At 42.6% G+C, this 72,089-nt stretch overlaps 2 protein-coding genes and 3 pseudogenes across 2 annotated transcripts; 3 read left to right on the top strand and 2 right to left on the bottom strand.

The window, feature by feature from the left end:
- Positions 1-11,407: 11,407 nt before the first annotated feature.
- LOC124079486 (olfactory receptor 1468-like) lies at positions 11,408-12,350 on the top strand (annotated as a pseudogene).
- A 513-nt stretch (positions 12,351-12,863) lies between these two features.
- On the bottom strand, positions 12,864-17,011 carry LOC124079462 (ras GTPase-activating protein 1-like). The gene is given in 3 exon segments (XM_046425021.2): positions 12,864-14,574; positions 14,577-16,102; positions 16,104-17,011. Coding segments are annotated over 3 exon segments (3,111 nt in total). The 5' UTR covers positions 16,997-17,011; the 3' UTR covers positions 12,864-13,882.
- Positions 17,012-23,033: 6,022 nt separating this feature from the next.
- LOC124079485 (olfactory receptor 1-like) lies at positions 23,034-25,667 on the bottom strand (annotated as a pseudogene).
- Positions 25,668-27,756: 2,089 nt separating this feature from the next.
- LOC124079508 (olfactory receptor 1468-like) lies at positions 27,757-31,232 on the top strand. Its single transcript, XM_046425098.1, has 2 exons — positions 27,757-27,767; positions 30,275-31,232. Exons 1-2 carry the CDS (start codon positions 27,757-27,759, stop codon positions 31,230-31,232), a joined length of 969 nt encoding a protein of 322 aa, XP_046281054.1.
- Positions 31,233-50,760: 19,528 nt separating this feature from the next.
- On the top strand, positions 50,761-51,864 carry LOC124079484 (olfactory receptor 1468-like; annotated as a pseudogene).
- Positions 51,865-72,089: the final 20,225 nt, after the last annotated feature.

Below are 72,089 nucleotides of genomic sequence, written 5' to 3'. Positions count from 1 at the left end.
GGCCCTTTAAAAACCCAAGTGAAAATGATCATGTTTTACTCATACACAGTGTTTACATGTTCTACAATAGTTGATCCCACCACCATCACAATAAGTATAACCTTCAAGTGTCTTTAATCTCTATGATCATTTATTACTTTTCTCATCTTCTTTTCAACATGTTTCAGTAGCCCATTCTTTCCTAAATACTTATCTGTTTGCTTCTGTCACAAAAGGAGTGTTGGATTTTCTCTTCCCTGCCTGACTGGTCGATCATTCTTAGCAACTGTAATCAGTTTCTGCTTTATAATATCTTATAGGGTAATGTTCCTCAAATATTTTTGTAAATCCCATTATCTTATAATTCTATATAGAACCCCAAGGAAATCTCACCATATGCCAAATACTTAGATTAGTATTTAAACTCGGGCAGAGACGTCTCTCTCACCCACAGAACTCTGCATGCCACTGCTTGACGGTCCTCTTCCCTTGGATGTATCACAGGTGTCTTCAGCTCAACAGGTTCCTAATGAAATTCAGCATAGTGTGTTGCATCCATACTACTCTCCTCCTCTTCCACATTCGTTCCAATAAAGGAAGGCAGGATCCAATTGCCAAAGTATGAACTTTTTTTCTTCCATTCTTCCCTGTCACCATCAAATCCAGTCATATCTATCACATCCCATATATTCTACATTTCATTCCTCTGCTACTTCATCCACTCCTCATCACAAAAATCACATTCCTAGTAGTCCAGGTGAGACTCAAGTCAGTTCCCTGTTTCCCACACCTTAAATACCTTCTCATTCAATATGATTCATTCACACTGTGTCATTCTGAGATGGAAATCAGGTCATCTCTCCTGATTCATGCTTCAGGATATTCTCATTGCTCTTAAGATAAAGGTGAAGTGTCTTTGAAGGGTACAAATGGTGCTTCATTACCTGAGCTGTGTCTCCCTCCATGGTCTCATCTTGCACCCAAGTGACACAAGCCTTCCATTCTCTAGTGCTGCTGGACTGTAAATCAAAATTTATTGCCTCTAGAATTTCATACTTGGTGTTCCTCCAATCTATCACTTTCTCCCCTCTGCTTCCTCTTTCAGTTGTCTTATTTTGATTTATCATTCAGGGATGTTTATGATACTTGCAAAACTAAACCTCCCTGTGTCCCCACCCTCCGTGAGTTCTGTTGCTGTCTGCACAGCCTCCTGTTCTCATCCCATAGCAGTGAATGTCCTGATCACAGGTAGATGGCTGACTTCCCACCAGGTTGTGAACTCCACACAGGAAAGGCCATGTCTGCCTCTTGCCTGCAGCAGGGCAGCCCCTGGCAGGGTGCCTGATGTGGCCAATGCTTCATCCATATTTGTTGGCTGTCCTTCAGGATGAGAAAAATTCCTTCAACTTAAAAGGCAGAAAACTCCCATTAGGTAAAATAATTACAGTTCTTAAATCCTCCCAGAATACAAACTTACTAGATTTCACCATATAGCACTAAATTTCGACACTCTATCACCAACTTCACACATATAGTTTTGTATTTATAAAAAAAATTAGGGTATGTTGGAAGCACTGTACTTTTCAGTCACACCAATGACTTAAAACATCTTTAGGCATTGATCCACACAAATTCATTGATATGATGAGCATTTTATAAAGTGTGGGAAAGCAGAAGAAATTTGCATTTTTTAAGGTCTCACTTGAGTTCCTCCTCAGATGTCAATATCACATGTGATGATTAGTTTTATGTGTCAACATGTGTAGGTTCTGTTGTCAGACTTTTGTAAAATACCAGTTCTGAATGTTGGTATGAAGGTATTTTATAATATATAGAAGTTTAAATCAGTAGACTTTGAGTGAAGTAGATTGCCCCCCAAAATATGATGAGCCTTGCTACTGTCAGTAGAAGGTCATAAGAGAAAAGACTTCACTCTTCTGAAGAGGAGGAATTCTACCTCCAACATGCTGTGGTCTCAATGCTGTACCATCTATTCTTCCAGGGACTCCAGTAGGCAGGACTGCCCTGCAGATTTCTGAATTAAGAATCCTCAGTACTATGTGGGCTATACCCTTAAAATCAATCTCTCTCTCTCTCTCTCTCTCTCTCTCTCTCTCACACACACACACACACACACACACACACACACACACACTGCTTTCTTTGGGTAACCTTGGTTGATAAAGCTCAGTATGGTTGGGCAGGGTTGCACATCTGTGCAATTTCCGTGGCTTGGGAGGCTGAGTCAGAAGGATCATGGGTTCAAAGCCAGCCTCTGCAACTTGGCAAGGCTCTAAGCAACCCAGAGAGACCCTGTCTCTACTAAAACATAAAAAATGGTCTGGAGATGTGGTTCAATGGTTGAGCTCCTCTGGGTTCAATCCCCAGTACCAAACAAACAAACAAAAACCCAGTCTGTCTCCAGGTCATCAAAAATGCAGAGGAGGAACATTAAAAGATGTGGGAAACTCATTCACTAAATGATATAAATGAGTCCTACTGCTGGGAAGTTCACCCCACTGCTGATGTTTAACAGAACTGCATTAACAGTTTGTACCTTTGGACACCATGTGTTGGCATCATAAAGGGAAGAAACATGAGGAGAAAATCATGTACCTGTTTTCTCAGACTTTTGCTTACCCTTTGAGTTTGCAGGACTATCTTTGTGTCAAGAAGCTGTGCAAGGATCACAAAACCAGAGATAGCAGCTGCAGACGTTTTCACAGATGATCCAGTGAGCTTCCTCTTCTTCAGCCATTAAATTCAATATCCTCACTCCAGGATGCACACAAGAATCATGTAGAGCAGTGTTTCTAAGCTCAATGCACATGAAAATTACCTGCCATTAAGATATTCGTTCCGGTTCTGTAGCTCAGACTATACAGTTTAAATGAACACCCAAGTAGTGGTGTCAATACTGTGATCACTGGGCTGCACTTGAGTAGCAAATACACACATTGCCGTTTAACTCAGATTACTGAGCACCTTGAGATAACTTAATTGGAATCTTTATGAAGTGGCTTGTGCAAAGCTTTTTAAAGCTCTTTAGGTGAATGTAAAATAAAGAAAGGTTAAGAACTGTTACTGCACTGAACCCTATCTTACAGGCCTCGTATGTCAAAATGCTGTGACCTATGAGGATTCACTGCACAGTAAGTAACATTAATGAGCAGTGTTATTAATAAAAAGTGTTATAAGTGTTGAACTTTGGTCAAAATATTTCAATACTGTGGCAAAGTCTTGGAAGGCAGCTCGATGGAAAAGAGGGAAGTTGTCACACCTGAAAACTTAGCTGGCAGAACATCATGTAACCTGGCATATTGACAACTTACCCAGGGTGTCTGAGGGTGACTCTGGGGCCCTGACACAAGATCTTGCTCCCCTTTATTCATTACAAGAATATGAAGTAACGTCCTCTGTAGGCATCACGTGTCTGCCATCCCTTCTCATGTCTCACCTTCTAGCCATCCACGAGCCCGAGAGGCTCTGCATCCCAGGGGAGTCCAGATTTGGGTCTAACTCATTAGGCACAATGTAATTATCCAGGACCTCTTCAAGACAAATTATCAGAGTCCTGGATGGTGACTGATTACAGTCACTGATCACACCTGACTATACTTTGGGGAAAGGTGGGGATTGAGAGCCCAGGGATGTATGATGAATCATTGCCCATTTAGGGACTGGTCAGGAATCCTGTGCTGTTGGAGCCTACATTGGGGACTTGAAGAAAAATAGTTGGATAATCCATAAAAATAAATCAAGTAATAGACTGTGAATAATTTGAAATATCTTGATAGTACAGCAGTTTATACAAGTGGCATCAGATTGCCCTTTTTTGCATTGCTGTGCAATAAGTAAACCTCACATAATGAAATTTACTTGGTAAGGTTCAAGTGAACCTTCAAGTGAGCATTATATTATGTAGCACTTGCTACATAAAAAAGTCTAGGTCATTTACCTCATTTCATCTCACCCTGTAGGAATTTTATCATGATACAGTATGACACGAAGAAGAATGAATATAGTACAGTAAGATTTTAGGGGGAGGGACTGAGGTTGTGTCTCAGTGGTGGAGCGCTCGCCTTAGTACATGTGAGGCACTGGGTTTGATCCTCAGCACCAGATAAAAAGATAGATAAAATAAAGGTATTTTGTCCATATACAACTACAAACTAAAGATATTAGCAAGAAATACAGACCATTAAGACAATTTATTATACTATATGCTTTAAGTATTCTAACTTATGATTAGATATTGCTGTTAATCTTTTCCTGTGCTAATTTACCATGTTTTGATGTTGGCTGTCTGCCAAGGGCTCATATATAAAGGCCTAGACTAAGTATTGCAGTTTAGGAGTTGCTATGGTTAAGTGGCAGAAACTTGTAGAAAGTCCTTAGGTCATTGTGGATGATTTGAAAAGGATCATGGAATATCCATTGTAGTTTGAGATGTGATCCTTTCTCTGCATGTGCTCTGCCATCCCTATCCCACACCATGAGGTGATCATGCCAGGGCTGACCTGGCCAAGGCTGCACTAGGCCATTTGCCATTAGAACTCCTCAAACTGTGAGCTAAATGAATCTGTTTATAAGTTGACTGTGCTAGATATTTCATTGTACTGGTGGAAAGCTGGTACAGTAGTCTCTTTAATATTCGGTGCTGGAAAAATTGGATTTTCACGTTTCACATTCTGTACAACAGTTCATAGAAAATGGATGGTAGATTTTAATGTTTGAGTGCTGAGGAGATTCCCCATGACATTCTGCTCTATGGAGCCAGAGATGTATCAAAGCAAAAGCCAAGGTGAGATGGAGCAGGATGAATGTACAGTGCTTTCACGTGGTAGCCACTGAAGTCAGTTGAGATCATTGCAACACTGACTGAAATAAGTGGATGAGAAAACTTAGGACGGTGCATTAGAAGTCTATAGTTCTGAAGGGAATGCTCTTCTTCCAAGGGATATAACCATCCTTTGTTTGGCCATTTTATGATTCATGTGTTAGTTAATGTGCAAACAGCAGAGTTGCTACTGTGCATGGGGTAGTTGACATTGATCACCAAGGGGAAACTTTGTTACTCTACACAACTGGAATAGAGAAGGTGGCATCTGAGATCCTGGGAATAGTTTGTGTGGCACTTTATATTTCCAAGTCCTTTAACAAACCTTATTAAAATATAGAACCCAGTAAAAGTGACACCAATCAGGATGCGGTCCCTAGGAAGGACATTTGCAATGTGTCACTATGTGAAGATCCTGAAGCTGATAATGGTAAAGGAGGAATGGATGGTGAGAAAGTGAATTATATACACAAAACCTGGCTTCCCAATCAAATGTGGGGAAAGAATATTCTTTGCACTAGGAAGAGACATGACATAGAGGAAGGGATGATCATTTTGCTGGGTGCTCAAGTATTTCCACAGAAAATGAGCTAAATATGGTGCAGAAGTCAATTAGTTTTTCAAAAGGCTAATAACAATATCGAATCATTACATGTAGAAGAATTGGACATGGTCTGGGGAGTTAATTTTTTCTTATTCTTCTGATTTCTTTATATCTGCATATGTTTTAATCATAGAAGGCTAATCCTTGTTAAATGCATTTCTTCCTCTCCTACTGACCATGAGCAGCAAGACGGGGAGAAATAACAGGTTCTGCCATCCTTGTGATGTTTCTGAAACATGAGTTTCATGGCAGTCCTCTACTCAAAGACCACTGATGGATCACTGTTATCCACAGGATAAAGCCTAAACTCTTAAACTCCTAAGATAGGTTGGGACATTCACAATGTGGTCCCTGATTACTTCATGGTTTCTGCAGCCATCCACCTTCACCTCCTGAAATGTAGGCTGCAGCCACCACACAGGTCTCCTGCCCCTTCACCACACAGGCAATGAGAAAGCATCTGTCCTGAACTGCTCAGCATCTTCACCTTCCCCAAAGGATGGTCTGGTGTGAACAGAGGCTGTCAGGAGTCACCACTACAGGACTCTGGGAGAATTAGTCTCTGAGAGGTCCTGGCTAATTATTTTGTCTGTAATGAGTTCCTCCAGCATTGGTACTCCTCTGGGATACAGAGATCCTTAGACTTCTGTGTGTAGAAGGGGAAGAATGAGAGGGGATGGTGCAGTTAGGTGAAGACTATGGAGACCGTTACTTTCTGTGTCTCTAATGAATAAGGGGAAAAGGATCCTGAGTTGGGCCCTGGAGTCACCCTCAGCCACCCTGGATGAGTTGGTAGCAGAGTGAATGAGCTCTTGTCTGTCTTTCAAATGTGATTGTCTTGAATTCCCAGGTTGTATGATGTTCGGCAGAATAATTTTTTAGATTGTTATGTTTCTTCTTTTCCATCTTTCTGCCTCCCAAGACTTTCTCACATGGTTTTAATACTTTTATTAATGTTTGTTTAACACTTTTATGTTTTGTTGATAATAATATTCATTGCTATAACTTATTGTGCAATGTACTTGCAATGATTGTATCATTTGCCCTTAAAAATAGTCTTGTGAATACGAGTTCAGTCCTGTAATAATTCTTGAGCATTCTTTAGTTTATATTCCCCTATAGAACTCTAAAAAACTTGGCATTAGGAAGGCATGGACATGGGCCTCCTATCATGGATTATGATTAAATTTATCTGAAAGGGCTCGATAACCTGCCTTTAATGACAATGTATGTGTTTACTACTGAAGTGCATTTCAGTGACAGCATTACTGGTATCATCTTGGTGTCCATTTAAAATGTAGAAGTTGAGTTACAGAATCAGATTAGGTTTTAATAGAATCCCTAAGTGACTTGCATGCATGTTAAATTTTAGAAACACTGCCCTTGCTGATTCTTATCTTATGTTCGGGTCAGGTTGAGAACTATGGATTTTAAGCTGTAGAAGTTCACTGGGTCATCAGTGATGACATCAGCAGGTAATGCCTGTGGTTTGCTGTCCCTGTATATATTCCTAACACATGAGATCATTCTACTCACACCCCAGTGAATGAAAAATTCTGATGCATGATCTACATATTTCTTCTCAATGTAATGCCAACACCTAATATTTAGGGGCACATATTGCTAATGCGGCAGGCAGTGTTAAACACCATCAGCAGGGTGAAGTTACCAGCAGTTGTACTCATTCATTTCATTTTAGCAAAATGAGCTTCCCACATCTGTTAAAGTTCTTCTTTTGCTTTCTTTTACAGCATTGTGACATACTGGGGTTTATTAGGGCTGAGTATAAGAATTAATATGATGCATATATCTATGATTTTGTGTGTGAATTTAAGAACATAATCCATATAATTTGAATATTTCGAAATTCACAGTCTGCAGTGAAAAACACTTTTGTTTATCATGGAAGGTTTTAATTCATCTTCCATCCTGAAGCTTAATTTCGCTGGATACACGATTCTTGGTTGGAACCCATTTTCTTTCAGTGTTTGAAATATGTTGTTCCAGGATCTTCTAGCTTTCAGAGTCTGTGTTGAAAGATCAGCTGTTATCCTGATTGATTTACCCCTAAATGTAATCTGCTTCCTTTCTCTTGTAGCTTTTAAAATTCTCTCCTTATTCTGTATGTTGGGCATCTTCATTATAATGTGTCTAGGTGTGGATCTCTTATGATTTTGCACATTCGGCGTCCTGTAAGCTTCTAGGATTTGGGATTCTGTTTCATTCTTCAAGTCTAGGAAGTTTTCTCGTATTATTTCATTGAACAGATTGCTCATTCCTTTGGTTTGGATCTCTATACCTTCCTGTATGCCAATAACTCTTAAGTTTGGTCTCTTTATCCCATATTTCTTGGATGTTCTGCTCATGGTTTCTTAACAGTCTCAGTTGAAATACTTTGTCTTCATTGTCTGATGTTCTATCTTCTAAGTGTTCTACTCTGCTGGTAGTACTCTCATTTGAGTTTTTAATTTGGTTTATTGCTTCCTGCATTTCTAGGATTTCTGTTTGTTTGTTTTTTATAACCTCTATCTCCCTGTATAGTTGATCTTTTGCTTCTTGGATTTGTTTATGTAATTCATTGTCAAAGTGATCTTTCACTGTCTGATTTTGCTGTCTAATGTCTTCCTTGAGACTCCAGATCATCTGAAGCATGTATATCCTGAATTCTTTATCTGACATTCCATCTGCTGCAGATATTACCTCTTCTAAAGTTGAGTTGACCTGCATTGCTTGTGATCCTTTCTTTCCTTGTCTTTTCATACTGCTCATGTTTCTTTCTGCTTTGTGAAACTGTTGTGTTATTGATTTTCCCCCTATATATTTATATTGCTCTTGTATAGTTGCAAAGTCTCCCTTTTGTGGAGAAAGACAATGTTAACAGTTCTTAATATCAATAGTACATCATCTAAGCACATGTTTTCCTTATTACTACATTTATAGCTAGACTCTATGTCTACAAATGTTGGTTTCGATTATCGTTTACAAATATAGTCATTAGTTTCATGAAAGGCATACCGTTTCTGGTAGCTTGAAGAAAACTGAATTTCAGGTATAGGATGTTATGTTTAGGGGGAAAGGGGTATGGGGTTAATCTGAGTAAATTTGGAAAGATCTAACCAACAGATGGGTAATTTATGGAAGAATATATAGATTCAAATTCCTATCTGTATTACCCTACTTATAAATGGTAAAATTTAGGGGGTTGCAAGAGGGATAGAGGGAGTAAGAAGGAGAAAAACAAATAACAAGGAGAGAAAGAGAAAAAAGAGAGCGGGAAAAAGAAAATAAGAGAAAAAAAAAGAACTAAAAAGGGGGGGAGGGAGGTGGGGCATATGCAATTCCTCTATATTATATTATTCTGGTGATTCAGTTGTTAAAGACCTTTTTCATGCACAATTCTTGGTTTCACATATGTTGAGGTTGCGAGGACCAAAGGGGGAAGGGTAGAGGAGACTGGATGAATGGATGAAAACAGAGAGAGAAGAGAAAAAAAGAAAGAAAAAAAATGTCTCTCAGAACTCCGTTTTCTTTTCTTCCAGTTGGTGGCGTTGTCTATTCCTAGCTTGAGTCTCTGGGTTTAGGGTGGTGGTGGTAGTCAGTGTGAGAGGACTTGAGCTTCCACCTGTGGCCTCTCTACTCTTATTCTCTGAGATGTAAACCAGGTGCCTGATCCGCTGCAGAGCCGAGCTGGTAACCACGCCCACCGGTTGGTGGGTTTTAAGGGTTGGTGGGATTTTCCAAGATGAGTTCCATCAATTTTTCTCATAAGGTGTTTGATGAAGTGGGGGGTGTTGGGGAAACCTTATGTTTGTCCAGAGCTCGGTCAGGTGACCGCACGGGTGGGCGGCTTGGCCCCTCCTCCAGTTGGGGTGGTCTGTCTACCGCGCAGGCGGGCGGCTGTGCCCCAAATGTTATACTTTTGAATCCAGAGCACTCTGGAGGCAGAATTCTTCCTTAGGGGAGAAAAATATTTTGGGGGCAGAATTCTTGATAAGGAGAGTAAAGTCTTTTGTTCATCTAAGTTTTTCATCTGATGATACAAGGGTCATCATATAGAGGATAATCTGCTTTGGTTAAAGTCTACTGATTTAATATTGTTAATCATATAACAAAATATCTTCATGGCAATAAAAAGTGATATTTGATGAAAACTTGGCCTCAGGACCGAGCAAAGCTGACACATAAAATTAGTCATCATATATGGCTAATTCCTCTGAGGAAGAACTCAAAGGAGAGCTTTAAAAATATGTTTCTTTCCTCTCCTTTTATAATAATTTACATAATGCTCTCAGATTTATTTTAACAACATCAATCTGATGGCATCTTCTGTATTGAAGTGGAAGAATGTTTCATTCACATCAGTATTGCTGAAAAGGACACGACATCTGATGGACCCTAATATTTTCCATGAATAGAAAGCTACATCAGAGAAGTTGGTAATGCAGTGACAAAATGTAGTGCTAGGTGGTGAAGTCTAGAGAGTTTGTATTCTGGGTGGATGAAAGTAGCGATTATTCTACTTAAGGAGAGTTGACTTCCTTAAAGTTGAAGGGACATGTCTCATCCTGAAGGACAGGCAACAAATATAGATGAAGCATTGGCCACATCGAACACCATGCCAGGGGCTGCCCTGCTGCAGGTGTGAGGCAGACATGGCCTTTTCTGTGTGCAGTTCACAACCTGGTGGGAAGTCAGCTATCAACCTGTGAGCCAGATGCAAGTGGTACGACACGAGAAGAGGATATTGTGGAAAGTGCTGCAGGACTCCCCTAGCATGTGGACACAAGGGAGTTTTAGCTTAGCAAGTTTCATGTAATATGCCTGAAAGTAAGTGTGGGTAAGCCAGGTGAAGAGAGAACAGAGGGACAAATTGATTGGCAGGAGAAACAGTGTGTATGAGATGCTATTAATTCCATAATTGCTGCAGAGTAGAGTGCAATTATCACTGAGTGGTCAGGTGAGATAGTGGAGGTAGATGCAGGTAAGGTAATAAAGCAACATTTGTGCCTTCAAAGGGAACATTATCTTAAGAGCAATGCCAATCCTCTGAAGCACTAATCAGGAGAGAGTTGATCAATTTCTACTTAGAATGCTACTGTGTAATTGAAGCATATTGAAGGGGAAGGGTACTGAGGCATAGAAACAGGGACATGACTTGAGAAACTGCTTCAATAGTCCAGGTGAGATAAGATGACATCATGGACTAGGAATGTGGCCTTGTGATCAGGAGTGGAATATATGTGATGTGGTATGTTGGAGTTGGTGGTAAGAGAAAAGAATGAATGAAACAGCTCACAGACTTCAGATCTGACACTGCATTCCTTTTCTGAAATATGAGAGAGTAGATGAATAGGAGGGTGGTACAGAGGCAGTACAATCTGATGAGAGTCATTAGTCATTATGGGACACAGAGATTTATTGGTTACTTACTGATTTTTATTTTATTTTGTAATTTATTTTTTTGGACCACTGGGGATCAAACCCAGAGTCTTGAGCATATAGAGAAGCACTGTATCACCGTGCTACATTCCCAGACCCTACATCTGAGTTTAAAATGGTAATCTAAGACATTGGAGTATATGAGTTTTTCTTGGGGGTGTATATAGATTTATAATAATAGAATATTAAAAATCCTTGAGGAACATCAACATATAAGACACAGATGGAATAGGAGTCAGTTATGTTTCCCTGGGATTAGCAGTCAGGCAGGTATAAAAAATAACAAAGCATTTTGTCTCAGAAGCCAATAGATAAGAGTGTTTAGGAAAGGATAAAATATTCAAACATGTTCCCTAGAAGTTAAGAAAAAGACATCAATGATGATGTGGAGAATAGACATTCAGGCATGAAACATTCCAATTATTATAAAGAAAATGAGATTAATTATTATAGAACGAGTATCTGATAATAGAACAATGTTCATTTCTTTGGATTATTGAGGGATTTTTAAAATTATTTTCTCTGAAAGATACTGGAGATAGAGGATGATAGGAAGGAACCAAACTCTCATCTCAGAGTTCCTCCTCCTGGGCCTGCCCATCCAGCCAGGGTACCAGAACTTGTTCTATGCCCTATTCCTTTCCATGTATCTTACCATCATCCCAGGGAACCACATCATCATCATTCCCATTTGCTGTATTCTCATCTCCACACACCCATGTATTTGTTTCTCAGCATCTTGTCTTTCTCTGATCTCTGCTTTTCCTACGTGACCATTCCTAAACTATTACAGAACACGCAGAGTCAAATTCCATCCATTCCCTTTGCAGCCTGCCTGATTCAAATGTACTTTTTCCTGATTTTTGGAAACCTCAAGAGCTTTCTCCTTGTTCTCCTTTCCTGTGTGGAGTTCATAGCCTATGACAGCTGTGCAGCCATCTGCTTCTTGTACTACACTTCTGTCCTGAGCCCTGAGCTCTGTCTCTCCCTGGTGGTGCTGTCCTGGGTGCTGACCATGCTTCATTCCATGTTGCACACTCTGCTCACAGCCAGACTGTCTTTCTGTTCAGACAACCTGATCTTACACTTTTCTGTGACATATCTGCTCTGCTGAAGCTTGCCTGTTCTGACACTCATGTTAATGAGGATATTTATCATGGGAGGATCATTTAACATGATCACCATGTTCTATGCACAAATTTCCCCCTCCATATCAAGTTTCCTTTTTCTTGTGGTATCCACAAGGCCTTCTTCACCTGTGGCTCCCACCTGTCTGTGGTGTCACTGTTCTATGGGGCCAGTACTGGTCTCTACTTATGTTCATCATCTAACAATTCTAATGTGAAAGATTCTATTATGGTTCTGATGTACACAGTGGTGACTCCCATGCCGAATTCCTTAATCTACAGCTTGAGGAACAGAGAGGTGAAGGGAGTTCTGAGAAGAGTGTTGTGTAAGAAGACAATTCTATTCTCTGTATCATGGTAAACCTTGTGATACATACATAATTTTATCCAATATAAATATTGAGTTTTATATTTGATTATTATTGCAGATATTTCTTTCCATGTTTCTGTTCAAACAGAATAATTTCCAATAAACAAAAACTGAAATGGAGAGTGTAGTTGATGTAAAAGATAATCTCAATGACCTGATGGGAAGGTGTCCTGTTTGTTAATTCCAGCTAACCCTGAAAGCATAATTTAAATCATTTAATTGAACTTTCTGTCTGAAGCTCTTAAACCACTAATTTATCATGTGTTCCTCTTGAAAACCATAACTTGGCTTTAAATGATAGTCTGTTCTCCCAAGTCAATGCTAAGATTCAAACAACTCAGGTCAGCAGTCACTCTTGTAAATTTAATTTTTCATTTCTAAATAGAAATCTCTATCTGAGCAAGTGTTTGTATCATTCTCAACCATTTTACTTCTCTTTTCTTCTCATGTCTGCATTTTCCTTCCTTTTTACTTGATGTGTTTTTATTTTATTTTATTTTATTTTTTTGCAAGATATCCCTTGGTTTTATTTTAACTTAACCCTTGTGAATATTTCACAAAAATACACAAATAAGCAAATAAAACTATACAGTCAAACTAAATATCCAGCAGATGCAACAAGTAGTCAGATCAGAGATGGATTAGTTGTTTAGTGGCTGATGAGGTAGTTTGCACAAAGGGGTAACATAGAAAAATCAACTTGTAATTAAAAGCATTGGAGCATTTTTTTACAAAACAAAACTGGTAATTTATAAAATGTCTGAAAGAGTAACGTGCATTCAGTACAATGACCAGTAATATTTACTGAGTTTAAGCTATTTACTGTTGTAAACATTTAACAAAAGCATTACAAGCTCTAAATACAGTCTTTGACAATTTCAACAAAATAAGTGGTATGTTTAAAAAATAAAGCTGATGAGCAATAGATCAATTCTATATATTTTCTTTCAACAGTTCCAGAAAGAGAAATAGCACAGTATTTTAAAAAAGTATACAGCAAAGATTGTTCCTATTATAATGGCAAACTCTGGAAACTGTAAATACAAATGAAGTCATTGAACAGTCAAATGGTCATATTCCTAAACAGGAAGGAATTACAGTAAGAAGAGTCTGCAATCCAGTTATACGCAATTGTCAATAGAGAATGCTTTTCCTCCTCAGTTGTTTTCATAGTTCTTTTTCTGAGAGACAGCAACACTTTGGCAATTGGTGTATTGAAAATATATTTTCAAAGTTCAAGATACAGTCATAGCATTTTTTGTGAAAGGTGATCTGTACACCAAGGCTCAGAGTTTGGTAAAGATTCCATGTGGAAAAAGTGCAAATATCCTGCACAGACAGCTTACAAAATGGCTGGCACAGTTATTACTGACAGAATCTTGGGTTTTGTTTGCATAGCTCACACATCACTGGAATGTGGAAAGGTATGCTATTTTTTGGCAAGAGCAAAGGAGACAATTATACTGATGTGAATTACCATGTTGGGCATGCTGAATCCATGCAGATCACCGAGGCAAAGGCTGCTACCTGACATCATTGGTTTTTGTATACTGGTTTTGTTTTTGTTGAAGCAGTTCTGTTATAGCCAGAAGCTTTTTCAGTACATGCTGCTGTGCACCTCGCTCATTACTGAGTGTTCTCAGTTCATCTGAATGAGCCACACAAATCTCATGCAGTGCTGCTAAATCACGTGACAGGTCAGTTCTAGAATGCTCTGTAGTGTCCGGAAGTTCAGGTACATTCCCAAGTTCATCTAAAAACATGATCATACGATGTTTGTTGCTTTTGATGAATGGATTGACACCTTCCATATAAGGCTCCTTAGCTCCAAATTCCACAAGATTTGCTAAATTCTGCACAGATTTAGCTACTAATATCAGTGTTCTTGCAGCAATCGGAGATGGAGAATCTGAGATGATATTAAACATCCGTGGATTCAGGATGGCAGGACAGATAAGCTGAAGAAAAACAAAACCACTAACAACTCTTGTTCTCATGGTGGTATTTGTAGGCCATTTGTGTTGAACAGATTTCTGTAAACACCCATAAATATATCTCAGTGTCAGTGGAAGTATTTCTGAAGCCATGAATATTTTCTCTACAAGTTCTGAAAGTATGTTCAATAGGTGTGCTAAATTAGTGTTCACATCTTCATTTTTTTCTAATTTGGATGGACTTAACTCACAAGATTGTTTGCTTTCCATTATCTTTAAGTGGAGTCTTTCAAAGCATGATGAACAAATTGTGTAGCAGTGGCTTTCATATATTGCTCCATCAAGGTACTTGCAAGTGTTGTGGCTCTAAACAGAGTAGTGGCTTCATCTTCCATGCTTATTTCTCTGTCATTTAGTGTACATAACAACAATGATTCAAGCTTTTCATGAAGGAAAATCCTTAGTAGGATGCTAGCCAGTAGTGTTCGGTCTTGTCCACATACATGTGATAAAGCATAGACTACATGAAGTTCTTTTTGCAGTATAAGCTCTTTAAATTCACTGTACTCTTCTTCTGGCATGAGTTTTTCCATAGAATATCGTGCTCGAACATGCAGAGATCCTGGTTCAATACCTTTTAGTGGTATGTGGGAGCTGAGCAGAAACCATTCGTCTGTGGCATGTCCTTTCTGTAACCTGCTTAACTGGCAGCGCATAAATAAGATATCAGGATCTTTGCTTTTCTTTGTTTTATTACTAAGCGTGATTTCAAATCTATTGATGTCAGGAGGAAGATCATCAAAGACAAACTCCTCAGACCACACTGGGTTTTGCCCTTCCCTTGCATGAGTTTTTGCTACTTGGACGCTATTCAGGTAGATATTACAATATGGATTAGTAAAATGTTTTACTGGTAGTTTATGGGCTTCTTCAATATGTAAAACAAGGCTGCTGACCTGACGAAGACGTTTATTACATGTTCCTGGACTACTTTTCCGTAAATTGCAAAATGCCTGCAGACCTTTCATCCAATCCTCTGCTTGTTCTGGTGTTTCTCCTGCAAAGTAAAAGATGTAATGTTCTTCACTGAAGTGCTGAACTACTATCTGAAAACAGTTTGGCCTGCCAAAGAGACTATCATGAACAACATACACAGAACAAACACTGAGATCTATTAATCCTTTTGGTTTTGTAGCTCGTTTTTTACTTTCAAAATAAATAAGTTGGGCATCACTGCCCTCTAAGATAAAATATAAATTTTTCCAACGTTTTCCTTTGCCCTTTTTCAGAAGATAACCTTTCTTAACAATATTTTTATAAAAGGCATCCTTTGTTTTGCGACGTATTGTATTATAGATTTCCTTGCCATCCACTGTATCATTGAGTACTTGTTCTTGATCCTGCATTGGAACCGGTTCCTTAAGATAATATCCTTCAACAATCTGTTCTTTTCTATAATGATCTATGATATCCCCAATGCTGTTATAATATCGGCCTCCCATTATAAACTGATTGTTTGGTGTTGGACATATTTTGAATCGCTGAATATTTTCATTGGTCCGAAAATAAAGTGAATAATCACCAGGAGTATTATCTGAGGGCCTCACAAGAAAACTGCAGACTTGGCCAACTGTCATTAGTAAATTATAAGCTTCTTGTTTGGAAATCTTCCCATGGAACCATATTTTGCCTTCATGTGGATCTTCTTCCCGGCCCACCTCTTCTACTAGATCTTCAACAATAAGGCCTTGTTCATCCGTTCTTAGATTTGTAACCCACATCCATCCATCTTCTAATTCATTATGAACAATCTCCTTTTAAGAAACTTATTTCATCAGTGTCTGGTACTTTTGTATAAGGCAGAATGGCTCGCACACGCCTTCTATCTTCTACTGGCTCTGGTGGTGCAACTGGATAAAGTAGTTTTTCTCCTTTAAGCAAACAAGAAACGTGACTATAATAACCTATTAGGTCTGACAGTGAAGAAAAACGTCTTCCACCAATGTAGTAATCGCCACACATAGCAATAATCCTAAAATGGTTGACAACATTTGTCTGGCTAAGAAATGAAAGTACAAAGGATCCTGGCCTCCGATCACTCTCTCTTATAAGGTAGCTGCCAGACTTCCCTGCCTGCCTGAGGCGTTCTTCTGCTATAGTTCTATCAAGTTTTCCATGATACCACTGGTTAGTTGGAGGAGCAGTCAGCGGTATGGCCACCTCTTCCTCCTTGTATTCTGGTCCATCCAGAGAGTCACCTTCGTCCACTGTGCCAAGGCCCGCGCCCAAACTGGGCAGCTGAGGCGGCGGCGGCAGAGGGGGAAATCCGCCGCCTGGCCCGAGGGTCTCAGAAGGCAATGAAATGGTCCCCTTCGTGAGAGCCATCTCTCCACCAGGTCCGGTGGCAGCAGTAGCACCAGCCACGCCAGCAGCAGCGCCTCCCCCTGTCAGTCCAGCTCCCCCGAGTACCCCCGCCACGGACCCGGCTCCTAGGAACCCTGACCCCAAAGCAGCTCCGCCACCCAGAGTCGCGGCCACTCCAGCCTCCACTAGCCCAGGATAGGGGGCAGCTGCCACGGGCAAGGCCGCGGGTATCTTCACCCGACACACTGCCGGATAGGCGCTGGAGCCCGCTGCCGCACCGCCTCCTGCTCCGGCAGTCGCCGGGCCGCCTTCCTCACTGCCGGCCTCGGCCGCCATCATGTTGAAGCCCGCTCTACCCTGCCTACCCTGCCTGCCCGGGAGCCCCGGGGGCCAGTAGGCCCCGGCTCCGAGCCGCCCCACCCAGACGCCTCCCCACTTCAGCTCCCTAGGCGGAGGAAACAACAACAAAAGGAGAGAGTCCGCCGCAGCGCCCCCTCTTCGGGCCACAGCCCAAGATCGGGAGCAGCCTGGGATACGGGAAGCGAAGTGGGCAAAAAACCCAATGCCAGCACAAACGCCACCCAAACCTCACCTTACACACCCACACTCACGCACACACATGCACAGAAGCGGAAAACTTCCTGGCTTCAGTAAAGAGGAAGGGAAGCCCAGGGAAAGCGGCTGAGACGGCTGCTGCTCCTTCAGCCGCCGCCGCCGCTTCTTCACCACCCCAGTTCAGGCCACCCCCACCGCAGCCACAGTCGGTGCCGCTGCTGGGGCTGGGGCTGGGGCCACTGCAGCCGCTTCATCCTCCACCCGGCAGGAGCCGCGAGGGGTGGGGAGGAGAGGAGTTGATGTGTTTTTAAATGCACATTATGTTTACCTTCTTATAGCAGTTTAATTTGTATTTGTTGGAAACTAAGTCTCCTTGGGGCCCTAAATATTGTTGCCTCAAGCATGGTCAAGGAGGCCAGAATCTTCTTTTCAACCTCCCTCTTTAAGGATCACCTTTCCTTCCTTGGTTCTTTAAGTATTCCATAAACTTTACTTCCATGATCTTATTTAACTCCTGTGATGATTTCATGAAGGACAGGAAAAAATTATGATGTCAGAGCTTAAATAGATGAGATGGACATCATTACCCTAGGTACATGTATGACTGCATATATGGTGTGATGCTGCATTGTGTGCAACCAGAGAAATAAAAACTTGTGCTCCATTTGTGTACAATGAATCACAAAGCATTCTGCTGTCATATATACCTAATTAGAATAAATAAATAAATATTTTAAAAGATTGAACAATGTGGAATTTGAACATGCCAGTGTTCCACTATGTGTCAGTACTGAACCTATTTAAAACCACAGATTATTGATTGTGGGGGTTCTTCTCACCTCCTCCCACCTCAGAAACAGAACGTGCAGCCTTACATTTTCTTTTTCTGTACCAGGGATCGAACCCAAGGCCACTTAACCAGTGAGCCACATACCCAGCACTTTTTAAATTTTATTTAGAGACAGGTTCTCACTAAGTTTCTTAGGGCCTCATTAAATTGCTTTGGCTGGCTCTGAACTCGTGATCCTCCTACTCAGGTTCCTGAGTAGCTGGTATTACAGGCATATGCCACCACACCCCAGTTCAGCCTTACATTTTTCAGTGTGAGCTGTGTGTGTCATTGTCTAGGTCTCCATTCTTGGTCATTAGCTTCCTTGTCCGCTGCAAGTGATGACAACACAATGTATCATTTCAACTTCTCTTAAATGGCACTGACCTCCACATCTCTGCAGCCCATTTCATAGTTTTGCCCACATTTTTCAATAGATATCTTCACTTGATACTTTCTGACACACAATTTTGAACTCTTTATTATCTATGCACATACGCTCTTTGTCCTACATGCCATTTCTTGATTCACATTACCTTCCAAATAGCTACCTAATAAGCTGTGCATGTTTGTGTAATTATGGGTATATGTTCACAAAAAGGGTTAACATTCTCAGTCATATGGAAAAGGATCATGTTGGGTCCTCATCTTACACCTTGTACTAAGTTACAGGATAGGGAGATGGCCAAAAGAGAGCAATGTGGTTGCGGCTATTTCCCTAAATTAGTGTTGCCATATTACATTTAGCTTTCTAAAAACATCATTTTCAAGTGCTGGTGACAACAGACCCAGGTAATTGTTAGCATAATTGCAACCATCTTCCTTTTCCCCCACCCCCACTTTATGAATACTGTTCTTATTCCCAAGATAAAACTTACTGGTCTGGAGACGTGCCAGTCTCCCCCTGATTTCTCATTGAGAGATGGGAGGCAACTTTCTAGCCCCTGAGATAGGGATGTAGTGATTTCCCTATTCTCTCCTTGAGAAGATAAAAGGACATGCTGGTTTTCTTGTCTCCCACCCCCCACCTTCGGAGAGAGAGGGAAACTGCCTGTCTTTGTTTCCAAGAAACAAGACTTGCCTTCCACAAGATCAGAGGATGCTCACTATGTCAGTCAAAACTAACTGCCCCCCCCTTAGCCCGGGCCATGATTCTAGCCTATAAGAGATAACATTCAAGGGGGAGTCGCTGCTGCTTTCCCTGCTTGCTGCTGCTGTCCCTCTCTCTGTGCAGAGCAGCCTTGTCAGGCTCCTGACAATAAACCCACTTTTTATCCCAGATGAGTGTGTGATTAGTCCTGTGCCACTTTTTTTTCAGTAATAATGTTCTTAATTTGGCTCATGGCTTACTATTTCCTCCAGTTCTTACTCCTTAACATTTGGGGGGACACCAATGAGGCTCTGTGTGCCTGCCATTTTCTCCCCATCCTTTTCAAGAGAAATAGATGCTAACCAGTGCATGTTTTACCCTGTGGCTTTGAACTAGTAGAAGATTCCAGCAAATTGATGAACATTTTTCAAAGTTTCAGGGTAATTTGGGGTCATCTTGAATTCTTACAACTTAGTTATTGATTTCAGTAGTGATTAGGTGATGAGAAATGAATTAATTTCCAATCAAAGTCATGTACATAAATGTCTTAAGTATTTTTGGGATACTTTAAAATTACATTCAAAGATAACTTTATATTTTTTCTACTTTATAATTATCTTTACTTTTAATGCTAGAAAAGAAAATACATCCTGAAATAATGTACTATTTATTAATTTTTAATTAAACAAATGCTTTCATTATGGTTATTTGCAAGTTGAAAATATAATTAATATAATTAAGTTAAGCTCTTACTTTTCATGGTCATATGTATGAAATTTAAAAAATGTAGCTTCTGAGTTTTGCATAAATTTAAATATTTTCTTGTATAAAATATTTTTAAAGATTGTAGTTTATATTTAGTGCTTTAGCCATCTAAAATGAACTTTCATTATGAGAGTAAAGAATTCATTTAGTATTTTACCATTTCAATTATCCCAGTACCATTTTTAGGTACTTCATTCTTCACTACATTTAATTTAAATACCATATTTATCATAAAACAATCCCCCCCGTAGGACTGTTTCTTCAGATACTTCCTCATTTCTTGTAACTTTTTTTCAATTCCTATACAAGTGTATACTTGTATAGGAGGTTTTTTTTAAGATATATATTGATATTGCTAGGCATGGAACCAACTTACATTTCCAGGTTTTCAAATAGTTCTTAAAAATTTTACTTATTTTCTCTTTCATGTAAATTTAAGTTTAAGCTTTTTCATTTACATAAAAATAATTCCAGTTGGCATTTGGCATGAATTTCATCAAGTGTCCTTGCTGAAGTTGTTCAAAACTCATCAAATTGTAGATAGTTTTGATCATGCTGATTATGAAACCCAGGGTCTCATGTAGGCTAGGCAAGTGTAAATTGTAGAATTTTGAATTAATTGGTTTTATTATATCAAAATTCATCTGCAAAAGCTGTTTAAAATGACTATTCTTCTGATGAGAAATTCTTAGACATGGATACCTTAATACTATTGATTCATGAAGAAATAAAAACCAGAACTTACCAATAACAAGTAGCAAATTAGAATCAATAATTAAAAGCCTCTCATCAAAGAAAAACCTAGAATATAAATGACTTAACTGTTGGGTTCTACAAAATAGTTGAGAATAATTAATTCCAATTTTCCTTATGTTATTCAAAAAAATTTTCAAAAGTAATTCTTCCAAACACATCCTATGAGACCAGCATTAACCTGATGCCAAAATGAGTAAGGAAAGAAAATTTCATGCTAATATTTTTTATGAACATATATGCAAAAACTTCTCAGTAGAATAATACTTCGCTGAATCCAAAACCACATTATAAAGATTTTCATCATGATAAAGTGGGATTAATCCCTGAGATGCAAGAATGGTTCAAAATACAAATCAATAAACATGATACATGTCATCAATAGAATGAAAGACACAACCCGTAATTATCTCAATAGATATGGAAAATGTATTTGATAAAATTTAACACCTCCAAAAAACCCTCAAGAAATCTTTCATAGAGGGAATGTACCTTAATATAATAAAGGTCACTTACAATAAGCCAACAGCTAAAATTATACTAAAATGGGTACAGCTGAAAGCTTTTGCTCTAAGCTCTGGAAGAAAAGGATGTTCACTTTTACAAATTTTATCCAACTTAGTGTTGGAAATTCTGTCCAGAGTAACAGGCAAGAGAAATAAATAAAGGGCATCCAAAATACAAAAGAGAAGTCAAATTGTTTGTTTGAATGACATGATCTTACATCTTGAAACCCCCCCAAATTCCATAAAACATTAAAATTAACAAATGAGTTTAGCAATTTTTCACGGTACAAAATAAGCATACAATTTTATACCAAAAGTGAATTATATGAATGGAAATCAAGAAAACAATCCAAATTACAGTAGCTAAAATGTTAACTAAAATACCTATAAATTTAACCAAAGAGGAAAAAAGATCTCTACTATGAAAATTATAAAATATTGTTGAAAGAAACTGAAGAGGACACACACACATGAAAGAAAGAAAGAAAGAAAGAAAGAAAGAAAGAAAGAAAGAAAGAAAGAAAGAAAAAAGCATCCCATATTCATGGATTGAAAAATCAATATTTTAAGTGGTCCATACAGTTTGTGATTAAAATACATACATTTAAAAAATATTTTAAAATAGAAGTCCATAATACCCAAAGTGATATATGGGTTCAGTTCAGTCCCAATTAAAATGTCAACACATTCTATCAATGCAATTTCTACAAAAATACCCATGACATTCTTCACATAACTAGATAAAACAATTCTAGATTGTTTAGAATAAAAGGAATAGCTAGGAAGTGAAAGAATTGCTGGGAGCTTTTGAGAAAGTTCTGGCATTCAGATAGTTGTGGGGTCAGCAGATATATGAACGGAGGAAAGAAATGGGTTTGAATGCCATCACCTACAGAGTACAACTAAGGAAACAAATAAATGAAGAATGGAATCAACCCATGCTATAGAGAGCTGAGTTAAAAAAAAAAAAAAAGAAGAATGGCTACTCCCCTCTTTTGGAAGTGGGAGAAATCAAAAGAAACCTTAGAATCATTCTCTGATCTTGCACAGGCTGAACAACTGATTTTCTGGATGACATGGAAAGTCAATGAACTTCCTATTTTGCAATCCCAAACAATGAGTATCTTTTCTACTTCCTTTGAACTGTCATGAGTGTATAATAAAAACATACATGTCAGGAAATTTTGTGAAGTCAAAATACCAAGCAAAAAGGCATCCTTTAAAACTGAACCAATCTCAAACTTCCTTGCCCAGTCCTGGAGAAATTATTTATAGGGTTTCTGCCTTATGTAATTACAGGTAAAGACAGAATTATGCAATTATCAGCATTACAAAAAGGGTTAGAAAATGTATTTAGGGTCAGGGAAGGGCAGAAAAATTAGCATAGACATGAAAATAAATCAGGGATGTAGGAAAGTTAAGTGATAGAATGATGTCAAAATTTGTGCAGAAAAATTATGAAGGAGATATTAGAAGGAGCCTGGGATTTTGAGGTATTTAAATGTTATTGGGCAACAACCTAAGATTATGAAGCATTATTTAAAAATTATGCCATATTCAAAGCATGTTTGAGACAAGATAAAAAAATACAGTAGTATCTTAATAATGTAAAGAATGGAGTCCTCATAAAACAGTAGCCCTTACCCTGTGCTTTCCCAGGATCACCAAGAAAAAACAAACAGGAAGGCATAGCCAGGTTAACAAGACCTCCTTCCAACTAATCAGCTAAACTTCCTCTCTTTTACTTGTTGAACAATTAAGTGATATGCTACTTCATCAGAAGTTACCATGATGTGGGAAACAATCTAGAATAATATTCCAATATTAATATCAACAAATTTACTGGATAAAATGATGTAAAAGCCCCAGTTATTTCTATCATACACAGAAGGGAATTTTCTTCTGACAAAAGACTCTTCCTAGGGCTCCCTTCATGTCTCTGTTCCTCAGGCTGTAGATGAAGGGGTTCAGCATGGGAGTGACCACCGTGTGCAGCAGAGACATGACAGTATCTTTCACAGTAGAATTACTAGCTGATGGACATAAGTATAGAATTATGACTGGCCCATAGAACAGCGACACCACAGAGAGGTGGGAGCCACAGGTGGAGAAGGCCTTATGGATACCTCGAGCAGAAGGGACCTTGAAAATGGAGGACACTATCTTTGCATAGGACACCAGAATGAGTAGGAATGGGAAGACAAGAAAGAGTCCTACCACAATAAATATCACCAACTCATTGACATGGGTGTCAGAGCAGGCCAGCTTCAGCATAGCAGACATGTCACAGAAAAAGTGCGGGATTACATTGTCCACAAAAAAAGAGACTTTTGCCATGAGCAGGGTGTGCAACAGGGCATGGAATGTGGTCATCACCCAGGACAGCACCACCAGGGAGAGACAGAGCTTGGGGCTCATGATGGTGGTATAGTGCAGGGGAAGCAGATGGCCACATAGCGGTCATAGGCCATGGCCACAAGGATGAAGTTCCCAAGGTCTCCAAAAAACAGGAAGAAGTATATTTGTGTCAGGCAGCCTGCATAGGGGATGGAGGGGACTTCACTCTGCATGTTCTGTAGCAATTTGGGCATGGTGACAGAGGAAAAACAGAGGTCAGAGAAGGACAAGTTGCTGAGAAACAAATACATGGGAGTGTGCAGATGGGAGTCCAGGCAAATGAGGGTGATGATAAGAAGGTTCCCCAGGACGGTGGTAAGATACATGGCCAGGAACAGGGCATAGAAGAGGTTCTGGTGCTCTGGCTGGATGGGCAGGCCCAGGAGGAGGAACTCTGAGATGAGAGTTTGTTTTTTTCCCATTATTATTTGTCTCCAATACCTTTAAGAGAAATAATAAGGCCCTTTAAAAACCCAAGTGAAAATGATCATGTTTTACTCATACACAGTGTTTACATGTTCTACAATAGTTGATCCCACCACCATCACAATAAGTATAACCTTACAAGTGTCTTTATCTCTTTGATCATTTATTACTTTTTCTCATCTTCTTTTCAACATGTTTCAGTAGCCCATTCTTTCCTAAATACTTATCTGTTTGCTTCTGTCACAAAAGGAGTGTTGGATTTTCTCTTCCCTGCCTGACTGGTCATTCTTAGCAACTGTAATTGGTCTCTCTCTCTCTCTCTCTCTCTCACACACACACACACACACACACACACACACACACACACATCACACGCCACTTTCTTTTGAGTAACATTGGATAAAGCTCAGTATTTGGGGGCATGATGGCATGTCTCTGTAATTCATCAGCTTGGGAGGTGAGGCAGGAGGATCACAAGTTCAAAGCCAGCCTCTGCAACTTGGCAAGGCACTAAGCAACCCAGTGAGACCCTGTCTCTACTAAAACATAAAAAATGGACTGGAGATGTGGTTCAGTGGTTGAGCTCCTCTGGGTTCAATCCCCAGTACCAAACAAACAAACAAAAACCCAATCTGTCTCGAAGTCATCAAAAATGCAGAGGAGGAACATTAAAAGATCTGGGAAACTCATTCACTAAATGATATAAATGAGTCCTACTGCTGGGAAGTCCACTGCTGATGGTGTTTAACAGAACTGCATTAACAGTTTGTACCTTTGGACTTTGGACACCATGTGTTGGCATCATAGTGGGAAGAAACATGAGGAGAAAATCATGTACCTGGTTTCTCAGCCTTTTGCTTACCTTTTGAGTTTGTGGGACTATCTTTGTGTCTAGAAGCTGTGCAGGGATCACAAAACCAGAGATAGCAGCTGCAGACGTTTTCATAGATGATCCACTGAGCTTCCTCTTCTTCGGCCATTAAATCCAATATCCTCACTCCGGGATGCAGACAAGAATCATGTAGGGTAGTGTTTCTAAACTCAACACACATGCAAATTACCTGCCATTAAGATATTCATTCTGGTGCTATAGCTCAGACCCTACAGTTTAAATGAACACCCAAGTAGTGGTGTCAATACTGTGATCACTGGACTGTACTTGAGTAGCAAATACACACATTGCCGTTTAACTCAGATTACTGAGCACCTTGAGATAACTTAATTGGAATCTCTGTGAAGTGGCTTGTGCAAAGCTTTTTAAAGCTCCTTAGGTGAATGTAAAATAAAGAAATGTTAAGTACTGTTACTGCACTGAACCCTGTCTTACAGGCCTGGTATGTCAAAATGCTGTGATCTTTGAGGATTCACTGCACAGTAAATAACATTAATGAGCAGTGTTATTAATAAAAAGTGTTATAAGTGTTGAACTTTGGTCAAAATATTTCAATACTGTGGCAAAGTCTTGGAAGGCAGCTCAATGGAAAAGAGGGAAGTTGTCACACCTGAAAACTTAGCTGGCAGAACATCATGTAACCTGGCATATTGACAACTTACCCAGGGTGTCTGAGGGTGACTCTGGGCCCTGATCTAAGATCTTGCTCTCCTTTATTCATTACAAGCATATGAAGTAACGTCCTCTGTAGGCATCACATGTCTGCCATCCCTTCTCATATCTCACCTTCTAGCCATCCACGGGCCCGAGAGGCTCTACATCCCAGGGGAGTCCAGATTCAGGCCTAAATCATTAGGCACAAAGTAATTATTCAGGACCTCTTCAAGACAAATTATCAGAGTCCTGTATGGTGATTGATGAAAGCCACTGATCACACCCTACTGTACTGTGGGGAAAGGTGGGGATGGAGAGCCCAGGGATGTATGATGAATCATTGCCCATTTAGGCAATGGACAGGAATCCTGTGCTGTTGGAGGCTATATTGGGGACTTGAAGAAAAATAGTTGGATAATCCATAAAAATAAATCAAATACTAGATTGTGAATGATTTGAAATATCTTGGGAGTACAGCAGTTTATACAAGTGGCATCAGATTGCCCTTTTTTTGCATTGCTGTGCAATAAGTAAACCTCACATAATGAAATTTACTTGGTAAGGTTCAAGTGAACCTTCAGGTGAGCATTATACTATGTAGCAAATGCTACATAACAAAGTCTAGGTCATTCACCTCACTTTATCTTACCCTGTAGGCACTTTATCATGATACAATGTGACAGGTAGAAGAAGAATAAATATAGTACAATAAGATTTTAGGGAGAGGGACTGGGGTTGTGTCTCATTGGTAGAGTGCTTGCCTAGCACATGTGAGGCACTGGGTTCGATCCTCAGAACCACATAAAAAATAATAAAGAAGTAAAATAAAATTATTGTGTCAATATCCAACTAAAAGTAAAAAAAATATTTTAGGGAGAGAGGGACAGAGAGAGAAAGATATATATATATATATATATATATATATATATATATATATATAGAGAGAGAGAGAGAGAGAGAGAGAGAGATCACTAAGATAAAGTTTTGATACAGTATATTGTTTTAATTGTTCTAAATTATGATTAGATATTGTTGTTAATCTTTTCCTGTGCTAATTTACTATGTTTTAATGTTGGCTGTCTGTCAAGGGCTCATACATAAAGGCCTAGACTCAGTATTGCAGTATAGGAGTTGCTGTGGTTAAGTGGCAGGAACTTGTAGAAAGTCCTCAGGTCATTGTGGATGATTTGAAATGCATCATGGAATCTCCATTCTGGTTTGAGATCCTATTCTTCCTCTGCATGTGCTCTTCCATCCCTATCCCATGAGGTGATCATGCAAAGGTTGTCCTGACCAAGGCTGCACTAGGCCATTTGCCATTCTAACTCCTCAAACTGTGAGCTAAATGAACCCGTTTATAAGTTGACTGTGTTAGATATTTCATTGTACTGGTGGAAAGCTGGTACAGTAGTCTCTTTAATATTTGGTGCTGGAAAAATTGGATTTCCATATTAAAAATTTTAATTTTAATCCACACCTCACATTCTGTACAACAGTTCACAGAAAATGGATGGTAGATTTTAATGTTTATATGAATGTTGAGGAGATTCCCAATGACATCCTGCTCTGTGGAGCCAGAGATGTCTCAAAGCAAAAGCCAAGGTGAGATGGAGCAGGATAGATGTACAATGCTTTCACGTGGTAGCCACTGAAGTCAGGTTGAGATCACTGCAACATTGATTGGAATAAGTGGCTGAGAGAATAGTGCATTAGAAGTGTGTAGTTCTGAAGGGACATGCTGTTCTGCCAAGGGACATAACCATCCTTTAGACTATCATTTGGCCATTTTCTGTTTCAGGTGTGAGCTAATGTGCAAACAGAGGGTTGCTATTGTGCGTGGGGTAGTTGATATTGATCACCAAGGGGAAACTTTGTTACTCTACACAACTGGAATAGAGAAGGTGGCATCTAAAATATTGCAGAATTGTTTGGGTACCACTTTATAATTCAAAGTCCATGACAAATGTTAATGAAAAGTATAAATCCCAATAAAGGAACACCAATAAAGATTCAGGTCCCTACAATGGAAAGTTGCAATGTGTTACTATGTAAAGATCCTACAGCAGATGATGGCTAAAAATGAGTGGATGGTGGGAAAGTGAATTATATATGCCAAACCTGGCTTCACATTCAAATACAGGGCCAGAATAATCTTGCCAGTGGGAAGTGACATGACATAGATGGAGGAAGGGACTATGGTCATGCTGGGGCTTCTTAAAGATTTTCATACAAATGAGCCAAATGTGATGCAAAAGTCCATTTTTCAAATCTGCATGAGGAAGGATTGAACATGTTTGGTAAGTTTATTTTTTCTTATTCTTGTGATTTCTTTATATCTGCATGTGCTTTAATCATAGAAGTCTGATCCTTGTTAAATGCATTTCTTTCTGTCTTAGGGACTGTGGGCAGAAAGATGGGAGAAATAACAGGTTCCTTGCAATGTTTCTGACACATGAGTTTCATGGCAGTACTCTACTCAAAGACCACTGTATGGTGTATGGATCCCTGTTGTTCACAGGATAAAGCCTAAACTCTTAAACTCCTAAGATAGGTTGGGACATTCACAATGTGGTCCCTGATTACTTCATGGCTTCTGCAGCCTTCCACCTTCACCTTCTGAAATGTAGGCTGCAGCCACCACACAGGTCTCCTGCCCCTTCCCCACACAGGCAATGAGAAAACATCTGTCCTGAGCTGCTCAGCATCTTCACCTTCCCCCAAAGGATGGTCTGGTGTGAACAGAGGCTGTCAGGAGTCACCACTACAGGACTCTGGGAAAATTAGTCTCTGAGAGGTCCTGGCTAATTATTTTGTCTGTAATGAGTTCCTCCAGCATTGGCACTCCTCTGGGATACAGAGCTCCTCAGACTTTTGTGTGTAGAAGGGGAAGAATGAGAAGGGATGGTGCAGTTAGGTGAAGACTATGGAGACTGTTACTTCCTGTGTCTTTAATGAATAAAGGGGAAAAGGATCCTGAGTTGGGCCCTGGAGTCACTCTCAGCCACCTGGATGAGTTGGTAGCAGAGTGAATGAACTCTTGTCTGTCTTTCAAATGTGATTGTCTTGAACTCCCAGGTTGTGTGGTGTTCTGCAGAATAATTTTTCAGGTCTGTTAAGTTTCCATCTTTCTGCCTCCCAAGACTTTTTCACATGGTTTTAATACTTTAACTAATGTTTAACATTTTTATGTTTTATTAATAATAATGTTTATTGCTATAACTTATTGTGCAATAATATCGACAATTCTATCAGTTTGAAATAATAATAGCTCTTTAAGTTTGGGTAGAAAGTTATAATTTTTAATTCTCCTTCTTCCTCTTCTCCTCCTCCTCCTCCTCCTCTTTCTTCTTTGCGTTTTTCTTCAGAGATTTAAAAAGCTTTTCACAAACCTCTCTTAGAGATTATTATTCAACTTTATCTGAAGTTGACAGTAATATGTATTTTGATGGCAGTGTATGTACTTGTTACTTATATGCAGTTTATTGACCAAAGTATTGCCATTACCTGGATGTTCATTTGATATGAAGAAGTTGAGCAATAGAACCAGAATGATTTTTTTTAAACAAATCCCCAGGTATTTGCATATATATTAAGATTTATAAACACTGCCATATGTGTTTCTTATGTCAGTGCAGGATGTGAATTATGGATTTTACCACAGGAGAAGATCAGAGTTGATTGGGTCAGCAGTGACAATAGCAGGTGATGTCTCCAGTTTGTGATCCCAGCATATATTCCTGACTCAAGAGATCATCCTACTCACTTAGAAGGGACTCAGCATTCTGAGAAACCAGGTGCACAATTTTCCCTATGAGGGACAAGACTTGAGAAACTGCTTCAATAGTCCAGGTGAGATGAGATGCCATTGTAGATGAGGAACTTGGCCTTGTGATAAGAAGTGGATGAAGTAGCAAGAGAACAAAGTGTAATATACATGACATGGTATGTTGGAGTTGATGGTAAGAGAAAAGAATGAATGAAACAATTCACGACTTCTGATCTGATACTGCATTCCTTTTTTAAAATATGAGAGTAGAGGAGGAAGAGAGAGGTACAGAGGAAGTGCAATCTGATGATTTTCATTAGGGACCTGTTGAGCTTAAGGAACCTATGATTCATTGAATGGAAGACAATTGTTATGGGATATAGAAATTTATAGGTTAGGGACGTCTATACCTGAGTTTTATTTACTGATTATTATTTTTATTTAATTGATTAATTTTTTGAGGTGCTGGGGATTGCATTAGAGCCCTGTGCATGTTGGATGAGCATTTCACCACTGTGCTATATCCCCAGCTTTCACATCTGAGTTTTAAATACTGATATAAGCCATTGGATCATGTCAGGTTTATTAGGAGAGTTCCATAGAGAGTTATGATAAGATAGGGTTTAGCAAAATCCATGAGGAATATCAACATACAAGTTACTGATAGAACAGGAGCCGATTATGGTTCCCTAGGATTACCAGCCAGGCATGTATGTAAAAAAGTATTGCATTTTGTCTCAGAAACCAATAGGTAAGTGTTTAGGAAAGGATGGAATATTCAAACATGTTACAAAGAAGTTAAGAAAAAGGCATTAATGATTATAAAGATGATGGACAATTGGATTTTAAAGATAATAATTATTGTAATCAAGGTGGGATCAGTTATTGTAGAATGAGTACCAGATCACATATAAGAGAAAAATCTTCATTTATTTGAATTGTTAAGGGACCCAAGTCTTTCTTTTTTTAAAAAAGATACAGTAGACAGAGCATGACAGGAAGGAACCAAACTCCCGTCTTAGAATTCCTCCTCCTGGGCCTGCCCATCCAACCAGAGCACCAGAACCTGTTCTATGTCTTGTTCCTGGCCATGTATCTTACCACCATCCTGGGGAACCTCCTCATCATCATCCTCATTCACCTGGACTCCCACCTCCACACACCCATGTATTTGTTTCTTGGAAATTTGTCCTTCTCTGACCTCTGCTTTTCCTCTGTGACCATTCCTAAACTATTGCAGAACATGCAGAGTCAAGTTCCCTCCATCCCCTATGCAGGCTGTCTGACTCAGATGTACTTCTTCCTGTGCTTTGCAGACCTGGAGAGCTTCCTCCTTGTGGCCATGGCTTATGACCGCTATGTGGCCATCTGCTTCCCCCTGCACTACACCACCATCATGAGCCTCAAGCTCTGTCTCTCCCTGGTGGTGCTGTCCTGGGTGCTGACCATGCTCCATGCCCTGTTGCACACTCTGCTTGTGGTCAGATTGTCTTTCTGTTTGGACAATGTAATCCCACACTTTTTCTGTGAAATATCTGCTTTATTGAAGCTGGCCTGCTCCAACACTCATGTCAATGAACTGGTGATATTTATCATGGGAGGACTTGTTATTGTCACCCCATTTCTACTCATCCTTGGGTCCTATGTACAAATTTTCTCCTCCATCCTCAAGGTCCCTTCTGCTCGTGGTATCCACAAGGCCTTCTCCACCTGTGGCTCCCACCTCTCTGTGGTGTCACTGTTCTATGGGACAATTATTGGTCTCTATTTATGTCCATCAGCTAATAATTCTACTGTGAAAGACACTGTCGTGGCTCTGATGTACACGGTGGTGACTCCCATGCTGAACCCCTTCATCTACAGCCTGAGGAACAGAGACATGAAGGGAGCCCTAAGAAGAGTCTTTTGTAAGAAGGCAATTCTATTCTCTGTATCATGGTAACTCTTTCAATATGGTACACAGTTTTGTCCAGTATAAATATTGTGATGTATACTTGAATATTATTGCAGTTCTTTCTTCCCATCCCAAAGTTTTCTGTTCAAATAAAATATCACATCATTTTCCAATGTTAAAAATCTGAAGTGAAAACAAAAGAGCTGGGGGCTGGAGATGTGGCTCAAGCGGTAGCGCGCTCGCCTGGCATGCGTGCGGCCCGGGTTCGATCCTCAGCACCACATACAAACAAAGATGTTGTGTCCGCCAAAAACTGAAAAATAAATATTAAAAAATTCTCTCTCTCTCTCTCTCTCTCTCTCTCTCTCTCTCTCTAAAAAGAAAACAAAAGAGCTGAAGTGGAGATGGGTAGTTGATGTAAAGTCTGTTATCAGTAACCTGCTAGGAAGGTTTCCTGCTTGTTAATTCTAGCTGACCCTGGAAGCATAATTTAAATATTTTAATTGAAATTTCTATCTGTTAAATCAATAATTTACCATGTGTTCCGTTTTTAAAACCATAACTTTAAAAAAAAATTAGTTGTTGATTAACACACAGTATCTTTATTTATTTCTATGTGGTGCTGAGGATCAAACCCAGTGCTTCACACATGCAAAGCAGGCGCTTTACCATTGAGCTACAGCCCCAGCCCCAAAAGTATAACATTTTTTAAAGTGGTATACTGCTCTTCCAGGTCAATGCCAAGATTCAAACAACTCAGGCCAATGCTTGCTCTTCTAAATTGAACTTTTCATTCCTGACTAGAAAGTCTTTATTTATCTCTTCCTCAGAAAGTGTTCACATCATTCTAACCTTTATTACTTCTACCTTCTTTCCATGTCTGCATTATTCTTTTGTACCCAATCTGTACTTAAAATAAACTTTCCATTTACTGTGTTACAGCAGTTTAGTTTGTATTTGCTGGAAATGAAGTCCCCTTGAAGTGCTAAGTGCTGTTGAGTCTGTTTTTCAGTGGGGACAAGTGCATGGAGTACTGCATACATGGCATATGTTAAGGGCATCTGAGTGGCAGGTTTGTGCTAGTCATGTAAGTGGCAGGCTGCTTACCCCATAGGCACAGCCCTGGGCATTAGGCCATGTGTTGCAGTCCCTGTGCTTGCTCCATGGCCCACTCCTCGATTGGTCACTGCAAGGGCAGTTAGCAGAATTGCATTGATGGCTACCTGTAATCTGCCTAGCTACTGCCTCAGTATATACATGGTAACTGTGCAATAAAATCAGACCTGCTTCCTGCTTGGTCTCCAGAGGTCTTGATTAGTGACTCTGCAGCCACACTGTCCTCTACCCTGTTCTGTGGACCTCCTCGCTGGATGAGAGAGAGCCCACACACTTTTCAACCTCACTCTTCAAGGATCACCTTTCCCTCCTTGGTTTTACAAGTTATTAATAAACTTTACATCAATGATCTTACTTAACTCTTGTGATGATTCCATGAAGGAAAGGGAATCTTAATATAGGTCAAAGATTGAAAAATGTGGAATTTGAACATGCCAATGCTCCACTATGTGTCAGTACTGAACCTGTTTAAGACTGCAAACTATTTGATTGTGGGGGTTCTTCTCACCTCTCCCCCACCTCAGAAATAGGATATGCAGCCTATTTTCCAATGTGAGCTACATGTACATCGTCTGGATTGTTATCATTGGCTCATGAGTTTCCTTGTCCCCTGCAAGTGATGACAACCAACTGTATCATTTCAACTTCTATTAAACGGCACTGACCTCCACATCTCTGCAGCCCAGACCTTCTCCATATCAAAACATAATAGTTTTTATCCTCATTTTTCAATGGACATTCTTTACTTGATGATTTCTGAGTTACACAAATTTGAGCTTCATTATCTACTCACATATATTCTTTATCCTACATTCTGTTTATTGATTCACATAACTTCTATGTAGTTACCCAGAAACAAAATAAAATATTGATACATACTATTACATAAATGTACCTTGAGCTGGAGAACAAAAGTGACCGAATTATATTATGCATACATAGCAATGAATCTCACTATTCTATATAATTTTGTGCACCTATAAAATAAATGAAAAAAAACATACATGTACCTTGAAAACAATATTTTAATTGAAATAAGGCAGCCATAAAGACCATATATTGTATAATTCTATTCCTAAGAAATATTAAGTCTAGGAAAATCATAAAGATAGAATGTTGTTGCAAATTGCTGAGTATCCGTACATATGGAGAAATAAAGAGTAGTTATTAATTGGGGTAATGATTAAGTTTTAAAATTGTGGTGAAGGATGCATCAATCTGGGAAAATACACAAAAAATAACTATTTAAATGTACACTTTAAATCAGTGAATGAAATAGTATATATAGTATATGTTAAAAATTTGTGAATAATGCTTTTATAGTTAGAAAATTGGTATACAAGTTGCATATTAAATATTTTTGCATCAATGTTAAATTTCTGAGTCTAATCATGATATAGTAACATTGTATAAAATTACTCTTGTTTGAGGGAGATTCTGAAACCTGGACTAGTTAGTGGTAAGTGTCTTTGTGTCAAAAATTATCAGTAATTGATAAAAGGGTGAGAGATATGTGGAGAGAAATGAGAGAGAAAGGGAAGAACGAAAGAATGGATTGAGGCAAAGTGATAGACATGATATAAACAAATGAAAATGGCCTGAGGATTTCATAGAGTATTAGAAATAAAAACTAATTTGACATTGAGCTAGTAACCTTTGCTTTGAATGTCACAGGTTTAAGTTCAGTCATACACCTCACTTCTTCAGTGATAATATTTATAGAAACATAATATTTTAAATCCTGTTTTCACTTGAGTTAATAAAAGAATAATTATCATCTTAGTTTTATCAATTGAGGTGTAAAAATTTAAAACCTCCTGAAAAAAATTATTGGTCTAAATGGAGAAAAAAAAGGAACAAAAATAATATCCCAAGGTATAATAGTAGAAAATGTTCTTGAAATGAAGAAAGATAGAAAGATAGACTTTTAAATATAGTTTGAAATGATTGAACTGGAGGTTTGGAGGAATAATTCTATAAGCATCAAGGAGGAGATGATATGTGAGAGGTGAAGGAAAGATGGAGTAGACAGTCTTCACAAAGATTATTCCACAGGTGGTTTGGAAAATTATATTTCAATGGCAAAGCATATCCACAAAATTTCTTATCTAGTGAATTTACCCTTTAGGTGTAAGCACATATACAAAAGAACTGTCTAAAATACATGAGAATATAATAAATATAGCATCCATGAACCATTTCTTCTTCAAATCTACCAAAAAGGTAATCAAAATAAAAATTCAAAACTAAAAAGTCATAATCCTAGAAGAATGATAGGACGAATTCTGTTTAACATAAGTAACAATGTAAGAAAAAAAAGTATGTTATGGCAAGAAATGCAGAGAGCATTTATAACAAAGTTGAATTTTAAGGTTAATAGCAGTAAATAGCAAAATATCTTGTAGAAAAAAAAAGTTGGTCTCATAGAATTTGGGTAGCAGGAATATTTTCTAATGTTCTGCAACACAGTAGGATGACTACAACAATTAATCATAATTTCAAAATGGCTGATAGAGCAAATATTGAATGTTCCCAACACAAAGAAATGATAAATGCTTGAGGTAAAGGTTATGTCAATTATCATGATCTGTTCATTTTATGGTCAATGCACGTACTGAAACATCACACTGTCATGTATTCCATATGTATGCACAATGATCATGCAACAAATTAAAGATCATTTGTGGGCCAAGTCAAGTGAGAAAAGACAATGTACATATGAGAAATCATTGGAAAAAATAATGTGAATGTTGAGAACTTCGAGGTAGGAATAGTTAAGTAGAAGACACATAGATCAGTGGAATAAAATAGAGTCTCAATTTACTTTAGGAAAAGGTATCTGGCTACTTCTGTGGAGGAAGGGAAATTGAATTTGTCACTCCTTGCATATTACATGATCTTATATATAGAAGACCCCCCAAACTCCACCAAAAACCCCCTACTAGAACTAGTAGATAAATTTAGCAAGTTGCAGGATACAGAATCATCAAACAAACATTAGTAGCATTGTATGCAAATAGTGAATTATATAAATTAGAAATCAAGGAAACAATACCATTTATAATAGCTGAAAATGATTAAGTAAAAGACCTATGAATAAATATAACCCCAAATGTGAACTATTTCTATATAAAAATCATAAAACATCTTATGAAAATTGATAAAAGAAATTGAAGATGACATACAAAAGTGTGATGGTACACCCTGTTCATGCATTGGAATAATTGATATTGTTAAAATGTCCATCTTGCCCCAAGAGATCTATAGATTTAGTGCAATACCTATCAAAATATCAATGACATGGGGCTGGGGTTGTGGCTCAGTGGTAGAGCACTCACCTAGCATGTGTGAGGCCCTGGGTTTGATCCTCAGCACCACAGAAAAACAAATAAATAAAATTACGGTATTATGTTCAACTATAATTAAAAAATAAATATAAAAAAATCAATGATATTCTTCACATAACTAGAAAAAGTAGTTTTAGGTTTTATATGAGAACAAAAACCCGGAATAGTCAAAGCTATCCTGAGCAAAAAGAAAAAACAGGAGGTATTGCATGACCTGAAAGTTGTAATTAAAACAGCATGGTATTGGCATAGAAACACACATAAATCAACAATACAAAGAGAACCTGGAAGCAAACTCATGCATCTACAACCAACTAACTGATTTTTGATACAAGTCCTAAGAAAACATTGAAGGACAGTGTTTTCAATAAATGGTGCAAGGAAAATTGAATATCCACCTAGATCTCTCTCTCTCTCTCTCTCTCTCTCTCTCTCTCTCTCTCTCTCTCTCTCTCTCTCTCTCCCCTATCTCTTTACACTCTATCTAGTAAAAACCAACTCAAAACACATTAATAACTTAAACATAAAAATGAAGCAACTAGAAACAACAGAGAGGAAATGCTTTAGAACATTGGAATGGGCCAGGAATTTTTGCACAAGATCCCCAAAGCACATGAAACAAAAGCAAAAATAAACAAATGGGATTACTTCAAACCAAAAAATGTCTACACTGCAAATAAAAGAATAGAGAGTTAAGAAACAGGCAACACAATGGAAGAAAATATTTGCAAAGTATACTTCTGACAATATCTTTATATACAGAATATATAAGGAACTAAGAAACTTCAATAGCAAAAAACCCAAAAACCTGACTGAAAAGGGGGCAATAGAGCTAAACAGACATTTCTCAAAAGAAGACATACCAACATTTGAAAAAATGCTGAACATCACTTATCACCAAGAAAATGCAAATCAAAAGCATAATTAGGCATCATCTTACTCCAGTAAAAATGGCTACTATCAAAGAGACTGAACATAACAAGGGCTGGGAGGCAAGGATGTGAAGTAAAGGGAATACTTGCTCACTGTGGAGGGGAATGTAAATTAGTATAGCTGATATGGAAAACAATGTTAAAGATCCTAAATAATTAAAACTAGAACCACCATATTCAGCAATCCTACTCCTGGGTATAGATCTAAGGAAATGAAATCAGTATGACGAAAAGACATCTGAATTCCAATGTTCCTTGCAGTTCTATTCATAACAGCTAAGAGATGAAAACAATCTTAGTGTCCACCAGGTGATAAATGGGTAAAGAAACTGTAGCATATATACATAATGGAATACAATTCAGACATGAAAATAATGAAATCCTTTCCTTTGTGACAACATGGATGGAACTGGAGACAATTATGTTAAGTGAAATCAGTTAGGGAAATACAGACAAGTCTCACTGTAATGTTGAATCTAAAGAAGTCAATCTCATAAAAATTGAGAGTAGAATGGTGGTTATCCAAGGCTGGAGAAAGTAGGGTGGGGCAGGGAAGAATGGAGAGACATTGATGGATGGCTACAAAGTTACAGTAAGGTAGGAACAAGAAGTTCAGTGTGCTATTTGGCTGATAGGTTACCATAATGTACTGTATATTTCAATAAGCTGGAAAAAATAAAGAAATGGCAAATGTTTGAGGACTTAGAAAACTTAATTAAAACATTGTACAATATTTACATTTGTTAAAATGTTGCATGCTGTCCTGTTAATATGTACAATTTTCATGATTTTTTTCTGTGACAGTTTAATATAAATGAAAATAAAAATGAAAAAAATTAAATGTTATAAGCTTTCTGAGGTTATTCTATGTGTCCTTTTATTGTGGTATTCTTTTGTATCTATCAGAAGATAGCTTTTTGCCTCCCTATAGTTCTTGTACCTAGTTTTCAGTGCAATTGAGTACAGGATTCATTTTTTGTTAGATTTTTCTGGTGTAAAATGGATTTAATTTAAATATTAATCCTTTGTCTTGTCACTAATACTTTTTTTTGTTGTAGTTTGACACTGAGATTTCAGAGTTTACTTATGATAAAAACCGGTGTTACCTTAACAACCACATGGAGATTAAAAAAACAATTGAGAACAGTACTCAAAGGAATATTGTATGTGTATTGCAAAATGTTGTGAACCGTAGTCTGCTTCTTTTATTTTTTGGCAGTTTAAATTAATAGAAATTTATTTTCTCTGTGTTCCGGAGAAAAGAAGTTCAAAGTGAGGTGTCGGCAGGGCCTTGGTCCCCATCAGACTGAGCAGACCCTCCCTTGCCTCTGTCCGGCTCTAGGGGTAGTCCTCAGGCCATGGGGTTTTTAGCTGGTAGCTCTATTTCTTTATTTTCTGCTTTCAGCATCACATGGTGCACTCTCTGTGTCTCTGTCTTCACATAGCTTTTTTTTTTCCTCTCCTTAAATGGGCATTGCTTATATTAGACTAGAGATCACCCCCATGGCTTCATTTTAACTTGAATACAAAATACAAAGTAAGGTCATATTCACAAGTGCTGTGGGTTGTGACTTCAACATACCTTTTTGGGTGACACAATTCAACCCATATAATAACAGATGTTTAGGTCTGATATGCTGTTGGGACAGGATATAACGGCACCTATTTCAACTAGTTAATTGGGACAGGAGTGGGGGCTAGGTGCCTGAGCAGGGGAGAGAGGGAAGCAGGATGGACTGGTCAGTGTGAGATCTGTCATATCCCCTGGTTCACTCAAAACAACAACAACAACAAAACAAACAAATAAACAAAAAACAAAGAGTCTGAGGATTGGAGAAGGGATACAAGCTCTGCTTTCAGCCAACTCTGTGAGGCAGAGGACACGGAGAGGGACTACTCAGGGGTCAAGTGTTAAAGTGTGCAGGCAGGGAGAGAGAGAGAGAGAGAGAGAGAGAGAGAGAGAGAGAGAGAGAGAGACTTTCTTTGCCTTTTCAAGGAACACTGCAGCTTTGGCACAAGTAGGGTCTCAAGGACATATACTGACCATCTGAAGCACTTGCAGCCTCAAGATCAAGGGCGCTGGGAAATAGCAGAAATATTAATGGGGGCCATTGCCAATGGCAGAATAGGGCCCTTTCAAGATGGTTTCAGAGAAGATCAAGGGAAAAGTGCAAGTCCCAAATGTGGGGAGCCGCTCTGAATGACCCATGCCTTCCAGTCCCGAAGCGGGAGGCTCTGAGCAATCACTACAATTCCTGGTGACTTGGGCGTTGCCCAGCTCGGATAGTAAAGGTGGGTCTTCAGGTATAGGTGTCGCCCTGGGGTTGTGTTTCACTTACCTGATCCTTGTAACCCTGCCCCTTTTGGCCTTTTTTGGATAGAACTTTCTAAAGAACAAGAGTCCCCCAGAAAAGCCCACTTCCAAACGTGCTCTCTCTCTCTTGCCAGTCTCTCATGACTTTCTCTTGCTCTCCCCTTTGGGGAGCCCAAGGCTGAGAGTTGAGAAGCTATCCTGAAGCTTGTGTAAAGGTAATTTGTGTCTGGGTTTTATTTGGTGTCCCTGCAAATTACAAGCGACCTGAAGTTCAGCTGCCCGAGCAGGTCGGGGGCGGCACCCAAAGCCCCCCAAATCATCATAATCTACTTTTGTGAATATACCCCCCACCACTTACACACAGAAGTGGTTTCTCAGGTAACCACATGGGAGGTTGATATCGTTAATCATTGTATGAGGAAAAGGAAAAGGAGAACACTTGTTTGGAACCTAGAGTTTGAGGTTGTGCATTGTGCTAGTTTTTTTTTTTTTTTTGTCTGCGACCCAAACAAGAAAAACTGTGACTTAATAAGAAAAACTTAGAGGAGGAAAAGTTTATTTTAGCTCACAGTTTTGCAGGTTCAGTCCTTGGTTGGCCAACTCCATTGTTCTGGGGCCCAGGGTGACAGCCCCTGGCCAGGTTAATAAAGCTCTCATTGATTTGAACTTGAACTTAAGAGTGTTTTCTGAACATAATAATCAAGTCTTGTCTGGTGAGTAGCGTACTGTGTTATCATTGGTCTTAAGACAAAGGCAAAGTCACTTTCAAAGGACAAATTGTACTTCATTATTTGACCTGTATCTACCTCCACTGTCTCCTCTGTCCCCACCATGACCCTTGCATCCCACTCTCCAGCAATAAGGTTGCAAATTATTGTCTCTAGCATGTTAGACTCACTGTTCCCCCAGCCTATCACTTTCTCCCCTCTGCTTCCTCTTTGCTTGGCCCATCCTGATTTATCCTTCAGGGATGTTATATGGCACTTGCTAACACAAACCTTGCTCTTTTCCCCAGATCAGGTGAGTCCTGCTGCAGGTCCCACAGCCTCCTGCACTCATGTCAGACCACTGGATGTCCTGATCACTGGTGGGTAGCTGACTTCCCACCAGATTGTAAACTCCATGCAGGAAACTCCATGCCTGCCTCATACCTGCAGCAGGGCAGCCCCTGGCATGGTGCCTGATGTGGCCAAGGCTTCTTCAGTATTTGTTGGCTGTTCTTCAGGCTAAGACAGATTCCTTCAACTTTAAAGGCAACAAAGTCCCGTTAAGTTAGGATTACTCTCCCGCTAAATCTTCCCAGAATTAGAATTCACTAGACTTACCTATTGAGCCCTAAATTTTGACATTCTAGTACCAAGGTCACGCATGTAATTTCGTATTTACAAAAAATATTAGGGTACATGGAATGTGCTATACTTTTCAGTGATACCAGTGACTCAAAACAAACATCCTTCTATTTTAATCCACATGATTCCATTGATGTGGGAAAAATAAATATGATGAACATTTTGTAAGGTATGGGGAGGAAAGGTGCATTTTTTTAAGACTTTGCTTCAATTCTTCTTCAGATGTTCACACCATAAGTGATGGTTAACTGTTATGTGTCAAATTGGCTACGCCCTGATACCAAATAACAGTTCTAAATGTTGCTGCGAAGGTATTTTATGAGATGGACATCATCACCCTAGGTACATGTATGACTGCACATATGGTGTGACGCTACATCATGTACAACCACAAAATGTAAAGTTGTGCTGCGATTGTGTACAATGAATCAAAATTTATTATTTTGTCATATATACCTAATTAAAATAAATAAATTAATTAAAAAATACATTTAAAAAATTTAAAAAGTATTAAAATTTAAATCATTAGACCTTGAGTAAAGTAGATTACCCTCTGTTTTAGGCAGCTTTTTTGCTGCTGTGACTAAAGGACCTGATTAACACAATTGTAGAGGAGGAAAAGTTTATTTAGGTGCTCAGTTTTGGAGGTTTCAGTCCATAGGAGGCCAGCTCCATTCCTCAAGGCTTGAAGTGAGGTTGAACATTATGGCATAAGAGTGTGGCAGAGGGAAGCAGCTCACATGGTGATCAGAAAGCAGAGAGAGAGAGGTCTTCACTTGCCAGATACAAATATATACCCAAAGCCACATCCCAATTCCCATCTCCTCCAGCCACACCCTACCGTTTCCAGTTACCACTCAATTAATCTCTATCAAGGGATTAATTCACTGATTGGGTTAAGGCTCTTGTAATACAATAATTTCTTCTCTGAACCTTCTTGCATTATCTCACATGTGAGCTTTTGGGGAACACCTCACATTCAAACCATAATACCCTCCCTAATGTGATGAGCCTTGTACAGTCATTTGAAGGACTTAACAGAAAAATCTTGAGTTTCTAAAGACAAAAATTTCTTCCTCCAGAATATTTTGGACTCAAGACTATAACATTCTCCTCTTTCCAGGGATCCCAGAAGGTGGGCCTACTCTGCAGATATCAGACTTATCAGTCCCCAGGACCATGTGCTATCTTTAACATAAATCCCCCACCCAAACACACACACTTCTGTTTTCTTCTGCACAACCCAAACTGTTAAATAAAACAGAGGAGGCACATTAAGAGATGTAGGAAGCTCATACCTGAGCTCAGATTGCTGGAACCTTCACTCTGCTGATGGTGTTTAATACAGCTACACCAACAGTTTTTATTTGTGAACAAAAGAAAATATCCTCTGAACAAACACTTGCACACTGAGCAACACAACCATAGAAGGCACTACCAGCAGTCACACCACCTCTGGGAGGGAAGGAAACCCAACATGTCTTCCAAAGGCTCAGATCTCAGCATAGGTCCCAGGTCTAACTGTGCTTTAAAGTCTGAATTTTCCCATAATTTTCTTATTTCATAAATACCCTTATCTCTTTATATATAGCTATATGCCCCATATATATATATATATGTGTGTGTGTGTGTGTGTGTGTGTGTGTGTATACACACACACACACACATACATACACACAACTTTTTTTTTCCTTCTCAAAAATAAAATAGCCATCCCAATCAAGGGAGACTCTCAGCAGCATTCAGTGGCTACAGCAGGAGCCATGCCTTCTTTTAAGGTCAGAAACATGCAGGACAATAGGAATAATAAGCAGCAGGGACAGGGAGAGTTTTTTTTTAAGGGAGGAAAGTGATAAGGCTGAGCATGAGGCAGCAGATAACCAGGGTTTTTTTGTGGCTTAAAAAATTGTTGTTAGCTCGTATTGCTTTTGTAGTTCTGAAGATGATGCACACGGTTTATGACAAGGGATTAGCATTGCTCTGGGATGGGGCAGTATGGACTCAGCCTTGGTAAAGGAGGAAAATTCTGAGGCTACATGAAGCTTGGGCTGTAACTGACTCAAGAGGGACTTGGGAAGGCAGAGGACAGCAAAGAAACAGTCATTCAGAGGCTGGATGAGGACACCAGTTCTGTTTTTGAGAATGGCAAGTCCTTCTCCCTTTGCATTGGAGCGTCTCTGCAGTCCTGGCTACTTGCTGGAATCATCTGGCTAATTTATTTTAGCTTGACCCTGAACAAGGAGCCAGTACAAATATTCAGAGTTAGGAATCTGATCCTCCCTGTCAATGTGCCCTGATATTTCTTCTTGGGAAGTCAAAGTCCAGGAAGCCAGATGGGTAGGAGGTATGTGACCCTCACCCTATGCTCCAAGTGAGGGCTCCCCTGGCCTTGTCTCCCACACTGCTGATGTCCACCTCCTGGCAGAAGCAAGCCAGCAGCAGACCTTCATGCAAACACACCCTGCTCCCATCTCTCTGCAACAAAAGGCATTGAGGTCAATGGGGAGGCCATGCCCACAGGTTCACTGCGCACATGCCTGGCCAGCTTCACAACAGAAAGGACTCCAAGTTGGCCTAGTTGGAGGATCTCCCTCTGTAATCAAGACATACCTCTGGCAGCACCTGGAGATCCAAGAGTTCCAGGGGGAGGAAGGAGGCAGTGCTGGAGGCCCAGGGGGAACCCAAGGCAGCTAGGCCCTTCTCTGTTGACGACGGAGGCAAGGCTGTAGAAAACTTAGTATTTAATTGTGTTACTGTTTATATGTCTTCTTTTGAGAAATATCTATTTCAGGGCCCTTGCCCATTTCTTAATGGGATTATCTATTTTCTTTCAATAGAGTTTGTGTTCCTTAAATATACTGGATATTAATCTCTTATCAAATGCATGACTTGCTAACAAAGAATATTCGTGTATTTTATTTTTCTTTATTTCTTTCATCAGTGCTTTATATTTCTTGCTCCTATAGATCTTTGATGTATTTTTGTTAGATTTATTCCAAAATATTACATTTTAGGGGGATGAGAATAAAAATGACATTGTGTTTTTAATATAAAATTCCACATTCTCATTGTTAGAGTGCAGGAAATCAATTGACTCATGTATATTAGCTTGAATCATACAAACTTCCTATAACCCATTTGTTAGTTATGGAGTTATTTTGTGAAATTTTTTTGGTTTACTATGCTTAGAGGACCATGTCAGCATCAGACACAGACAGTTTTATTCCTGCTTTTCCAATCTATCACTATTTGTTTTTCCCTTTTTATCACATTAGCTGCGATTTCTAGTACTATGTGGAAAAGCAGAGATGATAAGCAACATGCTTGCCTTTTTTTTTGATTTTAGGGAGAATGAATTAAGTTTCCCACCATTAAGTATATCAGCTGTAGGTTATTTGGTAGCCATTCTTTCTGAAGTTGAGGTTCTTCCTAGCTCCACCTAACTTACCAGGTTTTTATTTTTCATGAATGGGTACTGGATTTTGACAAGTGATTTTCTCTGCATTTAATGATTTGATCATATGATTTTTTTTCTATAGGTTGTGATGTGATGGACTTTACATCATTGATTTTTGAATGTTGAACCAACCTCATATATCACTTGGATAGATTTCAGTTGGTCATGGTTTATAATTCTTTTTATACATGATTGTATTTCATTTGCTAATATTTTTGGTTGAGAATTTTTACATCTGTATTCATGAAAGATAATTGACTGTACTTTTCTTGTAATGTCTTTATTGGGTTTTGGTATTATGATAATTCTGTTCTCATAGAATGAATTAAGAAGTATTCCATCTTCTTCTTTATTCCAAAGAGGTTCTACAGAATTGGTATAATTTTCTCCTTAAATGTTGGTAGAATATACCCAAATATACTATTTGGGTTTGTCACTTTCTCTTTTAGAAGGTAATTACTTATTGGCTCTAGTTCCTTGATTGGTACAGGCCTATTCCGATCATCTATTTCTTCCTGGGTGCACTTGTGAGATTTTTTTTCTTTCAAGGAATTGGTCTCTTGCATCTAGATTAGTGAATTGATGGTAATATAGTTGTTCACAATATTATTTTATTCCTGATGTAAGTATTTATGTCATTTGTCTCTATCTCTTCCTTTCTCTCTCTTAGTCTGACTAGAGGCAGCTTAATTTCATAGATCTTTTCAAAGAAGCAGCTTTTAGTTTCACTGGTTTTCTTTATTGATTTCTGCTTCAATTACGTTGATTTCTATTCTCATTCTATTATTTATTTAATTCTGTTTAATTTAAATTTAATTTACTCTTCTTTTTCTAACTTGATAAAATAGAAGTAGGGACAATCATCTTTAGATCTTTTTTACTTTTGAATACATGCATTTAATGCTATAAGTTTTTCTCTAGGGACTGCTTTTGTTGCATCCTGGTAATTTTTATAAGATGTACTTTCCTTTTCATTGAGTTCAAAATAATTTTAAGGATTGTTTGAGAATTGAAAAATCAACCCTTTTATTATTATGTAATGAGAAAGGGCAAAAAAAGAACACGACAATTACTTCTGGAATTTTTCATTAAATATTGTAGGACTATGGTTTAGTGGAAGTAACTGAAATCAGGAAAAATGAGAACATGGATAAGTGGAACTATTGTGTCTCAAAACTATAAAACACTGATTAAAGAAATAAAAGATGTAAGAAATGGAAATGGAAATGCATACTATGGTCTGGACTGGAAGACTCAATATTCTTAAGATGTTGACTCTTCAAAAACTTTTCTCAGGATTCAGCAAAATTCCAATCATAATTCCAACAAGATTCTTTTGTGTACAAATTGATGATCTTACTATAGAACTTATACGTGAAGGCAAAGCTAGAAATTAAAATCAGTTTTGAAAGAGAAGAGCAAAATAGAAAGTTTCACATTTCTTATTTCTAATCTATTAAGTGACAATGACCAAGTAAGTGTGATATTAAAGAAAAGATAGAAACATATATCACTATTGAGAGTCATAATAGCATAAAATGCAGAACTAGATTCACTCTTATATCCTCCATTGATTTTTAATACTGTAACCAAGGCAAATCAGTGGAATATAGCCTTCAACAAATGATGCTGGAGAAATCAGATTTCTCATGCTAAAGAAACAAAACAATAACAACAACAACAACAACAACAACAACAAAACCCTTTACTTCATTCCTCTCATTCTCTAAAATAATTAACTTAAAATGCATCATAGACCTTGTTATTAGTGTGAGTATGAGGAGAGTTCCCATAACATCTTTCTCTGGAGTCATAAAAGTCCCAGAGACAGGTGCAGTGGCACACACCTGTAATCCCAGCGTCTTGGGAGGCTGAGGCATGAAGATTGTGAGTTCAAAGCCAGCCTCAGCAACTTAGTGAGGCACCAAGCAACTCAATGAGACTGTATCTCTAAATAAAATACAAAAAAAGGGGCTGGGGATATGGCTCAGTGGTTGAGTGTCCCTGAGTTCAATCCCAGTACCAAAATAAAATAAAAAGTCCCAGAACAAAAATTAAGGAGCAGATGGAGAAGGATTAAAGGAAGGTGATGTCAAGTTGCAGCCACTCAAGCTGGTTGAAGCCAGTGCAGAGCTGGTTCCTGCAGCTGTGGCTGAACGAGGAGATGAGACTGATGAACCTAAAATGGTGTATCAAAATATGTATTTCTCAGTGCATGTGCTCTTCTGCCAGGGATGTAACAACTGTTTTACTGATTTGGAAATTGGAAATACAGTACAGTCTCTTTCTCTGTATTTTGTTTTTTGGTTCTTAGTAAACCAATGCACAAAGAACAGAGGCGATTAAAACTGATACCAAGGAAAAGGTTGTTTGTACACATCTAGAGTGGGGAGGACTGAGTCTGAAAACCTGGGGTAATTTGGGGGTATCACATCCTATTTTCATGTCTAGAAATAAATGTTAATATAATCTATAACAACCCAATAAAGGCAAGACTATAGAGGATGCAGATTCCTTAGGAATGAAGTTTGCACCATATCACCACACACAGGACTTAATTTAGTTGGTGACTTCCAAGTTCTGGGGCCATATGGAGCAGGCAGTTGAAGAAGGGAATATAAATGATGGTATGGCCTTGTAATCAATTTCAGGAACATAGACCATGACATTAGGAGGTCATCTGATATATATGAAGAGTATTTGGGATGGTGTTAATGATGGGTGCTATGAAGGTTTTCCTAGAGAGGTAAGGAGGCAAAAGTAACTAAATAATGTGGAATCTGGGCTTCTTTTTCTAACTTGACCTGAGAAAGTATTGGACATGATGTGGAGGTGTTCATTTTTTTTTCATTCTTGTCCTTTCCTTATATAGGCATAGCACAGAACTCCTGCCCATTCCCCAAGCAGCCAGTGATTAAGCATCCATCCCTGAGCTTGTTTCTATCCTCAGTGTTCCCCAAAGTATAGTCAGGTGTGATCAATGGCTATAATCACTCACTGCGCAGGACTCTGAGAGAATTGTCTTAGTGAGGTCCTGAGTAATTACTTTGTTTATAATTAGTTATCCCAGGATCTGAAGTCCATCGGGAGCCGGTTCCCTAAGGTGCAGCAATGAGTAGCAAGAGATATGAGCTGGGGTGGTGTAGACACAGATTATGACTTTAGAGGTTTTTACTTCACATGCCTACAATGAATGAGGGGAGATGGATCTCAGGTCAGAGGTCACTCTTAGAAATCCTAGGTAAATCAAGAAGGATGGTGCTTATTTCACCTGTAGTGTCTTTTCAATTTGAAGGTATAGTTTTTCCAGGTTATGCGTTCTCTAAGATTTTTTTTTTAATGGGATGGCTTATCTGTTCTATACCCCTCTGCCTCTCACATCTTCCCAACATTCTATAAGTATTTTGTCTAATGTCTGCAAGTTGAATTGTTAATGATAAATATCAATGTGCAGTATATCTTATGATACAACAACAAGATTATATCATTTCAACATAATGACAGCTCTGTGAGCTAGGTAGGCTTTAATGCAATAGGCTTTCTTTTAAAATCATCTGTAAAGAATTAACATTTTTTGGACAGCCCTCCTCTTCAGACATTGGGATTAAATTTTTCTGAGAGGATCCAATAATCTGCAATTTAAAGAAAATGTTTGTCCTTCCTATTCCTGTTCAACCCATCTACCAAAACATTGAATTTCTGTGGATATTAAGGAAAAATATAAAAGCTGAACCATGAAGTCAGATAAGTATTTTAACATTATGCCCAAGTGAGTTGCATGTACATTAAAGTCTAGAAGCACTGCCCTCACTGATTCCTATGCACACCCCACACTGAGAATTCCTTATTTCATGGGTCAGGGAGACATGAAGGTTAATCCATCCTCAGCACAGCAGCTGAAAGTGATGCCTCTTGTTTGTGATTCATAGTCACACTCTTGACATCCAGGATGGAATTTCCTCAGTTACAAGGAAAGAAAAATTGTGAGAAACCAGGTGTATGATTTGCAGTAGACATTTTCTTCCCATTGCAATGTCAGCAGGTAATGTTCAAGGGTAAAAACTGCTAATGCAGCAGAATTAAACACCACCACCACCACCACCAGGGTGAAGATCCCAGTGGTTGGCTTCCATTATGTCTTTTTAGTTAAGGAGCTCCTTACATCTATTAATGCCCCTACTCTGATTTATTTGTCAGATTTGGGGTACAGTTATATTAGAGTCAGAATTTTCCAGAAATCAGAACCAGACCATTTACACAGATAAATATGTGTAGATAAAGAGGAAGGGGTAGAGAAGAATGGGATAAAGAGTGAAAAAGAGATTCATTTTAAGAAATTAACTCGCATGATCATGGGACTGGCAGGTCTGAAATCTACAGGGCAGGTCAGTAGAGCAGATGCCCAGTAGTGTTGACGCTACCATCTTGGGTCTGAAGGCAAACTGGAGTAGAACCCTTTTCTCTTCAGCAGACTTTCCTTTTAAGGCAAGACACCCCCGCCCCAAGAAGGGTGATTTGTTTTATTGATTTGAACGTTAATCATATTACAATGCCTTCCCAGAACCATCTAGATTGGTGTTTGACCAAAACAAGGTGGTGTGGTTTGGATCTGGAATGGCCACCAGTCTCATGTGTTCAGAGGTGGGGCTTTGGGGAAGTGATTGGATCTAAGGCCTCTGACTTCATCAATGGATTAATCCATTGAGGGTGGAATGGACTGGAGGGAGGTGGGACCTAGATGGAGGAAACAGGTCACTGGAGACAGGTGCTGGAAGGGGTTTATCTCTGGGCCCTTCCCTCCCTCTTTACTCTCTTTCTGCATCCTGCTGCCATGAGCTGAGCAGCTTTCCTTCACTACATTCTTACATCATTTTGATCTGCCTCACCTCAGGCCTAGAGCAACAGAGCCAGACATCCATGGACGGAAACCCCAAACTGTGAACCCAAAGAAACTTTCCACCTTTAAGTTGCTTATGTCAGGGATTTTGGTCATAGTGATGAAAATCTAACTAAGACTTATACATTAGGTACTAGGGCCTAGCAGAGTTGAAATGAAATGAAACTAACCATGAAATTAACCATCGTATGGGCTGTGGATAGTGGAGGAAGAACTCAATTAAGGGCTTGAAGGTAGAATTGTTTTTGTTTCCCCCATAATTTCTAAAATTACCATCATGTTAATTTTTCCCCACACCAATATCAATGACATAAGGTGAAATGAATCATAAAAGACTTTTAGACCAGGTGCTGTGGTTGTAGCTCAGTGGTAGAGTGCTGGCCTTGCATATATGAGGCTCTGGGTTTGATTCTCAGCACCACATAAAAATAAACAACAAAAAATAAAGGTATTGTGTCCATCTACACTTAATAAATAAATAAGTAAGACTAGAAACCTCCTAGGTTCCTAGGGACTTAAAGAAGGGGGGAGTTTTAGACCAACTCAATACAAAGTAGTGAAATGAGCAGTAGATCTAATGTACCCTAATGTTTTCCATGTTTGCAAAATTACATCCATGAAGTTTGAAACAGAGTGTCAAAATGCATAGCTAAATGGTAAATAAGTGAGTTCTTGGTCTGAAAACAATTGACAATAGCAGCAATTTTAACTAGATTTTGCTGTCTTTTAAAGTGAAGGAATGTGTGCCTCAGCCTGAAAGGCAGTCAGTAAGTATTTATGGGACACTGACCACGTCAGGCTCCAGGCCGGGGGCTGCCCTGCTGCAGTCATGAGGCAGACATGACTTTTCTTCATGGAGTTCCTAATCAATGGGAAGTCAGCTATCAACCAGGGATCAGGGCACTGAGTGCCATGAGATGAGTCCAGGATGCTGTGGAAATTGTAGCATGATACAAGGAAGGTTTAGCTTAGCAAGTGCCACGTAATACCCCTGAAAGAGGAGGGGGTAGGCCAGGTGAAGAGGGAGGCAAGGAAAGCAGGCGGGAGGCAGGAGAAACAGCAAGTGCGAAACACTGGAGCCTAGAAATGATGGCTTCAACCCAGCACTGCAGACAGGGGAGGCAAGAGGCATCGTGCAGCCAGGAGAGGCTGAGGAAGTGGGAAAGGATCAGGTAATGAAGTGTCATTTGTGCTCCTGAAGGGAACTTTGCCTTTTTTCTTAAGAGCATTGAGAATCTATCACTGGATGTAATCAGAAGAGAGGGATGACCAGAATTTCATCTTATAATGTCACAGTGCAAAAGAAAGTATTTGGAGGAGAAGGGTATTGAAGCTTAGAAGCAGGAATTTAAGAGGCAGTTCGCACAGTTCAAGTGATATAGGAGGTCAGCTTATCTAAGGTAGTGATGTTTGGAACAAAGAGTGGATGAATTCAGAATGCAGTGCAGACTCTGTAGGACTTGCTGGATTGGATATGGATGGTGAGAGAAATGAGTGAGTGAAATAAAACTCTCAGGTTTCTGAGTTTGAGCCTGAATTCCTTTTACTTAATATGAGAGACAGGAGGACAGGGTTGGGAAAGGAGCAGGCAGAGATCATGAATTTCACTTGGGGTCTGTTTTACTTACTATGCCTGTGGTACATTCAAGGGAAGATAATCATTAAGTCTTAAAATAGGGTTCTGTAGGATAGAAAGAGGTCAACACTTGAGTTTTAAATGACATTTGAAACTTTGAAGTACATGAGTTTTTCTTGGGAGTATATGTTGAGTTAGAAGGCTGCAAAGTTTAGAAAAATTCCTAAAGAGCATGACCATGTCAGAAACTGAAAAAGCAGGACCCAGTTATAATCACTGAGGGTGACTGGCCTGGCAGAAAAGCAAAAACCAAACCAAATCAGACCACATCAATACATTTTGTGTGTCAGAAATGTTTACAAAAGAATGGAATATTATACCATGTTAAAAAGAAGTGAAGCAAATATCATGTCTTTTTTAAAAAGATTATAATTATACACATTGTGGTATAAGATGGTAATTATTGCAAAGAGTGCAATAAAGATTTTTGATAGACCCCTAACAGGTTATATATCATAGAAATATGTGATTTTATTTGAGTTTCTAAAGGACTGTATTATTGTCTCTTTAAGAGACTGGAGACAGAGCATGATAGGAAGGAACCAAACTCTCATCTCAGAGTTTCTCCTCCTAGACCTGCCCATCCAGCCAGAACACCAAAACCTGTTCTATGCCTTGTTCCTGGCCATGTATCTTACCTCTGTCCTAGGGAAGGTCCTCCCCATCATCCTCATTCACCTGGACTCCCATCTGCACATGCCTATGTATTTGTTTCTCAGCAACTTGTCCTTTTCTGACCTCTGTTTTTCCTCTGTGAACATTCCTAAACTGTTGCAGAACATGCAGATTCAAATTCCCTCCAACCCCTATGCAGGCTGCCTGACTCAAATGTACTTCCTCCTGTTTTTTGGAGACCTGGAGAACTTCTTCCTTGTGGCCATGACCTATGACTACTATGTGGCCACCTGCTTCCCGCTGCACTACACCACCATCATGAGCCCCAAGCTCTGGCTCTGTCTCTCCCTGGTGGTGCTATCCTGGGTGCTGACCATGCTCCATGCCCTGTTGCACACTCTGCTTATGGCAAGACTAGTTTTTTTTTTTTTTTGTTTGTTTTGTTTTTTGTGATGCTGGGAATTGAGCCCAGGGCCTTGTACATGTGCAGCAATCACTGTACCAACTGAGCTATAACTCCACCTAAGACCGTCTTTTTTGTGTGGATGACATGATCCCCCACTTTTTCTGTGACTTGTCTGCTGTGCTTAAGCTGGCCTCCTCTGACTCTCATGTCAAGGAGCTAGTGATATTTATCATGGGAGGATCATTGTTTTCTTCCCATTCTTACTCATCATTATATCTTATGCATGAATTTTCTCCTCCATCCTCAAGGTCCCTTCTTCTCGTGGTATTCACAAGGCCTTCTCCACGTGTGGCTCCCACATTTCCATGGTGTCACTGTTCTTTGGGACAATTATTGGCCTCTATTTATGTCCATCAGCTAATAATTCTACTGTGAAAGAACCCATCATGGCTCTGATGTACACAGTGGTGACTCCCATGCTGAACCCCTTCATCTACAGCCTAAGGAACAGAGACATGAAGGGAGCCCTAGGAAGAGTTGTTTGTAAGAAGAAAAATCTCTCTGTGTTTTATGGAAACACTTGTGATTTTCATATCATTTTTTTCCAGTGAATGTATGGATATTAATATTGGAATATTATTCCAGATTTTTCCCCTCACCTTGGGAACCTTTGTTGACGTAGCACACTACACAGTGGTTCAATATGTAAAGGAGAGGAAGCTTAGCTGAGCAGTTCATCTAGGGAAGGGGGTCTTGGTGATCTGATTTTGCCTTTCTTTGTCTTTCCCAAGTGATCCTGGGAAAGCCAGGTGTAAGAATTACTGTTTGATGTGATGTCCATGCCTGGCATCCTTAAGTTATCCCAGGATCTTATCATTTTATCTAGAACTCTGCTTTGTCTCTGGTGTCATTTTTAAATAGTACTCTATAATCTTAGGTTAATACTAAATAAGATACAAAAATCTCAACCTTGTGGGTGAGAGCCCCTCGCCCTCCAGTGCTCCCCCAATGTCTCTTACATATGCTCTCCTGCAGACATTTTCACATCATTTTATCTTGAAGCCTTCTTCGCTCCCTCTCCTGGATTTATTTTCATATTTAACATTTTCTGACTTGACCTAAACATAAATGGATATTTCTTTTTTTAAAATGGATATTTTATTTTTGCTACAATATTTCATTTTGTACATATCCTGGTGATTACCTAAAATGAAACTTTATTATTATTTTTCCCCCAGTAAGAGGAAGAGTAACTAGAGGTTAGTTAAAATTTTTAGTTTGTAAGAACACCTCTCTTCTATTTGGTATTTTGGATTTTGACAATGTATTTTCTGTTTTTTTTTTTCCTACTCTCATGACAATTCAATGGGAATAGAAAAAATAGCATTGTTGTTTTGCAGGCTTAAATTGAAGCTCAACATTTTCTCATATCACAAAGAGGGCCAGTTTGAACCTGTATAAAATCACAGACCATCTGATTCTACAGTTTCTTCTCATTCTACTCCCACTTCTGAAAGAGAAAGAGTTATCCATTTTTAATTTCCTTCCTTCCTCCTTCCCCTTTTTTTGGTACTGGAGTGCTTTACCACTGAGCTATATCCCTAGTCCTCTGTATTTTTAATTTTAGTAGGGTCTCTCTAGGTTGCTGAGGCTAGCCTCAAATTTGCTATCCTCCTGTCTCAGTCTCCCAAGTTATTGTACCACCAACAATGCAGTTATTTTTCTTAAACTCTTGGCAGCACTATGGAATGGTCCTTGATCTGTTTGTTTCCTTCACGCTCAGCAGTACTCAGTCTCTTCTGGGTCATGAGGGTGAGGGCCCCTTGCTCAACTGTGTTCAGTTTCCTCTTGATTCTAGGGTGAGCTCCCCTCACCTAACAGTGCTCACTCTCCTCTGTGTCCTCTCAGTGATCACCCCTCACCCACCATTGCTCAGAATTCTCTGAGTTCTAGATTCTATCATTTTACCAGAGTAGAAACCCACTGGGATCTGTGGATAAGGAGCAATTCCTACCTTGACAGGATATAGTGAAATATGGCAAAGGACCATTTCTCACCATCATGGAGAACTTCCTGAGACCAGTGAGAAACCACCACTGTCCCTCCATCGCTGTGGTACCCGAGATATAGCCCTGAAGGATATTCTCTAAAAGAATCTGTGTTGTGTGAATCCTGAGTGTGAGCTCCCCTTGCCCACCAGCACGCAGTCTCCTCAGCGGCCTGAGTGTGAGTACCCTCCTGCTCAGTGATGAGTCTCCTCTGTGAGAGCCCCTCGCCCCCCAGTGCTCAATTTCTTTTGGTTCCTGTGGGTGAGCACTCTTTGCCCACCAGTGCTAAAGCACCTCTGTGTCCAGGGGCCTCACCCCAGTGTGTCTTCATTGCAGTTGGTTCTTTGTTGCCTACTAGTGAGTACCACCCTCTCTCTAGTGTTACTTCTTTATGAGAATATGGTGGGTGTTTTTCCTTTTGATCTTTGTTGTTGAGTGAATATTTTCTTTCTTGCCTGTCCCTTGAAGAGTTTGTTGTGTGTTTTGTTTTGGGCTCTTGAGATGCTGGGAGTTTGAATTTCTTGGCTGCCTCTCGTGTGGTGCAGGAGTACTTTCAAGTCATGGTGGTCCTTCATCACCCCAGCTTGTGATGATTCCTGGAGACATCTGGCTGTCCTGGTTGGGTTGTTCTGTCCTCTTACTTAGTAGATAGATCTGTGGCTGCTGACAGGCATTCTGCAGGGTGCCTTTCTGCACTGTGCCAGAGATGGCTGTCCTGAGGTTCAGAGCCCTGAGGCAGAGATTTCCTGTACCTACCCCTGAGCCTCCTTCTGCACAGGCTGCCTCCTTCTCAGGGTCCTCCCTGGGAAAGGTTGGGAGCAGGGCTCTGCCCTCCTCCTAGGCTCTCTTTTTGTCCCTTCTGGGCTCTTATTCACTGATGACAGCCACAGTCAGCTTCATGATCCACCTTCTCAGTCACCTAGACTCTTTCCCAGGTTGGTCAGCTCTTCCCTAGAGGAAGTGTTGGAGATTGAGAGTGGGTTCTTCTTCCCTGTCTTTAGTCCAGATTTTTGGGGACATACTCACCGTGTTCTGCTCTGTACCCAGTGGGAGGAGCAGCACTGAGGGGAGGAACAAGAGCTCCAGACACAGTGGATCTACACGTCTGTGTCTCCCAGCTTCGTTCCTGTAGATGGCACTGCTTCTATGGGACAGGTGGAGGCAGATCAGCATCTTCCTTTGATTTGGCCAAATTGTGATTGAATTCATTTTTTTTCTTTTTATATTGTCTTTTCTTATTTCTGATGTTGGTGAGTGCCCCTATCCAGTCAGCAGGGACTCTAGATTGTTGGGCCCTGGGAATAAAAAAAATGACATCCCCTATGCTTGCTCCTCTGCTGAAACTCCCAAGGGTTCCCAGCCTACTGACCCTGGGCCCCTCACTGAGATGCTGTCCATGTCCCCTGCACAGTTAGAAGCTATGACCAGCCTGGGCATGTGGTATCCCAGCTTCCAGTGTCTCTTCAGTCCCCTCTTGGACTCCCCACCTTTCTTCCCTTTTCCCCCTGTACCAGGCCCCTTCAGCAAGTCCTCCTAAGGGCATGGAGCCCCCCACCTTCCTAGACCACCCTCAAGCAGCTCCTGGGCTTCAGGGCAGGTCACTGGGGCATAGTCAGGGCTGGAGTGAGAGTCTAGAGGGGAGGGCCTCCGAACCCCACCCTGGAGGCCCACCCTATGGTTAATATCCCCCTCCCTAGTTTTGCATTCTAGGAGGCAGCAGCTGGAGTCCAGCTCACTGGAGAAATGTGAAGGACATGGGGCAAATCCCTTCAATGGAAAGCCCCTGGCATCTGGGTCAACAGAAGGAAAGGTGAGGGGTGGAGGGAGTCCACAGCTTGAGGGCATGGGGAAACTGAGTTATGTGGTGTGGCTGCTGTCCTGTGGATACCCAGGTGTAGCCTGAGCAGCAGATGGGCAACAGAAGGGCTGGGCCCTGATCCCTCAGTGTATCACTAGATGCAGCAGGGGCAGGAAGGGCTCAGAAGGGCTCAGGAGGGCCCAGGAGGGTGAGCCCCAGGGGAGTGCAAGCCCCTCCTCCAGGTCCCAAGGCTTCCACGGCCACCCCACACGACACAGGAAACATGATCAGCAGCTGCAGGATACAAGGACACATGTGCACAGAATTTCCATATACTTGCTGAATAATGAACCACAAAAGAGCCTTAATAACGTCCAAAGTATGGTGTGGATGGGCAGTGTGTGTGTGATGTGTGCATGTCGTGTGTGTGCTGTGTTTGTGTGTGGATAGTTGGATGCTGTGCATGTTGTGTGTTGTTTGTACAGCACAGTTTGGACAGAATGGTGTGTTTCTTGGCATTTGAGTTGTCATACTGTGTGCTGAGTGGGTGTATGTGACTATGTGTGTTGGGTTGTGTGATGTGCAAGGAGGTGTGTGGGCATCTGGTATGTGTGTGTGTAGTTTTGTCTGTCAATTCTAGTGTGATTGTTCCTTTGCAGAGCCAGACCCTCAGGGTCAAGATGCCACCTGCCTTGTGTTGGTGAGTGGCAGTTATGTTAATGACAGTGATCCCTTTGTCCACAGAACAGTCTGTGGCAGACAAGGAACTCCTGAGATTGATATATAAGGCAAGGCCCAAGTGTTCATCATAGAATTCCAGTGTCAAGATGGCAGTTGGCTGATGGGCCTGGTGCCTAGCAGGATCAGGGTTTCCAGTGGCCTGATGGAGGCCTTCACCAATTTCCTCTGGGTTCTTGTCTCCAAATATGCTACAAGCCCAATAAGCCAGTAGGAAGTTTTGGAAAGCAAAAAAGCACACAACCCAGCCTCAAGCTCACATTCCTTGGGCTCAATAATGCAGATGAAGCAATCAAAGAAACTCTGTTCACTTGTCCACTTCTAGAAATTGCCAAGCACTTGAAAGGAGAAGAGGAGGTGTTTACCCAGTAAGGCAGGATGAGCCCATGAAATGTGCATTGCAATGTGAAGTGGAAATTCTGTTTCAGACCAAGGGAGTAAATACTTCTGTGATGAGGAGTGAAGGCAAAGGAGCCACTGCACCAGGCTCTATGAATGTTTTGACCTGGTGACCACACTCAATGGAAGACTTGTGCACACTGCAGGGTGAGCTCCTACGTCTCTTCTGGAGTGATCTCCTGGCAGATTCTGGGAGTCTCCTGAGTTTCTAGAGGACGGTCAGGGATGGGGTAATTTTAGTCTTTGGCAGGGAATGAGGCTGCAGAATGTGCCCCTGACTAGGGCTGAGACGATGGGTCCAGTCCATGGATGAAAGGGACAGATTGATGGGGACCTTAACTAGAAAAAAGGATCTGACACACATGGTTTGAGGAATGACACAGACCTGAAAAGTGCATCTTTCTGCCCCTGCAGGGAAGAATAGGTTGTAGGGAAAGGTAAATTAAAAAATTGCCATCCTCCAGATGCAAAGGCAGTGTTGGCTCTTTGGAAAATCCAGACTACAGATGTCCCCTGCCATCTGCGACAATGGCCTTGCTCAGCCCTGCTGAGTGGAAAGAAGACGAAGGCCTCGTCCAGCCCTGGTCAGAGGTGGAGTGGAGGCATCTGCTAAGCACCTTCCAGGTCAGCTTCAGCAGCGGAGTGTGTAAGGCCTCCATCTCCCTGCTCACAGACCGCAGAGATGCCGGCCTGACTCAGGGGCTGAGGTCTCCTGTGCGTCTCCATGCAGGCCACAGCTTCCTCCTGCTCTCACCTTCTCCACCTTCCCCAAGGTTTCCACAGTGACGTGTGTTGTTTTGTAACACAATAAAGAAAGAATTTATTTGCAGATAGAATGTTTTCCCAAAGACCCTGAGTGTGAGTTAGCAGCCAGGTTCACCTGGTCACGGTTGTGATGCCTCATTGACCCCACAGCTGGGGCCTCCAGGAGCCTGCCCCTGATCTCAGACGGTCTCCCAGGAAGAACTGCAGGATCCACCCTTTTGATGGGGGGAGGATGAGGCAGAGGAGATCCGGGATCCCTTAGCTCTACCATTGGAGGAAGGGACTGGGTTTTGGGACCACACCTAGGTGCATGTAACCCAAGGATAAATGAGGAGATAGCAAAGTTCTCCATGCATGCAGCATTGGGAGGATGGGCAATAAGGTAGATCTGAGCACCTGTTTTGAGCCCCACATCCTCCCAGATGTCCCCAATGACTTTCATGGTGGACAGCCCCAGAGGCCTGGAGAAAAGTGGAGGCCCATAAGGTGAAAGGGGGTCCTGGTAACTTGGACAGGACAGTGACGGCAGCCAGGGAACCTGGAATCTTGGGCTGGGCAGGGGGGCAGATGCTGACCAGGGCCCCTTCTCCACTGCAAGCCCTCCTGGTGCTGCTCCTGATGGACCCCAGGCAAGTGCTTCAGGACTCCAGGTAAAAGCTTAGCCTGGGAACCACTCTTTCTAAGCCTGCTTTATTGCTCAAATTTGGCTCAGAAAGGGTCTTTTGACACTGACTCTTAACAGTCTGTAACTTCTGGTCAAGGAGGGACTGGGACCTGTCCCTGATGAGGGGCTGGATCAGACCAAGACAAGTCCATTCTAGCGACTTAGACCCAGACCACTTGATGGACAATCAGTAATGTCTTCAGAAAAGATTATTCAGAGACAGGGGAATTGTCAGAATGAAGATGGGTGGGTGCCAACCCTACCTAAAGCAGGCATTGCCAAGGCTTCAGAGCAGGTTTCCCAAGTTTTCCACTAGGTGGAAGCAGTGGGCATCTTTGCAGGTTGGCTCTTTTCACTCACAAGCTCAGGGTTCCCTTAAAGGGATCTCAATAAAGGGCCAGAAGACAGGGAGCCCCAGATCCCTCAAGACTGCAGGATGGACAAGACGGAGAGACTGAGACAAGGCCCAATAAAAATCAGAAAATTTCAAAGAAATTCCATATTGCCCTTTTCTCAATCCCTGCCATTTCCTACCAACATCCCAGCTCCCTGCAGTCAACCGTCCCATGGCCAGGATGGAAGCTTTGGCCAGGCCAAAGCCCTAACTCAGGAAGGAATGTAGGGCTAGAGGGAACTGATCAGTTCCCCAGCAGGGTCCCCTGAGCCTACACAACTGCATATCCCAGCTTTGTTCCTGTGGATGGCAGTGCTTCTGTAGGACAGAAGAGGAAGATCAGATTCTCCCTCTGTCTCCTGGCTTCCTTCCTGCAGATGGAAGGACAGGCAGAGGCAGATCAGCTTCATGCTCGGTTTTGGCCAAATTGTGATTCAATTCATTTTTCTGTTTTATATTGTCTTCTCTGACACTGGTGAATGGCCCAGTCAGTCAGCAGGGACTCCAGATTCTTGGGTCCAGAAGTCCAAAAGTTCCTCCCCAGTGCCTGCTCCCCTTCTAGGGCTCCCAAGGGTCCCCAGTCTACAGACCCTGGGCCCCTCACTGAAGTGCTATCTATGTCCCCTGCACAGCAGGTGTGGCTATGTGCACCCTGGGCCTGTGGTTTCCCAGCTTCCAGGGTCTTCTTAGTCCCCTCCTGAACTCCCTACCTTTCATCCTTTCTCCCCCTATAATAGGCCCCCAAATCATGTCCCCCTAAGGACATGGATCCCCCACTTGCACAGACCACCCCAAGCAGCTTCTGGGCTTTGGGGCAGGTCGCTGAGGCACAGTTAGAGTTGGAGAGAGAGTCCAGAGAGGAGGGCCTCTGAGCCCACCCTGGAGGCCCACCCCATGGTTAATATTCCCCTCTCCAGTTCTGCATTCCAGGGGGAGGCATGAGCATTGGAGAAATGTGAAGGACATTAGGAAAAGTCCTTGGATGGGAAGTCCCTGGCATCTGGACCAGCAGAAGGAAAGGCCACTTGAGTGATGGGTGGAGGGAGCCCACAGCTCTAGAGCATGGGGATACTGAGTTGTGTGGTGTGGCTTCTGTCCTGTGGGTGCCCAGGGGTGTCCTTGGATGATAGGTAGCATAAGAGCTCAACCCTGATCCCTCAGTGTATCACCAGAGGCAGCTGGGATGGGAGGGGCTCAGCAGGGCCCAGGAGGGTGAGCCCCAGGGGCACATGAGCCCCTCCTCTAGGACCCAAGGCCCCCCATGGCCACACCACATGGCCCTGGAACCTGAGGTGCAGCTGCAGGACACAGAGACACATGTGCACAGACTTTTCCAAACATTAATCGTATAGTGAGCCACAAAAAAGCTTTAATAATGTTCAAAGAATGGTGTAGGTGTGTAGTATAATGTTTATGTATGTGGTGTGTATGCAGTGTATGTGTGTGGTGTGCATGACGTGTGTGTGCTGTGTTTGTGTGTGGATAGTTGGGTGCTGTGCATGTCGCGTGTTGTTTGTGTAGCACAGTTTGGACAGGATGATGTGTTTTGTGGCATGTGAGTTATAGTACTGTGTGTTGAGTGGGTGTGTGTGACATGTGTATTGGGTTGTGTGATGTGTAAGGAGGTGTGTGTTTGCCTGATGTGTGCCTCTGTGTTTTGTCCATCAATTCCACGGAGACTATGCCTTTGCAGAGTCAGACCCTCAGGATCAAGGTGGGCAGAGCTGGTGCCACCCATCCTGCTGGCGAATGGAAGTTATGGTGATGGCAATGATCCTGTGTCCACAGGACATCATGTGGCAGACAAGAAATGCCCCTGAAACTGACATACAAGGCAAAGCCCAAGTGTCCATCACAGAATTCCATGGCAGTCGGTTGGTGGGGCCAGTGCCCAGCAAGAGTGTGGCTTCCAGTGGCCTCATGGAGGAATTTACCAATTTCCTCTTGGTTCTTGTCTCCTGAATTTTGAAGAATAAGATCCACAGACAATGATAAAAGGGAAGAGTAAAAGGATCAGGATTTACTTAAGGGAGAAGGGACAGATTCACCATGTGGGAGGAGGCCTGATAGCAGAAAAACCCATTTTGGTGTGCCAACTTAGGAGTTTATACATGGTTCTGGGTAGAGCATGGAGCAAAAGCTATGTTAAACACTCAGAATCAAAGCCACTGTCTTCCTTTCCATCCAGGTTCACCCCCACATGTCCTCCTATAACTTCCACCTGGGTTCACCCCACCTTATGTTTTTCCACCTCTGGGATAAAGGAGTTGGCTGGACTGTTCCATAGGACAGTCCAGCCCACAGAGGAGCCTCAAGGTCTTTTACACTTGAATTAGGCCTTGATGGTGATCATTAATGCCTACCCTTAGCCTCCAGGTGTGCTTCTTGTGACTGAAAAAGACTAACTACTATATTCTTACACCGTGTTGCCACTGTTCATTTGCTTGCTTAGAACTCTTTAAAGGAAAAGAAGATTTATCCATATGGGTTCTTCCCATTGTTCTTACCTGTACCCTCCCTTCACATCCTTCAGAGGAGTCCGGGATGTAATCTACATGATTGGCTAATTTTAGAATTAGGGTGGGTAAAAGGAAAGGGCTGCGATTGGATCCAATAAAGGCTGAATACCAGACTGTGAAAAAGAGCCACTAGACTTTCTATTTCTCACACTCAGGGCATCTTCCTGTGGATCACCCTGCCTCATCCTCCTGGGGCTGGGGCCAGAGGCTGCCCAGACCCCTGTTACAGAAGGTTTAAAGGGTCTTTCAATGTGGACTCCCACAGTGACCCTGGGGAGATGGAAGGCAGAGCTCTAACCAAGAGGAAGCTGCCAGGTAGGGCCACAGGGGGTGTCCCTGGGGCTGGGTGATGGCCCTCTGGAGCTATGGGGGTTGACAATGGCTCACAGGTAGGGGTAGCTAGGTTTTTCCTGCTCTCTGTTGATTGGTTAATTTGAACAATTTGGGTGGACAAAGAAGCATAGTTGTCCAGCCCCTAGTTGTCCTACACTGGGCCCTGGGGCTATTAGGGCAGAGCTTCCTGTTAGCAGGAGGAGGGAAGTGGTTGGGGACTGGACTTAACTGCTGCTCAAGGACCACAATGGCCAGCTCCAGCTGGAGTCTCAAGATTAGATGGAGACAACACATAAACAATAATAAAAACCCAGCTCTGTCTCCCTACTCAGGCCAGCGTGCTGAGTGCATGGTGAGGGTCGGGCAGCTGACATTCAGATGCACCTGCAGCCAGTGGGGCAAGAGTCTGAGCTGGAAAGGCTCCAGGTTCCGTCAGTCACAGTGTCTCCACCCCATGTTCCAGTCTCCCTGCAGTGCCTGCCTTGCAGCTGCATTGGGCCTTCAGGTTGGTGAGCCCCTTGCTGGAAATACCCTGTGCTGCAAGAAATCAGGCACTGCTCAAGTCACTCAGCAAGGTAAACATTACTTCTGCAGAAGGATGTGCTCTGGAACAGTTCAGTGAGAAAGCACCCTGGGTGAGCAGGCTGCCTCTTTTTATCCCTAAGGCAGCACTGCCCCTTGCTCTGATAAGAAGCACTCAGGGCCTACCATCTATGTGATTGGCTCACTTTAAAACTGTGGGAAAAGGGAAGGGCTGTAGTTAAAATGGCTGCAACTGGCTCTTACACCAGGCTAGCTAAACACTCAATTCTGAAAATGGACCACAGGACTTTGTGGTTCTCACACCTTCACACCCATCCTCCCTGCCTGTCAACCCCTGCACAGTCTCACTGTCCCTTTGAAGGGTAGTGCGACTTAGCGAGCACTGGCCACTGACTGTCCTCGCAGGCATTACCCCCCACTTTCCAAGTTTTTGAACTTCTGCTTGAGCAAAGGTGATCCCCTTTGGGACACTTGCTGGGGTCACTGCCAATGTTACCATAGCAACCACCAGCGCCTCCTGGCGGGACAGTCCCTATTCCTCTAGCTGATGCAGTCTCCCTGGCCAGGCATGGGGGCTGGCAAACTCAAACCCCATTTACCACCCACAGTTGGCCCTGGATGAGGCCGGTTCCTGGATGGAAATGGGCTGGCTGGGTGTGCCACAGACTTGGAGAGCGTCCGCCTTACAGGGGTGTCCAACCATTGAGTCGCATCCCCAGCCTTTTTTATTTTGAGAGAGGGTCTAGATTGGTTGTACAGGCTGGCCAGAACTTGAGATCTTCCTACCTCGGCCTCCCTGGTGGCTGGGATCAGAAGTATGGCCAGAAGGAAGAGGCTCAAGAGCAGAGGCATTCCCTCAAGCTAGCTCCCTGCTGGTCAGGGTCCGAAGCCTGAGGGAGGGAGCTGCAAGCCGCCGGGGCCGGACCTTTTGCACCCCAGTCTCATTGTGAAGCCTGAGCGGGCGCCATAGTAGACAGCAGCCCTCCGCGGCGTCCAGAGGGGAGCAGGGAGGTGGGTCGCCGCGTGCCCGTTGCCTAGCGCCCACTAAAGGTTTCGAAGGAAACCTCGCGCGCGCCCCCAACCGTCGAGAAGGAAACCTCGCAGGCCAGAGGACAGAGGGTTCAGGAAGGGCCAGGTGGGCGACGCCAAGGCAAGTTGTGGGTTTATCTTTACTACTATTTATTTATTTATTATTAAGTTGAAATGGAAAATAAGAGAATTTTAAGAGAACTCCTGTTTTTTTTTATTTTAAAAATATAATTTTTATTTTTTTCTGATTAGTTATGCATGACAGTAGAATGTACTTTGATATATCATACATAAATGGAGTCTGATTTCACATTGTTCTGTTTGCACATGATGTAGAATCCCACAGGTATTATAGTCATATGTGTACATAGGGTAATAATGTTGATTCATTCTATTGTCCTTCCTACCCCCAGACACCTGCCCTTCTGTCATTTTTGACAAACCCTTACACTACTGGTCAGGACAAGATGCTGAGGATTCTTTAAAAAGCCATCAGTTGTTGAGTGGCACTGGCCTGTATCCCGGTGCCTTGGATGGCTGAGGAGGAGGATCACAAGTTTTAGAGTAGCCTGGGCAACTTCAAGACCCTGTCTCAAAATAAAATAAAAATAGGTCTGTAACCCAGCAGTCAGTGCCCCTGGGTTCAATCCTCAGTACTACTAAATGAATTGATTACATAAATTAAATAAAAATAAATAAAGGGGAAAATCTTTGGAGCTGAGTTGGAGGCAGTGCTGCCAGAACAAAGAGGATGTTGAGCCCCACAAGTGGCTGCAGGACCCCTGTGGGCCAAGGACACTTGAGATAGGAAGCCCAGGCCTCTGGGCAGGCCCAGCTTCACCAGAACCTGGGGTTACCCTAGGCTGGAGGCCAGAGGCTGCCTGGACCTGTGTTTTGGGGTTCTGGGCTGAAAGCAGCAGCCCCTGGGATGCACACTCGGGGGCTGTGTCCAGTCCCTGCCTGCTGGCAGAAGTGCCAGACCAGTTACACCAAAGTGTGGTCTTGTGCTAGGGATGCTTCTAGAGTGCCAGGAGGAAGAAGGTGAGAATGGGATTGGGGGTGAGGAATCCCTGGGGTTACAGGCTCTTTCATAGCTGCTTGACAGGAAGCAATCCCCAGGGAGCCAGATGTGACAGGCACAGAATAGCAGAGCTGGCCCACAGGACTAGAGTTAGAGCCCTGGAGAGGGATGACATGTGGACAGCCTTAGGAATCTGGAGACATAAAAGAATAAGTTGCTCTAAACAAGGTTCCCAGGTGTAACGCTAAGGCAGTCCCTGGGTCCGTGGCCAGAGCCTGCCTGCCCCCCACTTGAAATGTGATGCTTGCTCCAACACACCCCTGCTGCTGAGGTCCCCATCGCCATTATCATGAGGCCTTCACAAGAACTGAGCTGAGGCAGGTGCCATGGTTTTCTGCCTTCAAAACTGAGCTAATTGGCCTCTTCTTTTCATAAAGTTAGCTGCATTGGGCATTTTGTGCAATGATCCAAGTCTGACTAACACGCAGCCGACATTCTTGCTCAGTTCCGCAGGCTCATAGTCCAAGGTCATGACACTGGAAGACTTGGTATCTGGAGAGGGCCACTTTCTGGTTGGCAGACATCACCTCTGGCTATGGTCTCACATGGCAGAAGCTTGGGCCTCTTTCAGGAGAGCATTAATGCTACCCATAGAGTCTCTGCCCCCCTGGCCGAATCCTGTCTCCAATGCTCCACAAATTTCAACATTAAATTGGGGGAGGGGGTCAGCAAGCATTAAGGCCATGCAGTTCCTCCCAAAGTACACATCCTTCTCGAACATGTAGAATACATTTGTTCTCTTCCAGTAGCCCCAAACACCAATTGAGGATGAACAGGTTTTCAGGAAATGGCTGGGGACTGAGAAAGAAAAAAAATCTGTCTTAGAAATTTTCTAACTTTAAATGGGCACCATTACAGTCCACTCCATCCCCATTCCCCACTGTTACTCAGTCTTGAGGGCTCTGGAGTGCCATCATCTGACAGGCCATTTGCTGCTGGACTGCAGTGGGAACTCTATCAAGGCACCTGGGGCAGAGCAGATGTTTCTTCCTGAACACAGAGCATTGTCACAAACTGCAGAGAAGGAGGCAAGAAGGAGCCCAGGCGCAGAGGTGCCCAGGAAGCCCAGTGACTGTGCCTGGTGCAGGATGCCTCAGTACTCTGGGCTGACACCAGTGACTCCATTTTGACTCTGACAATTTCCTCCTCTTGAGTGGCTTTCTCTGAAGACTTTGCTGATCTTCCACCAGGTGGTTTGGTCCCTCAGTGCCAAAGTGGACTTGCTCCATCCTTGGTCTGATGTGGTCCCACATCAGAGGGGAAGTCAGTGTGGAAAGGCCCTTTGGGTCTAACTTGGGTGACAGAGAGAGTTAGAAGGAGTGGTTCTTAGGTTGAACCTACCTGGAACCCATCATCAAGTTACATTACAGGAGCTGTCCATGGTCCTGTAAGGTGATGCAGACGCTATTACTCAGAGTTTTGTCCCTGTGACAAAACACCAGAGAAATCGACTTACAAGAGGAAGGGTTATTTTGGCTCATGGTTCCAGAATTTCAGACCATGGTCACTGGCTCTATTGACTCTGAGCCCCAGGTAGAGCATCATGATGGGAAGCTCCTGGCAGAGGAAAGCTGCTGGCTTCTTGGGGGCTGGGAAGGAGAGGGAGAGGGAGGGCCTGGGGAGGAGATCACCCTTCCTCTCCCTACGCCCCTCGTCCTTCCTCCCCACCTTCCAGTATTCTCCTCCAAGATGACCCAGTAAAGGACTGATTTGTCAGCGAGGTCAGAGTTGTCTTGATCCGATCACTTCCCCCAAGCCCCACTCTGAACACTGCTGCCCTGAAGACCAAGACTTCAACACACGACTTTGAGGGAACAGTTCAGTTGCAAACCCTCTAATGCCTACCATGTGCACACTCCAGATGGACCAGTGCCATGTGCAGGTGCAAAATCTGGTCACTCACCAGCAACAGCAACAGCACACAACAGATTTGAATGTGAAAAGATCAAGATTTTTGTTTTCTCTTGGTCCTGGAGATTGAACCCAGGGTCACTGTAGCACTGAGCTGCATCCCCAACCCTTTTCATTTTTATTTTGAGACAGTGTCTCACTAAGTTGTCCTCAAATTCACAATCCTCCTGCCTCAGCCTCCCGAGTTGCTGGGATCACAGGCGTGTGCCACCTGGCCTAGCTTAAGATTTTTGTTTTTGAATCCTGCAAGACTTTCCTAAAACACCAAAGGGATTTTTAAAAATACATTTTAAAGAATCTAATGTAAGCAAGGGAGTGATAGAAATAGAGCAGCAGCTGACATTTTGCAGAGAAGTCCCTGCTGTCCCTGCCACGGCTGCTGGCATTGGGCCACATAGTAAAGGGATCTCAACAGGCAGAAAGGGCCAGAGCTGCTGCCTCTATCAGAATAGCCTTCGTTAGCCCACCTACCACAAAACAAAAGATGTTTCCCTTAAACTGACTGCTACCTAAAATAGAAGGTGGCTATTTTAAAGCTTCAGTATTGGGTGAGTGGCTATTTTAAAGCTTAACTATTGACTACCAGATATTTAAAATGGATGACAAAAATGATCATTAAATATCTTAAAACTTCATTGCTCAAAGTCCACTGAAGTATGTCTCCGTACGAGATTGCCTTCTAATTAAATTTTTTTTCTAGACACTTAATTGTTCCTCTAGAATAGTCATTCTCAAACTTATTAGAAGATCAGATAATCCTTGATGACGTCAGTGTTTTTCTATACCAGGAATCTGTGAACCACATGGAACAGACCCAAATGCAGTGCCTTTCAACAGACTTCAAGAAGCCAAGTACTTGATTCATACTTAGCAGAGGATGGCTTAGTATTTTAACTCACTTATAAATTATTTGGATGTTTTACTCCTATCACATATATTTATAAACACCCTATTTATCCTCACCAAATTTATTATTATTATTATTATTATTATTATTATTATTATTTGGTTGGGGATTGAACTCAGGGACACTCAACCACTGAGCCACGTCCCCAGCCCTATTTTGTATTTTATTTAGAGTCAGGGTCTCACTGTTCCTTATCACCTTGCTAAGTTTCTGAAGCTGACTTTGAACTCACAGTCCTCCCTCAGCCTCCCAAACCGCTGGGATTATAGGCATGTGCCATAGTGACTGGCCACCAAATTTATTTTTAAGTTATTTCTTGATTACCTTCTCATGAAATTTTGAGATCCCAGAGAAGCATTGTTAATACTTTAACCTAAAAGCCTAAAAATTGCTGTAGTAATACTGAATGGCAGGAAACCCCCGGCCCCAAACAAAAAGAAAACAAAACAAACGTGTTTCAGTTTTGAAGTTGACTTTATTGTCTCCGATAAATCTAAATTAACCCCTTTGTCAGAGATCTTGCTAGGTTAAGATTTTAGCCATGAGACAAAGCACCATGTATGTAAGTACCAAGTCTATACACAGGCAGTTAGATCTGAGTCATGCTGTGATCTGCTGAAACAAGCTGAGGTCACATGGTCGTATTATTTAACTTTAGGATGCTATGTGCAAGTCTTTATCAAAGTCTTCCATGCCCAAACAGTCTGAGAGTTAATTTATCTTCCTTCCTTCCTTCCTTCCTTCCTTCCTTATCAGAGAGGCAATTTATTTAGGAAAGCAGATTCACATTCAGGGGTGCAGGCTAGTTAATTTGAGGACTGGTGGACAGTCCCCTAAGTAACCTTGAAAAAGTGGAGCTTACCAGCAAAGGAGCAGAGAGGGCCCTAGAGCCAAAAGCTTCCTTTGAAACAAAACAGATGTATAATTTAAGTGTGCAAAACCAAAGGATGAATTTATCACTAAAACCCCCCAAATCCATAAGCACAAAAAGACAAAAGCGAGGCAGCTGTGGACATCCTAGGTAAAGTTGCTCTGGGACTTCCAGGAAGTCTGCTCAGGTGGGTTCTGATTCAGTGCTGCAGTTTCTGACAGAGGCTGATATGGTGGCTGAGCTGTGGTCCCTGCAGCCAAACCATGATCCCTGTCCATCCCCGTGCGGCCCAGACACCTCAGGGCTCCTTTAAAACCACAGCCCCCTGGGGAAGTCTGTGGCAGGGGTGAAAGTTGGTAATAAGGACATGCCCCAGCTCTGTAGCCCTGGGGACACTGGGGCTAGCCTGTGCGGGAGAGGCAGGCTCTGCCTGGTCACAAGTGCCCCTGGCTGAGGAGCTTGAGGACTATGAGAGATCCCAGGCCTGTGGTGGGACTTTCTTCCCACCCTTCAATGAGCACCACACAGGAGCCTATGGGACTCCTGTCAGGGACAGAAGACCCAGTGCAGCATGGCAGTCTACATGTGCCTGAGGAGGGCTGGAGAAGGGGAGAAGAGAAAGGGGAGACCTAGGCTTCCCGGGGCTGAACACAGAGGAAACAAGGTTTAGAAACCAGGCATGGGGTCTCTATTTAGAAAGCAGCAGGCAGAGATGCCCCTGGCACCAGCAGGAACTAGATGGGAAACTGGGGCTCTCAAACTCCACAGTTACACTGTGACCCCAAACCTCTGATGCCCAGGACAGCACCCCCAATGGAATCATTCAATTCAAGGGACAAGAATCAGGAACTGAATTTGACCAAGGCTGTTCAGGTCTTTGACTTGAACCAATGGGGGCAGAGGTTATTAGGTCCAATGAAATGTTAGTCTTGAGGACACTGACACCTCTCCAAGCAGCTGTGCCTGCCCCTCCCCCACCCATTATGACATCTATAACATCCTGGATACAAAGGAGAGAAGGTGGGCGGAACCCCAAGAGATTACCTGGAGACACTTCTCAGATCACCAGTGGAGAGGAAACACTGAGTCACAGGACACGGCATGAGCAGAGAAGAACCCATGAAACCTACAGATCAGTACCAAGGTCACATCAGAACAGGAGACATCTGAGAACAGTGAGCAATAAGATATAAACTGCGTGATGACACAGGACTTTGTCCATCGGAACTGAGTCTATACAGGGACCTGTAGATGAGTGCCCCATGCCCAGGAATACTCAGTCCCCATGGGACATTAGTGATAGACCCTCTTGCCAAGCAGTGCTCAGTATCCTTGGGACAAATGCAGGATGCTTCAATATCATAAGTGCTGTTTCCTCTTGTCCAGCCTGGCCCAGGTAAGAAGACTTGGAGCTGAGGGATACTCTACGAAAGATAAAAGGAACTCTGAGCACTATGAGTAACCAAGCTCCTCCCAACTGCTCTCATTCTGCAGGTATCTTGCAGGTAAGGACCCTCGCCCAGCAGTGCTAGGCTCAGGCTTCCCTAGTTCATGGGGGTGAACACCTCTCCCTACAAGAGTGATAGACCTCCCTTGCAGGATGTGGGGAAGTGCCACTCGCCCGAAGGTCCCCAGTGTCCTCTATGTCCCCAGGCTGAGCACCACTGGCTCAGTCCCCTCTGGATCCCATGGGTGAGCGCCCCTCGCTCAGCAGTGCCAGTGGGACAAGGTGCTGCAGGTGCGTGGGTGGCGGCCCCCCACCCCCACACCAGGGTCGCAGCACTGTTCCTTTCCCAAGGGTCCTGCTAGGGGAGGGCACCTGGGTCCTTAGCATTCCTTCTGCACTGCAGACTGTGAGTGAGCTGCACTCACCCATCAGTGCCCAGTGGCCTCCGGGTCCTTTGGCTGAGCCACCTGTCTTGCGGGGGCTTGGGGGGCGCCCAGCAGGCTTCCTTGTACTCAGGGGCCTGCGAGTGAGCGCTCCTGGCCTGAGGGTCCTTGGTGTGCCCGGGCCTCTGGGGCGAGCCCCCCAGGCGCGCCAGGGACCAGTGAGCTCTGGGGCCCGCGGGTGAGCGACCTTCACCCAAGGTCCCCAGTGTCCTCTGTGTCCCCAGCCTGAGCGCCCCTGGCTCAGTTCCCTCTGGGTATTATGGGTGAGCGCCCCTCGATGGAGTGCCCAGTGGGTCTCCTCTGGGGCCCGTGGGTGGCGCCCCTCCCTGGCCAGTGCTCACTATGCCCTGGGCCCTGTGGGGGAGCGCACCTCACCTGCCAGGGCCCAGTCTCCTCTGAGCCCTAATGCCACCTGGTGCCTGGGGAGTGAATTGTGTGGGGGGGGGCCTTTCCCACCCGGCCTGGGACACCCTCTTAGGCCTGAGGGCTGAAGGGTCCCTGTGGAAGAGGCTATCTGCACAGTGGAGAGTTCCTCCTGGGACACCCTCTTTGGCCTGATGGCTGAAGGGTCCCTGTGGAAGAGGCCACCTGGGAAGTGGAGAGTTCCTCCTGGCATACACATCCCTTGGCCTTTGGTGTGGCCCTGCAGGGAGGCTTGTGCAGAAAACCTGCCACCTCAAGACCACTGTCAGGGGATGTCAACTGCAAGGGCACCCAGGACCCGGATCCATCCATCCTGACCCGCCGTTTTCTGGCCTTTTGGCCCATGGGGCTGTGCTCCTGTGCATGAGAGCAAGGTGCCCAGGACCAGTGGATGCGGGGGCCAATTTCCAAGGCTTGTCAGGATCTCCTGGGATGCGCCACCGGGGGCTCTCTGGGCCCCAGGGAAGAACCCTGTGGGACCCTTGGATCCGGAGCAAGGCCCACCTGGGCAGGACGGTGGAGGGGGGGAGACTTGGCAGATGACATCTTCCCATCCTCCTGGAGGACCCTGCTGAGCCCCGAGAAAGGGCACCACTGTCCCACCCTGGCCAAGGTAAGTGAGACTTGGGACTGAGGGACCCTCCGCAAAAGGTGCCCCCTGGATTCTGAGCCCTGTGGGTGAGCGCCCCTCTCCCAGGGGCGCTCACTCTCCAGGGTTCTTGGGGGGGAGCATCCTCGGCCCCCAGCGCTCAGGCTGCTCCGGGTCCTGGGGGTGAGCACCCCTCACCCAGCAGGGCCCCAGCGGCCCTGAGTGTGGAGGGGAGCCACCCTGGCCCTCCTGGGACCAGGCTTCCCTAGTTCCCTTGGGTGAGCGCCCTCCCTTTGGTAGGGCTGGTCCTGGCCTGCTGGCTGTGGTGAGCACCCCAGGTGGCAGCCTCCAGTCCCCAGGACTCTCTGGGCCCTGCTGGTGAGCGCCGCTCGCCCTGCAGTGCTCAGTGTGCTCTGGGGTGCTGCTGGTGCTTGCCTGGCGGCCCCACACCCCACACCAGGGTCGCAGCCCTGTTCCCTTTCCCCAGGGTCCTGCTAGGGGAGGGCCCCTGGGTCCTTAGCATTCCTTCTGCACCCATCAGTGCCCAGTGTCCTTGGTGTCCTTTGGCTGAGCCGCCTGTCTTGCGGGGGCTTAGGGGGCGCCCAGAAGGCTTCCTTGTCCTCTGGGGCCTGCGGGTGGGTGCTCCTCTCCCGAGGGAACTTGGTGTGCCCGGGCCTCTGGGGCTAGTCCCCCAGGCACACCAGGGACCAGTGAGCTCTGGGGCCCGCGGGTGAGCGCCCCTCGACCGAAGGTCCCCAGTGTCCTCTGTGTCCTGAGGCTGAGCGCCCCCGGCTCAGTCCCCTCTGGGTCCTATGGGTGAGCGCCCCTCACCCAGCAGTGCCCAGTGGGTCTCCTCTGGGGCCCATGGGTGGCGCCCCTCCCTCATCAATGCTCAGTATGCCCTGGGCCCTGTGGGGGAGCACCCCTCGCCTGCCAGGGCCCAGTCTCCTCTGAGCCCTAATGCAACCTGGTGCCTGGGGAGTGAACTGTGTGTGGGGGGCCCTTCCCTCCTGGCCCCGGACACCCTCTTTGGCCTGAGGGCTGAAGGGTCCCTGTGGAAGAGGCCACCTGGGAAGTGGAGAGTTCCTCCTGGGACACCCTCTTTGGCCTGAGGGCTGAAGAGTCCCTGTGGAAGAGGCCACCTGCAAACTGGAGAGTTCCTCCTGGGACACCCTCTTTGGCCTGAGAGCTGAAGGGTCCCTGTGGAAGAGGCCACCTGGGAAGTGGAGAGTTCCTCCTGGGACACCCTCTTTGGCCTGAGGGCTGAAGGGTCCCTGTTGAAGAGGCCACCTGCAAAGTGAAGAGTTCTTCCTGGGACACCCTCTTTGGCCTGAGGGCTGAAGGGTCCCTTTGGAAGAGGCCACCTGCACAGTGGAGAGTTCCTCCTGGGACACCCTCTTTGGCCTGAGGGCTGAAGGGTCCCTGTGGAAGAGGCCACCTGCAAAGTGGAGAGTTCTCCTGGGACACCCTCTTTGGCCTGAGGGCTGAAGGGTCCCTGTTGAAGAGGCCACCTGGGAAGTGGAGACTTTCTTCTGGCAAACACCTCCCTTGGCCTTTGGTGCAGCCCTGCAGGCAGGCGTGTGCAGAAAACCTGCAACCTCAAGACCACTATCAGGGGATGTCAACTGCAAGGGCACCCAGGACCCGGATCCATCCATCCTGACACACCATTTTCTGGCCTTTTGGCCATGGGGCTGTGCTCCTGTGCATGAGCGCAAGGTGCCCTGGACCAGTGGATGCGGGGGCCAATTTCCAAGGCTTTTCAGGATCTCCTGGGACACGCCACCAGGGGCTCTCTGGGCCCCAGGGAAGAACCCTGTGGGACCCTTGGATCCGGAGCAAGGCCCACCTGGGCAGGACGGTGGAGGGGGGGAGATTTGGCAGAGGACATCTCCCCACCATCCTGGAGGACCCTGCTGAGCCCCGTGAAAGGG

Source organism: Marmota monax, unplaced genomic scaffold (assembly GCF_021218885.2).
Source record: "Marmota monax isolate L192 unplaced genomic scaffold, Marmota_monax_Labrador192_F-V1.1 WCK01_AAM20220418_F8-fsc00218, whole genome shotgun sequence".
Classification (NCBI taxonomy): domain Eukaryota; kingdom Metazoa; phylum Chordata; class Mammalia; order Rodentia; family Sciuridae; genus Marmota; species Marmota monax.
Note: the sequence above shows the minus strand (reverse complement) of the source record. Positions and strands in the feature narration are given on the sequence as shown.